At 41.5% G+C, this 72,089-nt stretch overlaps 1 long non-coding RNA gene across 1 annotated transcript; it reads right to left on the minus strand.

The window, feature by feature from the left end:
* Positions 1–6,246: 6,246 nt before the first annotated feature.
* On the minus strand, positions 6,247–33,108 carry LOC134343470 (uncharacterized). The gene is made up of 3 exons (XR_010017234.1): positions 32,994–33,108; positions 31,291–31,357; positions 6,247–6,312 (listed from the first exon to the last, which is right to left on the minus strand). It is a non-coding gene; the product is annotated as an uncharacterized LOC134343470 (long non-coding RNA).
* Positions 33,109–72,089: the final 38,981 nt, after the last annotated feature.

Genomic DNA, 72,089 nt, shown 5'->3' on the forward strand with positions numbered 1-72,089 from the left:
AGTTAAATAAAAACAACCAAACATTTATTAAACACGCATAATCAATAAAAAAACAAACGAAAACCTTAACTGGAAGATAACCGCTGTGCGGCCGTTCAACAAACCGTCACCCGCCATTGGTTCTTAAAGCATTAAATGCGAAAGCAGTTCTTAAAGCGGTAAAGTCAGATACAGTTCTTAGAATGGTAAATTCGAAAATCCAACAGAATTATACGTTCAATTGGGAGAGACTTCTCAGGAGAAGGATTTCTTCATAGACATGACTTTCCTGTTGGTTCTGTCCAAAGGATTCACAATGCAAGAAATAAACAGCTTAAAACAACTGACCTTAGTTTCTAGAGAGCAAATGCCACATGAACTTCCTTGCGCTTTTGGTAAGAGTTATCTCGATGCAGGTCGTTACTTCTTCAACGAAGACTCAATAAGGTTGATCCTTTGTTAAACTGCCGAACGATACCAACTTCTCTTACTCCTTCGGGTCCTGTACTTTGATAAAGTCTTCATTCTCCAGTACTGCTGGAAAAAAGTACATTAACACATCTAGCAAAAGTTGCCAGTCCAGCACTATTGTACCTTGCAACAGAACGTAACACTCCGTTTTAAAAATGAAACTGCGTCATAAAATAAATACGCAACAGAAACAGAGACAGACTAACCTTCTAGCTGGAAAACTAAAAACTAAAAACTAAAAACTAACTGCGTCACTTGAGGTCTTCCCTTTTATACTCGTGGTGAACATGTCCTCACGTGACCTCACACCGGCGGGAAAACTACATCAGGTGACCTCCAAAAGACCATTACATCATTCTCACACAAAAAAGGTCATGGATCTCCTTGAGGTATGTAACACAAGATATATCCACTAGTTGAGTGGTGTCACAGCAACAACCTTGCATTCAATGTCAGTAAGACCAAAGAATTGATTGTGAACTTTAGAAAGGGTAACACAAAGGAACACACAGCAGTCCTCATAGAGGGATCAGAAGTGGAAAGAGTGAGTAATTTCAAGTTCCTGGGTGTCAAGATCTTTGAGGATCTGTTTTGAGCCCAACATATCGATGCAGTTACAAAGAAGGCAAGGCAGTAGCTATATTTCATTTGGAACTTGGGGAGATTGGTATGTCACTGATAACACTCATGAATTGCTAGAGATGTGCCGGGACAGCATTCTAACTGGATTGATCACCATCTGGTATGGGGGGGTGGGGTGTTGGTGGGAGGATGCTACTGCACAGGATCAAAATAAGCGGCAGAATATGGTAAACTTAGTCAGCTCGGCATAAAATCTTCTCAGGCTTCCAACTGGGTACAAGTTTTGATTTTAACCGAGATTTTCATAACAGGCTCTGCCATCTTCATCAGGGATGATGCTTAGGCACGTCTAGTGATTGGTCTATCCCTCGTGATTGGTTAGTCCTCAACCAATCAGGTTTCTGTTGTCCCACCTTGTTTAAAATCGTAATACAGCTCTTACTTAGAGTGAGAGCTTTGTCTTTGTTAAAATTCTTATTCTCTAGTCTTATTTTAATGGCTTCCTTCACCAGGCAGTCCTGAAAGTCATTGGCACAGCACAGTAGTTTTGCATTGAAGTGTCAGTTAAAATTGACACCTGTATCCGGCTGGACACCTGAGCTGAGTTTATGCATCATATATGTCAGGAGAGCACTAGATCAGTTTTTGGTCATCTCCATAATGGGCACTAGCCTCTTGTAGTATCCAGAACATCTTCAAGGAACGATGTCTCAAAAAGGCAGCATCCATCATTAAGGACCCCCATCACCCAGGTTATGCCTTGATCTCATTTCTACCATCAGAAAGGAGGTACAGAAGCCTGAAGACACACTCAGTAACCCAGGAATTGTTTCTTCCCCTCTGCCATCAGATTTCTGAAAGGACATTGAACCCATGAACATTACTTCACGACTTTTTTATTTCTATTTTTGCACTGCTTATTTAATTGCACTTTTAAGTCTGGAAGTGGAATGCATGAATTTATCGGCACTCTAATAAGAGCTAAAATAAGTGGCTGTGAAACTACAAAAAACGTGTTTACCTTCAGAAAGTTAGTTATAAATGCTGTATATGATGGACAGGGCTTGCATGTTGTATGGGCATGTACGAAAGTACTGAAAATTGTTCCTTTCCTCAATCACAAAGACAATTAGGAAAGTCACTGCTAAAATGATCTGAAGCTTAAAAGATTCAGACCATAGCTATGCACATGAGGAGACGTGCAAAGGGAGCAATAGTGTTCAGATCATTATGCCACGTTAGTTATCGTGACTGATTGTATCCTAATTTTAATTATGATCCTTTCTGAAAATTCTCTTACAGTTCTTTGAACTTTAACTCATTTACGACAAGAAGTCATTACCCTTTCAAATTTATACACAAACAATTGCAAGCACTTAAAATATTTTTTAATATCAGCACGGAATAGTTTTTTTAAAACTCTGCAATGAATCCCTCTAAGATCTATTTTTAACTGAAAGGCTGCCTGATCTGCAATTGAGTGAATAAAGAGCTAAGCATGTCAATTCGCAGTTTTAAAAATGGATACATTGGTGAAGTGAAACTGCTACCACAGCTGGCAACCACACTGTTGCATGTGATGTGTAATGTGTCTCTTATGACTTTCTGCTTGGCAGGTTAATTAAAACCTGCATAAATGTCTTTGCAAAGCACTCATGTATTGAATCTCACTCAGTTATACTGTCATAATTCTCATAATATGGAACAAGGCTATTCAGCAAACTTGGTCTCATAGAGTCATCAAGTTACAGAACATGAAAACAGACTACTGGGCCTAACCGGTCTATGCCAATCAAGATGGCTCATCAAAGTTTGTCCCATTTGCCAGCATTTGACCCATAGGCTCTTTAGCCTTGCCAATCCATGAATCTGTCCAGCAGGTCTCTACTGACTCTCAGAATATTCATATCAAGCTCATTCCCCTGCTTATTTCCCTCCAGTTCTTCTGCCAGTCACCTATACTGGGCTAATTTATAGAAAACAATAAGCCAACCAGGACATCTCTCAAGGATGTGAGAGGGAACTGAAGCAACAAGAGGGCAATCCACCAGCTTAGAGGGCAGATGTGAAAACTTCACACAGTTAATACTGGAGGTCAGGATTGCGGAGGGTGGTACATATATGGATGAGCTGCCAAGGGAAGTAGTTGAGGCAGGTACAATAGCAACTTTCATAAGATAATTGGTCAGGTAATGAAGAGGAAAGGATTAGAAGAATCAACCTGGGCAAATGGGATTACCTTGGATGGGCATTTGATTAGCATAGAACAATTGGACAAAAGGGTCTTTTTCTGTGCTATATGACTCTATGACAAGGCAAGAGGCCACATGAGGCTTAATTCATGGTATGGGAAAGCAGCAGAGTTAAGTGTGCATGTTGACATGTTGTACTGACAAATCAACAATATGAAGTGATGAGTGAAAGAGTGAAATAAAAGCCAGATTCTGTTGCAAAAATATCTGAAAATTCATAAAGCCTTGAAGTTGGATTTCACCATTTTTTGGTGAACTGAACCTTCATTCTACTTGGCCTCCTGCAAAAGTGTATTTGAAACAGCATTAAGATATTTTCCTATTAAAACCATGCACAATGTCTTTTATTGTGTATGTATTTTGTTGGAAAACATACACAATTTACGTGTGGGTTCTGAATGGACTGAGTTCAGTTGAAGATACTACTGATACTTATTTGCAAAACTGTCAGGTAGGAGTATTGTGCCTTAACAATGCATTGTCCAGGTCGTCAAATACTATAGCTTTCAAGGAGGAAAGGGAGGCTTCAGAGGAAAGGGAAAGAGCTCCAAGATTTACTGAGAGGTGCTAATAGTTCCCAATTATTGAAAGGTATGCAGGCAGTATCAGAGACCCACTAGAGTCTGGCAAAAAGTGGCTCTGGTAATCTCATCCAGGAGTGATAATTCATGGTCAAAGGAACAAGAAATCTTGTGATCTCTCAACTTCATGGGTGACCTCAGCACCACTAAAAAGACTGGACTTTGTCGCAGAGAACTTAACGTAGCTGCACACTGGCACACACAAGAAGGAGACCACTAGTGCTGTGAGTAGCATCGTCATTTATCTTCAAAGTGCTGAGATAAAGGTGTTCGTGTAGCAACGACTGGCACTGCTGCAGGCTGACATGTTCACCTAAGTAGGTTGCTAAAGGCATACATATCTGTTTATGTATGGGAGAATAACTCTGATTGGCAATAGACATTGAATAAGTGACACGAGAGACCATAGGTAATGGAATCTGGAGCAAAACACCATTTGCTGGAAGAACTCGAAGTCTGAGCAGCATTGGTGGAAGGAAGGAAACTGCTGGGCTGAAACTCTGCATCAGGACAGAGAGTGGAGAGTTAGCTGCCCAGCATAGAGTGACAAGAAAGGACTCCACGGTGATTGGTGGGCAGAAGATGGGTGTAGAATGACAGACAGATAGAGTCATTGACATAGAGCACCACAGTACAGAAACAAGCTCTTCAACCCATCTAGTTCATGCTGAACTGCCTACAATATCATTATTCCAGGTGTTTGTCCATGCTGTAAGCTCATCTGCCTCACCTACAATGCAACAATTCATTGAAATAGCTGCACTCAGAACATTAGCCCCAACGCACTCAACTTTTCAGTTCCTGTCATTGTACGTAGGCATAACATCTGTTTTCCCCAGAACCTCTCCAGTAGATGCCATCACATTCTGGTTCCCATTCCCCACAACTGTTGGTGGAGCAAGTTAGGAGAGACAGGTGAGTGCAGATGGAGTTGGAAAACTGCGGCTGGTGTATGATATCTGGAGGGAGACAAAGAGAGAGGGGATATTCAACAGCAGATGGCATTTCAATGGCTCATCACTCAGCTCTAGAACCTATGGACAATGAAGAAGCATACCCTTCATTGACTGTAACTCAACATTCAACACTATCATCCCCTAAAATGTCATCTTTACGCCTCAAGACCTGTGGCTCGGTACCACCTTGTGTGACTGGATTCTTCATTTCCTCACTGACAGCCCTCTGTCAGTTCAGGCTGGTGGCAACATCTCCTCCACAATCTCCGTCAGCACAGTTGCACCACAGGACTGTTCACATAACACACCCCACCCACTCTACGCTTTAAATTTATGATGGTAAGTACAGATCTAATGCTGTCTTTTTTGCTTGTTGAAGACACCACTGCTGTTGGCCCAATCAAATGCGATGATGAATCAGCATGTAAGAGGGAGATTGAAAAGCTGGCTGAGTGGTGTCTCAACAATAACTTCTTTCAATGTCGGCAAAACCAGAGAGCTGATTAGCAACTGCAGGAGGAAGAAGCTAGATGTCTGTGAGCCAGTCCTCACTAGAGAAGCAGAGGTGTAGAGGATTAGAATCTTTCAATTCCTTGGCATTAACCTATCATAGGATCTGTCCTTGGACTACCACACAAGTGTCTTCACAAGGGCATGACAGCACCTTTACTTTCTGAGAAGTTTGCATTGATTTAGTATGTCACCAAAAACTTTGTCAAACTTCTGTAGATGCATAGTAGAGAGTATCCTAACTGGCTGTATCACAGACGAATACGGAAGCACCAATGTCCAAGAATTTAAAAAGCAGCAGAAGATGGTGGATACAGCCCATTCCATCACAGGCAAAGTCCTCCCCACCATTAAGTACTTTTACATGGAGCGCTACTGCAAGAAACCAGCAGTCATCCTCAAAGACCCCCACCATCTAGACCATGTCCTCTTCTCACTATTACAGTCGCACAGAAGGTACAGAAGCCTTAGGTCCCACACCACCAGGTTCAGAACAGTTATTATCTTACAACTATCAGCTTCACAAACTGGCCTGGATAACTTCATTCACCGTTAGTCTAAACTGATTCTATGACCCACAAAATCACTTTCAAGGACTCATTGCAAATCATGTTCACATGATTACTTATATTGACAGAGTTTGTTTTCTTTTGCACATTGGTTATTTGTCAGACTTTCATCACGGGCAGAGTTCTTCATAAAATTCTATTGCATTTCTTTTCTCCTGTAAATGCCTGCAAGAATATGAATCTCAAGTTAGCTTATGGTCACATATACGTACTTTGACAATAAATTTATTTTGAACTTTGAACTTTGCTACTCTCTTTCTCAGTGTTACAGCTGAATTGTGAATTAATTAGTCTCAATTATTGCAAATGATCTCCGATCTCAGGTTATTTATGATCCAATTGATCTTACTTCTTGATTGCTCCAGTAATCCACCATTGGAAATGTACACCTCTGTTGGCAGGGTTTCCTACACTGGGCAGAAAAATTTGAGAGATATTAAACATTTGCTCTACATTGCCCCTTCCCTCAAATCCCCCTCTTATTTCTGAGTGTTTGATGTTGGAATTAGATAAACAAACAAAAGCGAATTGTTATTTTGTTGTGCAGGTATGTGGGGACACAGTCTTTCTTGTGAGATGAGGGAAACATTGTGCTTCTTCTGTTAATAGATTATCACTTGTGTCCTACAGTGCATCTAGAAATGGTCAGTGATTTAAAAGGAACCTCAATTGGGCCATAATGAGTGCTATCTCACTGTTGAATGATTTGACACTCCATTGACCTGAAAATTCATCCTCCTCAATGCATCACCATACACCCATGGAATGGCAATCTGATCATACGTTGTTCTGTGAATTACTCAAAGCTGCCTCGGTTAATATGCAGACTAACCACCAATGATGCTGAGCTGCAGTCTAAAAGGGTCTGGGTTTTCAACAAGGTTTATATCTGCAGTGTGCAGTTGACCCAGAAAAAGTGTATTAAATGCTGAGCTATAGCTCTGTGAACTAGGTGCAAATTGCCAGGAACTCCAGAGATTTTGCTTTAGGAATTAAGTTATAGGATCAGGGAATTATTCATGGATGTGTTAAAATCACTGCAGATAGTTCTGCAAAGGAGGATTTGAGGGATTTTTGTGCATCATGTGAGCACTCCTATCTGTTTACTGGCGAACTTCAGTATGTAGGTGATAAAGATTGAAATGTGGGCCGGGCCTCCTAATCTGTACTTTAGAATTATACATTTGAAGGTTCTAAATGAAAAAAATCTCTGTATGAACAAATCTATTCCTAGCTGTGTAATCAATGCTTTACTGCTTCAAGAGTCAGAAAATTATCTAGCAAAGAAACTGGTCTTTCATCCCACTACATCTGTGCCACATGCCTATCAACACGATACTAATCCCACTTTTCTGTATTAATCTCATTTTCCTCTATGCCTTGATCATGCAAACACTTTTCCAGGCACCTCTTCTGCTGTCCTTGCTTCCATTACTTCCTCTGACAGCTCATTTCAAATACCAACTACTCTCTGTGTGAAAAGAAATTCCTCAAATCCTTCTCTACCTCCTTCCTCTCACTTTAAATCCATGCCATTAGGTTTGAGACATTCCTACCTTGGGAAACAAACACTATCATTATACATCAACCAATGCCTCCAATAATCTCATATTTCCCTCGAATACATCACCTCTTAATCTCCTTCACTCTAAGTAAATTAGATTCAACGTATCCAATTTCTCTTTTAGAACCATATAAAATTCTAAGGAATCCAACAGTGTTGATGTCAATCACAACAGTGTCAATGTTGAGATGGTTCAACTTGTGCAGAGTCATAATTAAAAGATAAGGAAGTGGCTATTTACAACTGAATTTTTTTCTCACAATCTCTGAAATTCTCTACCCTGGTGGGCTGTGGAGACTAGATTACTGAAAGAATTGAAAAATACTGTGGCTAAAGTTTTGAAAGATCAGGGGAATTTGGGCTATTGTGGAAATGGCACAGAAAAGGAGAGGAGACCTGTGACAGGGTACCCTCACTCAGACTGAACAGTCAGGCAGGTATGAGAGCGCAGGTGACCTACTCGTGTTGCAGTTTCATTCAGTCCTTATGGGAAAGTTTCAGTTTAAAACTGAACTTTGAATTGATGCACCTCCCTTTGCCACTTTTATTTTCTTCAACCTTGACTAGCTTCAAAAGGTGAATGAGATCTCTTAGCCCAACCTTTAGCTTCCATGGCAAATGTCCTGGGTGGTGCTTGCACACACTTTATATGCTGCAGGGAAAACATCAACTAGCCAGTCCAATATCTTTCAGTGATATCAGGATGTAAAGGAATAAAACTTGCAATGGAATTTTGATTTATGGGAAAAGAGTTAGGCCCCTGATATAACCAAATTGTGCTATTTATCCCTGAGCAGCAACTTCCCACACCATGTACTTCAGGGTTGAGGAATCTTTAATCATAACAACATATCAGTTGGAAGTATATAAGTGCAGGATCTGTTGTGCGATGCCAGACTGGTTAATAGTCTTGGAGTCTGAGATGTTAGTCAGAAACACCCACCTATCAATCTGTTCCAATTTATAGTTGCCAAGTGAGGCAGTCAATATTTCTGTTCTAAATGTAAGAACTTCTGAAGTCTGGGCATTAATCTGTGTCAGTATACAGTGTCTCTTGTTCCCAAAGCAAAAAGGAAATCAAAAACATAGGCAGCTGGTAGCTGCTGAGGGCTTTTAGAATGGAAAAAATTCTGAACAGACAAAATAAAAGTATTCACACGAAGCAGTGCAAAATACTTGGCTGCGAAACTGTTCTACATTTAGAAACAAATGGGACTCCTGAATGAAAATTGCAAATGCTGGAAATATACAGAAGGTCAGTCAGCATTGGTGCAAACAAATGGTGCAGTTTTCATCAGGATCAGTCCTAATGCAGAAAATGCACTTGTGCTACTGTATTTGAATATTATTGCTACTTCTTTAACTTAGCTGTACTTGATACAATCTGTATGGAGTGTCCACGATAACATTACCAGAGGACATCCATTTTAGGTGAGTGAAGGAAAGCTGAGGGGACATATCAGAAGGTGGGATTTTTCTTAAACATGGTGAATGGTGGGTACCTGGAACACATTGCTGGGGATGGTGGTAGATGCTGAGACAACAGGAACATGTAAAAGTTTCTTAGAGAGGCACTTGGATGTAAGGAAAATGGAGGGTTATGGGCCGTGTAGGAAGGTAGTGTTTGTTTGATCATGAATATGTTTATATAGGTCAGCACAACATTGTAGGCAGAGGGGCTCATACTCTGCTGTATTCCGATGTTCTAAGTTCTTAACAAGAATTTCTGCAGTTTGCTACAATTTTACATCCACATAAGGGTAATCATTGATACTTCTCAGCCAGGAAGAAGTATCACTTTGTTGTAAATACAAATATCAACACACTCTCTATGATGTAACATTAGGAGAGTTGGGGAAACGTTAAGAAATCCACTTGCTATTGAATTAAATTATATTAAATCCCCTCCTCTTTTCTTTCTCCCTGGGCCTCCCATCCCATGATCCTCTCCCTTCTCCAGCCTTGTATCCCTTTTGCCAATCAACTTTCCAGCTCTTAGCTCCATCCTCCCCCTCCTGTCTTCTCCTATCATTTTGGATCTCCCCCTCCCCCTCCCACTTTCAAATCTCTTACTATCTCTTCTTTCAGTTAGTCCTGACAAAGGAGTCTTTGCCTGAAACGTCGACTGTGCTTCTTCCTATGGATGCTGTCTGTCCTGCTGCGTTCCACCAGCATTTTGTGTGTGTTGCTTGAATTTCCAGCATCTGCAGATTTCCTCATGTTTGTGCTATTAAATTGGTTTATTCTAATACCATATTGCATTATCAATGTCTGAACTGAGTTGCAAAATCTCTATCTCCTCCATTTCTGTTACTATGGTAGAAGCAGCCTTCACCCTCCTCTCCTCTATTTTCTGCACTCCGCACTACAATCCTCAAAACAGAACTGTTAAAGAATTTCCTTGGTCATTACCTTTCTGCCCCTCAGCCTCCATATCCAGCACATCATACTTCAACACTTTCACTAGCTAAAACATCATCTCACCACTGCCCTCTCCACCCCTTCCCACTTTTCTCCGGGACCACTCTCTCAGGAACTCCCTGGTCCACTCATCCTTTCTCTGCCATCCCTCTCCCTTCCCAGGCATTTCGCCCTGCTGTCCGAGGAAGTGCAAAACCTGTCCCTACACCTCCTCCCTCATCACCATCCAAGGCCCTAAAGAGCCCTTCCAGAGAGGTGGGAGTTCACATGCATCTCATCTAAGCATGTTTGTTGCATTTGTTTCTTTCGATTTCTCCATGTTGGTGAAAGCAAACACTGAACATCATAGATTCTGGAACTCCCAGTTGCCTGCCATTTTAAATTCCCATCCCATTGACATATTTGTTCTTGATCTCCACTGTCAGAGGGAGGCCAGACATAAACTAGAGGAATAAAACCTTATATTCCTCCTGGGTAGTTTACATCCCTACAGCACTGAATTCTCAAATTTCAAAGAGCCTGCTCTCTCATGTCCCTTTTGACTCTACATTATTCCCCATTCTGCCATCACCCTGTTTCATTTTTGCTCCTTACCCCTCCTCCATGCATTCACCATTCCAATCACCCACACGCACTTTAACAGGGCACATTCCCCCTACTGTTGCCACCAACCTTCCTTATTGGTTCCATGCTCCATGTTCACCATCTGCAGCTCCTTGTTGCCTCCAACTGTCATACCCTAACTCCACTCTTCCATCTTCCATATACCTGTCACCTTCTCACCTGGATCCACTCCCTATCTCTGGCTCCATCCATCCTCCTCATCGCTTTATACTGGCTCTACCTCTCAGGGCACAAAGTATCATTTTTGCTCCAGATTTCAGCATCTGCAGACTCTTGTACCTGCAAAATGATGTGGGAATGGTTCAGATTAAGATGGATAATTATGGCTGTGATATTTCCGAATGTTTTTTTTTAATACTGCTCTTGACAAAAGTATTTCCAAGGAAGTGCTGAACCTCTTACTATCAGCAGGTTACTCCTTAAGACATAGAAGATTGAGAGGAGATATGATAGAGCTATCTATGAGAGTTATAGGTCATGGATTAAGGGTGAAAAGTGAAAAGTGTAAGGGGAACATGAGGGGAAAACTTCTTCACTCAGTGGGTTATGAGAATGTGGAATGAGTTGTGCATGAGAGCTCCCGTACAATGTTTAAGCGAAGTTTGGAAAGGTACGTGAATGGTAGGGGAATGGATTGCTATGGTCCCGGTGCGGGATGACGTGAGTAGGGAGCTTAAATGGTTTCAGCATGGACTAGATGGTCCAAAGGGCCTGGTTCTATACTGTACTTTTCTATGACTCTACGTGTCTAGGTACAGGAAAGATACTGTCCTGCATAAGGCAGTACAGTAGAACCTGGAGGACAATCATGGAAAGCCCCGTTTGTGCCATCATTTTGAAAAGCTCATAGGACAAAGCTTTTGTATCAATCCAATTCACACCATGTCCACTGCATAAATGAGGTGACTGTTGGTTAATAGACTTCCTTTGAGATATTTAAACTCATGTGCAAAACTAAATAACATAATCCCAAACTTCCCCATATCTGTCAGCCTATTATTTGCATAGTTAGTTATTGCCTGTTACACTGCTGGTATTAGTGAAGGTCCTCCATCTCTGTCTGTCCTGGGCCACCTTCTCTATTCTGCCCTGGTGTGGTTCAGGATTTGCACACAGTGTTTAGTATTTAGACTGAGTAAACAGGTTCATTAGACTTACACTAATAATCTAAGAGGAAGAAAGCAAGATGTACAGTCAAGAAGGATTAGATCAACTGCGCTAAAGTGCCTCTTAATCAAAAACCATCTTATGGTCTCCTGACTGCTGAATTTTGCATCGACTTATTTTTCAGATAACCTGACAAAATCACTGTCATTAGTTTAAGAGGTGACAAAGAGTGTAGTTGCCTTTTATTGCCTATTTTCAGCTTGAAATGAGAGAAGGTAACATTTTCTTGGTACTAACCACTAAAAATAGCCACATTTACATCAAACAATGAACCAGATAACATGAAAACTATGTCCTGGAATTTATTCCACATAATTTTTTTCCCTGACCTGGTGCATAATTCCTGTACTCTCTGATTTTCATACCTACAAAAATTTTCCAGCTAATCCTCTGTACTGAATTAATGTTAAAGTGATGATAGGGTGGTGAGTGCAGTATTTTATCCTCCAACACTTTTAGATAAGAATAGGGCACAAAGGGCATCTGAATCTTTTCATGTGGTCTAAGTGTAATACAACCAGCTACTCTATACCTGCACTGATAGCCAGGCATGAAATACACCCTGGAGAGGTAGGCTCTTTATACAATGTGGACCGTGGAGACACTAAGCCCTGCAAAGAGGAAGTTGCCAGGGAGTCTCTGTGGAAGTTTATTGTATGAGTTTAGTCTCTGAATACCTGAACAGAAAAGTTTGCAAAACAGGAAAATCCTTTTCAAGGTTCTTTTGAAGACCCTGACCTGGAGTTACACTCTGACTTCGGTTCTTTGTGGGAATGGGACCTGTTCTTAAGGTCTCACGACTGGCCGTGTTTTGATATCCCAAGGACACGGCCTGGAAGACAAGCGCGCCTTCAGGGTGCCGGATTTCCGTGGCTCTAGGGACATGCTGATTGTAGGCAGGTGCCCCTGACTGAAGCATTGTCGGAGAATACGGAACATTGGGAGCAGCAGGATAGCTGCTGGGGGTTGTGTGTCCTGACAGCTGCGACTTTTTGGTGCCAACTCTCTGGGCACAGAGCTCGGAAAAACCGACACAACAGACTTTTAACACCATAAATCAGCGAGTTGTTTGTTATGTCTCCCCTCTCACTGTGAAATGGGGATGCCTCTTTTCCCCTTATTCCCTTAAGGAAAGAGCCTGTGGATGTTGAATGACCGGGTAAACAAGTAGTTTTGGGGGTTCTGCAACTCTGTGTCTTTATTGATGCTTTTTGCATGCTTCAGTGCTCAGTGGAGGGTGCTGTCACTTTTTTGATGTTGGGGATGGGGGAGGGGCTCTGCCTTGCTGCTGCTTGTGCGTGGAGGGGGGCTTTGTAGTTCTAATGTTTTAACTGTCATTCATTCTTTGGGGCACTCCTCTGTTTTTGTAGATGTTTGTGAAGAAAAAGAATTTCAGGATGTATATTGAATACATTTCTCTGACGTTATCGGATGTCAGAGGGAGGAGAAGATGGCGGCGCAACGCAGCATGCACAGCGGTTCCGAATGAATATCGATATGTGTAACTAGGGGTGCCGTATACAATCCAGATTTGATGGGAACAGCCGTGAGAAGCGCAGAGGAACATCTGGAGAAACACCTGAAATGCCTGCTTCGTTGCTGCTGCTACTGTGCGATTGAGAATCTCCAGAGATGAAGGCCCCAAATCCTTGGCTTTGCATATCACCTATTGCTGGGGCTGGGGTCGAAATGCTCGGCAGAAATGGTGCTCGATGCTTGGTGTCGAATAGGTGGCCGAAGGCTCGGAGTATTTGGATGGACTCGGAATCGGACTGTGGTCAGATGCTTCTGGGATGCTGCATCGACAAGTTGGCGGCGCTGGAGGTTTACCGTCTGCGTGAGATGATGGGACTTTCAAGAGACTCTGAGACTTTTACTGTGCCATGGTCTGTTCTTATCAAATTACAGTATTGCTTTGCACTGTTATAACTATATGTTATAATTATGTGGTTTTTGTTAGTTTTTAAGTCAGTTTGTCAGGTGTTTTCGTGATATCATTCTAGAAAAACATTTTTATCATTTCTTAATGCATGCATTACTAAATAACAATAAAAGGGGACTGCATGTCCTCATATTCATGATCACAATCATTAATGCACCTATTGAAACCTATTGAAATCCTGTGTCTACTCGATCTGCTTCTGGCAGACAAATGAAAAATAGAAATGTCATCTTTCTTTTGAACAGAATATGATCAAATACAGCACTGATCGACAGCAGTGGCCTGGAACGATCCTGCATTTAGGATGCTGAAAGTGGCTGGATTAAGCAGTCAACACAGGATTAGGAAGCTGCATTTGAAGTTGAGGCTGGTGAGGATGAAGGATACAGTTCAAGTACTAGCTCTTTAAAATGACGTTTTCAGAGAGACGAGGTTATTCTCCGAATGAATGTTATTTTCCTGGCCAGGAAGGTTGAAAGTCACCCTACAGGTGAATTATGCAGGTTGTATTAATGTTGGCTCTACCTGGGGGATTTTTGCTAGAAGAGAAGTACAAGGTTCTATAAATATAGTTTTGAAAAACAAAGGAAACAAATTCCCTGAAGGACACCATGATATCCAGAAATGTCTACCAAATTGTTCTTTACTGGGTTCAGACAAGCTGCACTGCACCATTTTCTGAAGGTTATATGAGCACATTTCTAGCCTTTTGATGTACAAACCCCATTTCCAGAAAAGTTGGGATATTTTCCAAGATGCAATAAAAACAAAAATCTGTGACATGTTAATTCACGTGAACGTTTATTTAACTGACAAAAGTACAAAGAAAAGATTTTCAATAGTTTTACTGACCAACTTAATTGTATTTTGTAAACATACACAAATTTAGAATTTGATGGCTGCAACACACTCAACAAAAGTTGGGATAGAGGCATGTTTACCATTGCGTTATATCACCTTTCTTTTTAATAACACTTTGTAATCGTTTTGGAACTGAGGATACTAATTGTAGTAGATTTGCAATTGGAAATTTTGTCCATTCTTGCTTGATATAAGACTTCAGCTGCTCAACAGTCCGTGGTCTCCGTTGGCTGATTCTCCTCTTCATGATGCGCCATACATTTTCAATAGGAGATAGATCTGGACTGGCAGCAGGCCAGTCAAGCACACGCACTCTGTGTCTACAAAGCCACGTTGTTGTAGCCCATGCAGAATGTGGTCTGGCATTGTCCTGCTGAAATAAGCATGGACGTCCCGGGAAGAGACGTCGCCTTGATGGCAACATATGTCTCTCTAAAATCCTAATATACGCCTCAGAGTCAATGGTACCTTCACATACATGCAACTCACCCATGCCGTGGGCACTGATGCACCCCCATACCATCACAGATGCTGGCCCTTGCACCTCTCGCTGATAACAATCTGGATGGTCATTTTCATCTTTGGCACGGAGAGCTCAACGCCTGTTTTTTCTGAAAACTAGCTGAAATGTGGACTCATCTGACCACAGCACACAGTTCCACAGTCTTTCGGTCCATCTGAGATGAGCTCGGGCCCAGAGAACTCACCGGTGTTTCTGCATAGAGTTGATGTATGGCTTCCTCCTTGCGTAATACAGTTTTAAGTTGCATTTCTGGATGCAGCGACGGACTGTGTTGAGTGACAATGGTTTTCCAAAGTACTCCCAAGCCCAGGTGGCTATAATTGTCACAGTAGCATGACGGTTTCTTAGGCAGTGCCAACTGAGGGCTCGAAGATCACACGCATTCAACAGTGGTTTCCGACCTTGCCCTTTACGCACTGAGATGTCTCTGATTTCTCTGAATCTTTTCACAATATTATGTACTGTAGATGTTGAAAGACCTAAATTCTCTGCAATCTTGCATTGAGAAGTGTTCCTTTTGGACTGACTAATAATTCTCTCATGAACTTTGGCACAAAGGGGTGAGCCACGACCCATCCTTGTTTGCAAAGACTGAGCCTTTGATGGACGCTACTTTTATACCCAGTCATGATACCTCACCTGCTACCAATTAGCCTGCTTAATGTGGAGTCTTCCAAACCCGTGTTACTTGAATATTCTGTGCACTTTTCAATCTTATTTTAACTCTGTCCCAACTTCTGTTGAGTGTGTTGCAGCCATCAAATTCTAAATTTGTGTATATTTACAAAATACAATTAAGTTGGTCAGTAAAACTATTGAAAATCTTTTCTTTGTACTTTTGCCAGTTAAATAAAGGTTCACGTGAATTAACATATCACAGATTTTTGTTTTTATTACATCTTGGAAAATATCCCAACTTTTCTGGAAATTGGGTTTGTAAATAATTAACCATCGGCATAAATGACAGATCTAACTGAAGCTGTGGCAGAAAAATATCATTTGTGAGGCAGAAGGTTTTTGTAATCCATGTGATTGAAGGTTTTGGTAAAATGTGATAGTGAACGTTTTGAAATTAGACCATAGACCATAAGACCGTAAGACAAAGGAGTAGAAGTAGGCCATCCAGCCCATTGAGTCTGCTCTGCCATTTTATCATGAGCTGATCCATTCTCCAATTTAGTCCCACTCTCCCGCCTTCTCACCATAACCTTTGATGCCCTGGCTACTCAGATACCTATCAATCTCTGCCTTAAATACACCAAATGACTTGGTCTCCACTGCTGCCCGTGGCAACAAATTCCATAGATTCACCACCCTCTGACTGAAAAACTTTCTTCGCATTTCTGTTCTGAATGGGCGTCCTTCAATCCTTAAGTCATGCCCTCTCATACTAGACTCCCTCATCATGGGAAACAACTTTGCCACATCCAGTCTGTCCATGCCTTTTAACATTCGAAATGTTTCTATGAGGTCTCCCCTCATTCTTCTAAACTCCGAGGAATACAGTCCAAGAGCGGACAAACGTTCCTCATATGTTAACCCTCTCATTCCCGGAATCATTCTAGTGAATCTTCTCTGTACCCTCTCCAAAGTCAGCACATCCTTTCTTAAATAAGGAGACCAAAACTACCCACACAGTAGTCCAAGTGAGGTCTCACCAGCGCCTTATAAAGCCTCAATATTACATCCCTGCTCCTATACTCTATTCCTTTAGAAATGAATGCCAACATTGCATTCGCCTTCTTCACCACTGACTCAACCTGGAGGTTAACCTTAAGGGTATCCTATACGAGGACTCCCAAGTCCTGTTGCATCTCAGAACTTTGAATTCTTTCCCCATTTAAATAATAGTCTGCCCGTTTATTTCTTCTGCCAAAGTGTATAACCATACACTTTCCAACATTGTATTTCATTTGCCACTTCTTTGCCCATTCTTCCAATCTATCCAAGTCTCTCTGCAAACTCTCCATTTCCTCAGCACTACCGGCCCCTCCACCTATCTTCGTATCATCAGCAAACTTAGCCACAAAGCCTTCTATTCCATAATCCAAATCATTGATGTACAATGTAAAAAGAAGCAGCCCCAACACAGACCCCTGTGGAACACCACTGGTAACCAGCAGCCAACCAGAATAGGATCCCTTTATTCCCACTCTCTGTTTCCTGCCAATCAGCCAACGCTCTATGCACGTAGGTAACTTTCCCGTAATTCCATGGGCTCTTGTTAAGTAGCTCCATGATGTGTATTGCACATGACCTGTTATGTTTTTGGCCCGGAGGTCAGAAGCAGGTCTTAAGCATAATAATAAAGACCATATCATCATCAATTAATGGGTCTGATGTTCGAAACTTATTAATTGATAATAACATGACAAGACCCATTTTCTTACACATAAGTGCCATCCTTGTTTCCAGTTGCTGATCACTCCTAGAGCCTCCCTTCATGGTTGGTGTTTTCAAAAAGTTATCAAACAATTATCTCCACAATTCCATCCATTTCTCCATTCCATTTCCCCAGACCCATTTTGCTCCAAAAATGGATACCATATTCCCACCACTACTGCCAATCTCAATCATACCCAAAGAAGGAGAGCATGGTACGATTTCATGTACCGTTTCTTCCCTACAATTTTTTGCCAACCTATCACCTTCACTTCAGAATCACCTTGCTTCCCAATCTCAGACTTTTATATATGACTCCATTATTTGCAATGGTGTGGAACCTGCATATAAAACACTTGCCAGAAATTAAGCTGCATTTGTCAGTAGCAGTGAACTGAAAATTGGTATTTCCCATATTGTGACATTATAACAATTACTTCTGGATTTTTTGGCTTACTTTGGAAAATTCACATGGCCCTTCTTGCTGTGAGTTATCTTTGAGCAAGACCCCATCATAATATTCATATCAAAACATGGGATAATTTCATTCCCCAGGCTTCGCTCTTTTTGGAACATTGTGGGAGAACCCGCATCATGTTCACTTGGGTTAGCTCATTACTGGGGAAGACGAGATAGTTGTCTTGCTAACTTTTGCTAACCTATGGCACATGTCAAATCTTCTCTCTTCACCTTCACTCTCACCTCACTAGTCCCATGACCAGTCCTGTAATTCTCCTCACCATCCCCCTGACCCATGGATCACCCCACACACCATGCTCAGTCTGTTAAAAATACTTTTCTGCTGCCTCAGCATTCATCCACCTTACTCCCAATACTGAAGTGCGGTCATTTCCACAGCCAAACCCTTCCCTTCCCCACTGTGATTCTGCTCCCAATGTTGGCATTACCACAATTTCTCAATTCCTGTCTCCTGACCAAATCCCATCCTGACAACCGCACACTATGAAGTTCGGTTCTCCTGCGCCTGACCCCACTCAATTCTCTCCACTGAGCTACAGCAAAGGTCCCACAGGGCTTTTGCCCTATGACCACTTCTGAGGGCAGCCTCAGGGGGATTTAAAGAACAGCACCTGTTCCACTCTGAAAATGCATGGGGATAAAATTAAAGTTCTAAGTGGAGAGCTGATGACCAAAATTGTTATTGACTTCCAAACCCTGTGCTCTTACCAGGCACCAGGAGGCTCTACTACATTTAATTTGCAGCCAGCTCTCAAATCGACCCTTGGAGAAGTCTGCTTAAGCCATTTCCTGATCTTTTGGTTATGACTTAACCAGACGCTTCCAACTTCAGTGTCATCTGCAGGTTTCTATATCGTTCCTTCTCTGTCCTTCCTCAGTTATTTTATGTTTTTGATCAATGCTGCCAAAGCTGTGGGAGATTCCATTTATACATCCCCACAAGCTAAAATACTTCCATTAATACAGAATTGATTACTTGTCATCTCTCCTTAAAACAATTTCTTATCCATGTTGCCACATTGCCTTTGTAAGCAATTTACCTTAATACTTACAAACATGTACTTGAATATTTTCAACAAATATTTGTACAGATAGCTGTATTTGTTGGCAAGACTTTGGTCCTATTTGAGACACTGAAGAATGGGATTGATGGGTAGGTGTGGTCCAACCATAAACAATTAATGAGGAAATGAATGCAAATATGGAAGGAAGAATAAGCTCACTAATACTAATGTTTGCTTGAGTATAAATACAAATTGCCACAGGTGGCTGTAGAGGCCAAGTCCTTGGGTATATTTAAAGCAGAGGTTGAAAGTTTCTTGATTAGGCAGGGCATGAAGGGATTCGGGTAGAAGGCAGGAGACTGTGGCTGAGACAGAACTGAATCAGCCATGATGAAATGGCAGACCAGATTCTTTGGACCAAATGGCCTGTTTCTGCTCCTATATCTTATGGCTTTATTTGTCTAAGTACCTAGAAGTTCCAAAGCATTGACGTGATTTTGACCAGTTATTTGGTTTTACTAACTGAGGGATAGCTATTAGCCAGAGCATCATGGATAACTACCCTGCTGTTCTTAGAATGTTTTAAAGCCAGTTATGAAAAAAAAATTCCCTCAACTACATTGGACTTCTGTATTCGATTTACTACTGTGTGGCTTGAACCAATAATTTGCATGAGACCTGCAGCACAATGCACGTAACTCTGAAAATACTGTAAACTGATACTGTAAACAAGTTCAGCAGATAAATTGTAAAGGTGGCTGTACCCATTGAACTTAAAAATTGGCCAAGCTTCACATGTGAGCATGCTGTAATAAAGTAAAGGGCTTTAAAATTAACCTTTAAAGCAAACTGTGAGCTGAAGGAGCTTTTATATAAAGAGGCAAAGAGAAAGGAGACTAATCAGACAAATGATATGTGTTTGTTGGATTTAACTGCCTGCTTCCTTCTATTGTTTGGCTGTTACAATATTTCTGCATGAATTAACAACCATGTTTGGATTCATCTCTCAAAGCATTGTAAAGTGCTCAGCAAAATCTACCAACTATTAACACAGCTGATAAACAAAGAACAATTCTCATTCAAATACCTTCACATGATATAGGCTAAAAGATTAAACAGGATGGCATTCCCCTGAGAGGACTATAGACTAGTTCACTGACTAAATTGATCATTTCATTGGTTTACCAAACAGGCAGGATTCAGGATAAAGATTGTAGGATTGACAATTACAAACAACTTCAAGAGAAATTTCCCATCTTTTGAACAACAAAAAAAACGTGAGTCTTGGCAAACTTTAACAACTTGCAAGGATATCATGGATACTTGGAATTCCCTTTTTTATGTGGACAGAGACTTCAAGTGATCACCAGGGTGAGATGCTTGCTCTTAGTGTGGAGGTAAGTCCAAAGGATAGGTTTTATTTTACACAGACTGCAGTGGGTGCCTGGAATGTGTTGGCAGGGGTAACAATGGAGGCAAATATGATGGAGGCCTTTAACAAGCTCTCAGACACATGAATGTGCAGAGAGTGGAGGATAGGGACATTGTGTTGGCAGAAAGGATTGGTTCAGTCAGGTGTTCAATTATTTGATTAATTAGTTCAACTTAGCACTGTAGGCCAAAGGTTTTGTTCCTGTGCTTTAATGTTTCATATTTTTTTGTTTGCAAGATCATTTAAAGAGACTTGCACATGTCAGTCATTTTTAAATTCAAAGGGAACAATGTATAAAAGAGATTTGCCGCTTAATATTTGTATGTATCTGTAAGTATAATAATAAACAAATATTGAGTTATACTTCTTTGTGAATTGATAACTTTTACCCCATCCTGAAATGTTCAGATTGAACTCAGGAATTAAAGATCCAGAAGAAAGATGAGGATCATCAATCTGCACTATTTTCTAATTCAGTCATGAGAGTGCTGCTATCTGATCCTCTACCAGTCTCACTCTACATTAAGATTGATCCTGTCTCTTTTGTTACTGCAAGGGATTTACATTGTTTGTAGTTCCTAGGAAAGAAATGTGTATCTGCTCTAATCTTTTCGACTTATCTGCAGCGCACAGCATTGGCCAGGTATCAGCTAATATCCCGTTTCTCCATAAGATTATAAGACATAGGAGCAGAATGGAGTAACCCATTCTCCAACAGGTTTATAGCAGGATCAATCTGATCTTTTCCCTGCAGATACCCGGTCCTGTGTTTTCTTCCTTTGTATTAAAATCATCCTTTCCTGATCCTCATTTCAGACTAGACCTGACTCCGTCATGTGGTGCAAAGATATCCATTTTTACAATTATATTGGAGACTGTAGGATAATGGTATCAGCAAAGGACTCTCCCAGTGGGAATTGTGGAAGATGTGACTTAGAAACTTCCTGATAGCAGAAAATGACAATGATAGAATACAAACTGCCTTCCTCAACAAATGGCAAATGTTAAGTAAAAGCACAGCAGAAACAATGACATAGTATAAACAATATCAGTGCTAACGCTTCTATTTTCTCAGCAGCAAATGGTTAGCAGAAAACTTACAAACAGTCAGAACTTATTGATTATTACATTGAATAGACGCCATGCAAACTTTGTGGCCTGCAAATTTAAATGATCGCTGTGTGCAACTGCTGATGTGTTGTTGACATATCATAAAAGCAGCAGCAGCTAGGATCATATAAAACCAGGCAGCACTACCGAGAACTACTTAGCAGCTCTTAAATGGGAGATGTATTGTGGCCTCGGAGGGCAGTAGCAAGAGTTGGAAGCCCTTTCAGGCTGTGGGCTCTCAGGATCAACACAAATTTCCAGAGTAATCTAATGGATGAGATGGAGAGAAGTAAAATGATTCTCCAGACATAAGTTCTTAGAAATTATGGGAATAAGTAGACACAATAATCAGTGTCAGGATGCAGGTTCAGTAAACCAATGTAATAATGACCTCAAATTCATGTCCAATATTGTTGTCTCACCAATTGTGCTACTCTTAGGTTAACTCAAGTTATTGACACTAACACAGGATGGAATTGTGACTTTCGAGGTTGTGCTAAGGCTTGGTGTGCTGCTACTAAATAAATGCAACATGAGGGGGGTGTGGATTTGTTGAGTAAAGGCAAAGAAAAAGATACAGTTTTATACTTAGTAACACCACTACAAGATTAACAATAACAATCTGTAACCTAGAGCAAGAAACAAAATGCTGGAGGTACGCTCTGTCCGCCAGAAAAAGTAGGATCTCCCAGTGGCCACACATTTTAATTCCATGTCCCATTCCCATTCTGATATGTCTATCCATGGCCTCCTCTACTGTCAAGATGAAGCCACACTCAGGTTGGAGGAACAACACCTTATATTCCACCTGGGTAGCTTCTAACCTGATGGCGTGAGCATTGACTTCTCTAACTTCCGTTAATGCCCCTCCTCCCCCTCGTACCCCATCCGTTTTATATATATTCTTTTTCTCTCTCTCCTTTTTCTCCCTCTGTCCCTCTCACTATACTTCTTACCCATCCTCTGGGCTTCGTTCCTCCCCCTTTCTTTCTCCCTAGGCCTCTCATCCCATTATCCTCTCATATCCCCTTTGCCAATCACCTGTCCAGCTCTTGGCTCCATCCCTCCCCCTCCTGTCTTCTCCTATAATTTTGGATCTCCCCCTCTCCCTCCCACTTTCAAATCTCTTACTAGCTCTTCCTTCAGTTAGTCCTGACGAAGGGTCTCAGCCCGAAACGTCGACTGTACCTCTTCCTAGAGATGCTGCCTGGCCTGCTGTGTTCACCAGCAACTTTTATGTGTGTTGCTGGAGGAACTTTGTGGGTCAGGCAGCATCTGCACAGGCAAAGTGATAATTCATCGTTCAAGGGCCAGGAATGTCAAACACGCCTCTGTTTCTTGAATTAGAAATCTACTTCAAGATTTATTTGAGAAATAAAAAAACGTAGTGAAGTTGAAAATTGGCTGCAGCCTTGAAAGGTCTCTGAAGCCCCTGTACTGACAAGAGTTCAATGATGTTGCAAGTGTGAGGGAAAGGCACAGGCATAGACTGAACAGTTCACTAAGTTTTGATAAGAAGAGTACAGAACAAAGGAAAATAATAAGTGCTAGGCCAACCAGGCCACTAACTAAAAGTTCTTAAATTAACTTAAAGCTAACACTGCCGCAACAGCTCAAAAGCAATAACCTAGAACTAAATTAATGCTGTTTGCTTAACAGTGCCTATCTAAATCACTAATCTTTCCTGGAATGAGGACCAGGGTCAGCAGAGAGCATTGTCATCGCTGTGTTTTGATCAAGACTTGACAAGGCTGAAACAAAAAGAAGGGAGATAAATACAGTCACAAAGAAACCCTAATTGACTGCAAAGTGTGCATTCTGACATGTATTATTTCCAATTTTTTCAGCTGCTCTCCTGCGAGAGCACCCAGACTCAGCAATCTTGTCCGTATGACAAGGTCCCCACCCAGGTGTAGATCCAGAGGCACCAGAGGCCCGTGCCTGTTGGAAGTTCTGGATGAGAGAGAGATTTCTCTGCAATGTGTTAAGCCAGAACCCAACAGCATTCCTCTGGGCCATACCTCTTCCAGACAACAAGGTATCAGGCACTGTCCCACACCCAGTGATTTGCTAGGATGCATCATACAGAATAGATCAAGTACCCTTCAACCAAGTTGTGGGGAGTATGGGGCGGGTGATAGGAACAAGGGGGGGGGAAGTCACCAGCTTGAGCTGGGAAATATGGAACATCGAGTGAACCTTCATGGATAATGATAGGCGCAGCCAATAGGAGGTTCGGTTGGTGGCCTTCACCACCGTGAGTGGTCCCCCGTAGTGTAAGGCCAATTTGCAGCTCTCTGCTCTCAATGGAAGAGCTCCGGATGCCAGCCAAACTTTTTCCTTGAGAGGCCTCACATGTCAGTGGAGCCAATCAGCCCGACGGGTATGATGCCTCTGTGCAACAGAGATCACTGGCCCATCTCCGTGTGCGCATGTACAGTAACGTTGGACCAACTGTTTAGTAGCAGGGACTCCCACGTAAAACTCTTGGTCAGAGAAGAGTGGAGGCTGGAATCCCTTTCGTCATTCAAAGGGGACATGTCAGTGGCGGACAACTCGAAGTTATCATGGATTACCTCTGCTCAAACCAGTTAAGAGCTCCAGGTTGTGGGGATGGTAGAGACAAGGCAGTGCAGGATGTCTCCAGCTCCTGATTCACTCTCTCAGTCTGGCTGGTAGATTGGAGGGGGAAACCAGATGAGAGGTTGGCTGTGGCTCCCACAAGAAGACAGAAAGCATTCCAAAAATGGGACGTGAACTGTGGTCCTCAACTGGACACAATGTCCTGAGGGAAGCCTTGTAGCCTGAACACGTGCTGAACCATGGGGATGGCAGTATCAGGAGCGGATGGGAGAGTGGGGAGAGGAATGAGCATGCTGCTTTAGGAACCGGTCTATAACTATCATATTGGTGGTGTTCCCATCTGATGGAAGGAGACCAGTGATGAAATCTGCTGAGAGATGGGACCAGGGGCAGTGAGTAACAGGTAGGAAGTTGAGCAGACCAGGCAGATACAGATGTGATGTCTTGTTCTTGGCACAAGTGGGACAAACAAGACAAAGTCGTGGACATATTGAGGCAGAAACGGCCACCAAAATTATCACTTTATAAATTCCAGGGTCCCTTGAATCCCCGAGTGGCCAACCAGAAGGGAAGAGTGACAACACTCCAACTCTCTGCTACGTACAGCGGCAGGGACAAACAGCCCGTTTGGAGATTCACCCACCTGGTCCTGGATCTGCCTATTTGGCAGCCGTCACCTCTGTTTCCATTCCCCAGATTACTAGAGTAGCTCTGCATGAGCGAGAAAGGATGGGCTCTGCATTGGTGTTGTCCTCAGAGATGTCAAACTGGCGGGAGAGAACATCAGCCTTGGTATCCTTGCTGCTAGGATAGTAGATGAAGGTGAAATTAAACCAGGTGATGAAGAGAGCCCAATGGGATTGATGGAGTTGATTTTCTGGGCGTCAGAAATGTAGGAGAGGTTTCAGGGATCATTCCATGCCAGAAAGGAGTGCTCGGCCCCTTCCAGTCAGTGCTGCCATGCCTCCAGGGCCTCTTTGACAGCCAGAAGTTCTCAGTTCCTGGCATCATAGTTAAACACTGCTGGAGGCCAACAACTAGAACAAAAAGCACAGGGACACAGCTGATTTTCTACTGAAGAGCTCTGGGAGATTGCAGCTCCAGTGCCAAACTCAGATACATCAGCCTCGACAATGAATGGACAAGACAGGTCTGAAAGTTGCAGCACAGTTCTGAGAATGCCTGGTCTGCTTCACTTGTGCATTAGAATCCTGCAGAGGTCTCCTTGATGAGTGTATTTATGGGTGCTATGATCGAATTGAATTTTCCGATGAAGAAGCAATAAAAGTTTGCAAAGCACGTGAAGCACCGCACCTGTTCGACCATAGATGACATGGGCTGCTCTGTGACTGCCTAAACTTTACATGCAGCCATTTGAAAACTACAAGGGGTGAGAAAGTAGCCCAGGAAGAACCCGTGCTTTTTGTGGAACTCACACTTCTCTGGCTTGGCATAAAGGTTCATCTGAGAACCTTTCGGACATGCTGGACGTGTTCCTGGTGTACAGGTAAGAAAGTCACCCAAATACAAAACAAAACTGATTCAATATATCCTGGAGCACATTGTTGATCAAGGTCTGAGAAACAGCAGCGGTGTTGGCCAAATCAAATGGCTTCATGAGGTACTCTTAGTGGCCTGTGCAGGTGTTGAATGTTGTTTCCTTTCTTTGATGAAAGCCAGCTTGTAAACGTTGTGCAGATCTACCTTAAAGAGTATGGGTGCCCCTAATGATGTTCAAATGCAGAGGCCAGCAGGGTTGAGAGTAGCAGTTCTTTGCCGTGACGTTGCTGAGGGGCCAATAATCAATGCAAAGATGGAACTTGCAATCCTTCTTGCTCACAAAAAAGAAGCCCACCTCTGCCGCTGCAGTAGAAGAACAGACAAATTCTAAGGCCAATGCCTTCATGATATTCCATGGCCAACCTCTTCAGGATGAGGGAGGGAAAAGTGCCAGCCCTGAGGAGCATTGTCGTCACTGTGCTTCAAACAAGACTGAAACAAAAGGAGGGGAGCTTTATCCAATCACTGAGAGACCCTAAGTGTCAGGAATGTATGCATTCTCACGTGCTTAATTGCTGTATTCTTTCAACTGCCCACCTGCAAGTGTGCCCAGACTCCATGACGGAATTTGCCGTTATGACACGTACACACAATAAATAAAGGAATAAAGAAATAAAGGAGCAGAACACTTGGTCCAGCCTCATCATTCAGTGAGATTATAACTGATTTGACCTGAGTTTCCATCCATTTTCCTGATTGTTCAACACAGTCGTGATCCTCCTGGAGAACAAAGACATGTCTGTCTCAACCTTGATTATATTCTGCCCATTTCCTTTTGATTCACTAAGAACACTTTTTCACTGGCTCCACCTCTTCTCCCCGCCCCCCCCCGACAACCTGTAGTGCAACATTTGTGCATTAATTATCAGCAGTAATCAGCTAGTGCAATGCTAACAGAACTCGGGGCTCGGTAAAGGAGTCTCTACGTCCTTGCCCTGGTATGCATGGGTTTGTCCCAGGTTCTGTGATTTCCTCCCTCAGTTGAAAGACACACCAGGAAGGTTAATTGATCATTATAAGTTGTCTCATGATTAGGTTATGGTTAGTTGGGGTTCTGGGGTTGCCGAGGCAACGTGGCTCGAATGCCGGCAGTGCCTACTCCATGCTGTAACCTAAATAAATTATTTATTTTTCCAGTGTTGTCATATGTAACATTGCTAACTTTAGATATTGCATCTGCTGGGCTAAATACTTACAATTGCATGAACATGTAACTGAATATGCCTCATTAAAAATGACACTTTGCTTGTAACTTATTGTAAAACAGCAGGAGGCTATTCAGGCCATTGGATCCGTGGCAGCTCCCAGCACAGCAATCCCTCCAGGCCCATTCCCCTTCCTACTTCCCCCTAATTTATTCTCTCTCACATGCCACTTACCTACATGAGAGGTCATTTACAGTACAGTCAACAATTAATTTACAAGAAAAGTGAGAGGAAACAGCAAATTGGAGCGAAACCTGTGCCAACATAAAGCCAAGGTGCAAACACCACACAGACATTACCAGAGGTCACGTCGAGCCTAAGTCCCCAGTGCTGTGAGCTACAGAGGGAAATCTAATGATGTCATTCTCTGAGCCTGCCAGCTGAAGATTCTAATTGTCATGTGATTTTCACTGAGCTTTGGGGTGATAGACAACACTATTTTAATGCAGTAAGGTAATTTCTCAGCCCTTATATTGATAACAAAACAGTTGCTGTCAACCCCACTGCTGGACTGGAAGGCTGTGAGTTCAACTCATAATCCAGCTCACATGAATGGAGGGAAGGTTCTTGAAATTTTCTGACAACACAACTATTGTTGACAGAATTTCAGATGGTGACGAGTGGGTGTACTGAAGCGAGATATATCAGCTAGTTGAGTGATGTCGCAGCCACAACCCTGCACTCAATGTTAGTTGAGCATGACAGTGCCTCTACTTCCTCAGGAGTCTGCTGAGATTCAGCATGTCACCAAAACCCCTGGCAGACTTTTATAGATGTGCGATGGAAGGTGTATTGACTGGCTGCACTACAGCCTGGTAACACCAATGCCCTTGAGTGGAAAATCCTACAAAGTGTAGTGGATTTGGCCTAATACATCACAGGTTAAAAACTTCCCAACCATTAAGCACATCTGCATGAAACGTTTCCATAAAAAAGTTGCATCCAGCATCACAGATCCTCACCACCCAGGCCATGTCCTTATCTCACTGCTGCCATCAGGTAGAAGGAACAACAGCCTCAGGACTCACAACACCAGTTTCAGGAATAGTCAATACCCCTTAACCTCAAGCTAGTGAACAAAAGGGGATAACTATACTCATTTAAGGGCTCTTTTATCTTGTTATTTATTTATACCTACATTTGGAAAGTTTGTTGTTCATTGATGCTGTTTACAGTTACTGTTCCATAGATTTGCCAAGTAAGCCTGCAGTTAAAAGAATCTTGGGGTTGTATGTGATGACATGTACGTACTCTGGTAATAAATATTACTTTGAACTTTGTACTTCGTAAGACCAGAGAACTTATTGTGGACTTCGGAAAGTGTAAGAGGAGGGAACACATACCAGTACTCCTAGAGGGATCAGAAGTGGAGAGAGTGAGCAGTTTCAAGTTGCTGGTTGTCAATGTCTCTGAGGATCTAACCTGGTCCCAACATACCGATGCAGCTACGAAGAAGGCACGGCAGTGGCGATATTTTACTAGGAGTTTGAGGAGATTTGGTTTGTCACCAAAGACACTTGCAAGTTTCTACAGATATGCCATGGAGAGCATTCTGAATGGCTGCATCACCGTTTGGTTTGGGGGTGGTGGGGCTACTGCACAGGAAGTTAACTGTAGAGAGTTGTAAACTTAGTCAGCTCCATCATGGGTACTAGTCTCCATCATATCCAGGACATCTTCAAGGAGCGATGCCTCAAAAAATGTGTGTCCATAATTAAGGAGCTCCATCACCCAAGGTGTGCCCTGTTCTCATTGCTACCATGAGGAAGGAGGTGCAGGAGCCTGAAGACCAAACCCAGTAACTCAGGTGCAGCTTCTTCCCCTTTGCTATCTGATTTCTGAATGGACATAGAACCCATGAGCACTACCGCACTACTTTTTAATTTTTTTATTTTTGCACTACTGACTTAATTTAATTATTTAATATATGTATACTTACTGTAAATCACATTATTTTTATTATTATGTATTGCATTGTAGTGCTGCCGCAAAGACAAATTTCACGACGCGATGTTAAACCTGATTCTGATTCTAAATATGCCGTCCATTGAACTTATAAAGCAAGAACCTGGACTTCTACTTTTATCCGATTCAATAGAGATTTCAGAACACATGACAGCTTCACTGGCAAAATTTCTGTCCTAAATAAACATTCACAAAGGAGTACAGTTGGCATTCAGTTCAATAGCCCTGTTAGTGTGCACAAGAGAAAGGTGGATCTGTCATTACAGGAAAGATACTGGCATGGATAGAGGAATTGCTGACAGGCAGGAGGCAGCATGTGGGAATAAAAGAGGTTTTTTATGGTTGGGTGCCAATGACTAGTGGTGTTCCTCAGAGGTCGGTATTGGGAACACTACTTTTCATATTGTTTGTCAATGATTTGGATAATGGAATTGATGGCTTTGTGGCAAAGTTTGTGGATAAAACGAAGATAAGTTGAGGGGTAGGTAGTGCTGAGGAAGCAATGTGATTGCAGCGGGACTTAGATAAATTGGAAGAACAGGCAAAAATGTGGCAGATTGAGTACAGTGTTAGGAAATCTATGGTAATGCATTTGGTAAAAGGCACAATAGTGTGGATTATTACCTAAATGGGCAGAAGGTTCAAACATCAGAGATGAAAAAGGACTTAGGAGTCCTCATGCAAGACTCCCAGAAGGTTAATTTACAGGTTGAATCTGTGGTAAAGAAAGAAAACACAATGTTGGCACTTATTTCAAGGGGAATAGAATATAAAAGCAAGGAGATAATGCTGAGGCTTTATAAGATTAGCCAGGCTGCACTTGGAGTATTGACAACAATTTTGTGCCCAGATCTCAAAAAGGATGTGTTGTCATTGGAGAGAGTCCAGAGACGGTTCACAAGGATGATTCCAGGAATGAAAGAGTTAACATATGAAGAGCATTTGGCAGCTTTGGGCCTGCACTCATTGGAATTTAGAAGAATGGGAAGAGATCTCATTGAAACCTACCGAATTTTGAAAGGACTAGATAGGGTGGATGCGGAGAGGATATTTCCTCTGTTGGGTGTATCCAGAGCTAGAGCAAACAGCCTCAAAACTGAAAGGCAACCCTTTTAGAACAGAGGTAAAGAGGAATTTATTTTAGCCAGAGAGTGGTGCATCTGTGGAATGCTGTGCCGTAGACTGTGGTAGAAACCTAGTACGTGGGTATGTTTAAGGCAGAAGTTGATAGTTTCCTTATCGGTCAGGGCATCAAAGGATATGGTGACCATTGTTGGTAGAATCTCAGATGGTGACAAGAGGGCATACAGGAGTGAGTATGCCAACTAGTGGAGTGGTGTCGGAGCAACAACCTGGCACTCAATGTCAGTAAGACGAAAGAGCTGATTGTGGACTTCAGGAAGGGTAAGATGAAGGAGCACATACCAATCCTCATAGAGTGATCAGAAGTGGAGAGAGTGAGCAGCTTCAAGTTCCTGGGTGTCAAGATCTCTGAGGACTTAACCTGGTCCCAACATATCGATGCAGTCATAAAGAAGGCAAGACAGTGACTATACTTCATTAGGAGTTTGAAGAGATTTGGTATGTCAACAAATGCACTCAAAAACTTCTATAGATGTACCATGGAGAGCATTCTGACAGGCTGCATCACTCTCTGGTATGGGCAGGGGGTCTACTGCATGGGACTGAAAGATGCTGCAGAGGGTTGTAAATTTAGTTGGCTCCATCTTGCGTTCTAGCTTGCAAAGTACCCAGGGCATCTTCAAGGAGCGGTGTCCCAGAAAGGCAGCGTCCATTATTAAGGACCTCCAGCACACAGGGCATGTCCTTTTCTCACTGTTACCATCAGGTAGGAGATACAGAAGCCTGAAGACACACACTCAGTGATTCAGGAACAGCTTCTTCTCCTCTGCCATCGATTCCTAATGGACATTGAACCCTTGAACACCACTTCACGTTTTAATTTATATCATTTCTGATTTTTGAACAATTTTTAATCTATTCAGTATTCGTACACTGTAATTGATTATTTATTTGTTGTTACTATTATTTCATTTTTTTCTTCTTCAACTATATTATGTATTGCATTGAACTGCTGCTGCTAATTTAACAAATTTCACAACAGATGCCGGTGATAATAATCCTGATTCTGATTCTGATTTTGAGAAGGCAGGTGTATGGAATTGAGCGGGATCTGGGATCAGCCATGATGGAATGGCAAAGCAGACTCGATGGGCTGAATGGCCTAACTCTGCTCCTATGTCTTATGGTCTTATGGTCTTAAAACCAACATTACAGTAAGTACTGTAGAGGAAACCCCTGCACAAGTCCACCAGTAGATGCAACCAGCTTTCTGCTTTCTCTGCTGTTGGAATGTATGACTGGAGACTGAACAATGAACCAGGATAGACTGTACAGGAGTCAGTAAGGTCATCAGAGTTCATAGCATATTAGAGACAAATATGCCAGTAAACAAATATCTTTGGAAATCTCATTGCGATTCCCAGGTGATTTCAGTAACTTGATTGTACTGCTAATGTTATGTTAAAAATCACAGGGAAATTCACCTCTATGTGTTGCTGTTAGCTCCAAATGCTGTGAACACATCTGCTTTATGCTTGTGCCTGACAATTCCTGCAAGTGGGAGAAAGGTGTGATTAGAAACAACATTTCCCACTTCAAGTGACATCTCATTCTGCAAATGGCCTCACAAATTATCATTTTCTGTTTCTTTTGTCACTGATGGAATACCACTCAAAAGTAAAAAGTTAGGGTGACACATCAGTTAGAAATTAGTCACTGTAGTAAGATTTTTTTGAGATTTATAATAACTTACAACTTTTGTATAAAAGTGTTCTGTAACATTGTGCTACTGTATGTGTGATGCTCTGTCCTATATGGTAATAGAGTGAGGCATTGGCTTATCCCTCATAAGAGCCAAACAGTGTTGAACACAGCTTATAATAATCCAAACTTCCGCAAAGCAGCTTTTTCCTCTGATTTGGTGCAATGATGTACGTGAGTAGAGAGTCACCTTCTGTATCACTTTCCATTTTCAGCAGCAGCCATGCTGTGACTTCTGTGCTTATGAGGGTTTTGTTCCAGTTGTTAACTCATTAGGAGACAGATTGGGACCAGACAACGTAATTTCACCAAAGATCCCTAAATCCAAAGAAGACTAGCATTTCATCAGTGCACTGCCTTCTTTATGATTGCATTCAGAGAATGAAATATCATGGCCTTACCCTAAAAATTGTAAAGCACAATATGAGTTTGACATAGGTTTTTCTCATCACCTCTCTACATCAGGTATTTTGCTCTATCCTGAGTTGGCCGCAAAGCACAATGCAAGTGTTGCCTAATCCCTTCCAGGATATGGATGGTAAGAAGCTGTGCTATTCATCGTTTGTTTTGGATTTACCCAACCAGAGTGTTTATTTTAAGCTAAAGCAAAATGAATCCAGACACAATACAACTGTAGAAACTAAAAACTGTCATCTCTGAACCAGGGATAAAATCCCACAGAAATAAAAGATGTTGGCTTGGTGGTCTGGATTTCATTAAGAGAGCTTTATTTTAATGAAAATGTGATTTAAATCTTTGTTTTCTGTTTGTGGGGACAAGCCTGATACTTCTTTTATCATTCTTTGCAGAGGGATCAAATGGATAAATAAGGCTTATGTCATGCACACCATATGCTAACACCTCGACATCCTTCGGAGATTAAAGAAATCTTGCATGCCCCAATCGGCCCTTGCCAATTTTTATTGGTGCACTATAGAAATATCCTAAGTCGACGCATCGTGGCACCACATACTCTGCAGGTAACTGCAAGAAAATGGGGGAGTTGTAGACACTGCTCAACATATCATGGAAACCATTCTCCCCTCTATGGACTCTGTCTATTATCGCTGCCTCAGTAAAGTAGTCAACATGATCAAAGACCCCACCCACCCCAACCATTCTCTCTTCTCCCCTCCTCCATTGGGCAGGAGATGCAAAAGTAGAAAGCACATACCATCAAGGGCAGCTTCTATCCCACTGTTGTCAGACCATTAAAAAGTTTCCTAGTACGATAAGGTGGAGTCCTAAGCTCACAATCTACCTTGTAGTTTGGTACATGCAATAATAACAAAGAAATTTACCAATTCTAATTATTTGTATGCAGATAAAAGCCCAGCAGATTTGCACTTACTTGTGAAGAGGGTACCTTTAAAATGAACATCACTGAACAGAACATGCCAAGCAATTTGGAATAAATGTGACGTACCTTGTGACGAAGTCTGATCGAAGATTTATTTTTGGAGAGACGTTGGTGAGCAACAAAGCACTAACAGGATGCAGGTAAATTTATCTTGGACATGATGTCCATCGTCAAGTGTTTTGTTTTCTTCTTTTCCCTGCAGTGTCAAAATAAAGAGCTTAGCAGTGAAGCACCATTTCCAATAGAAGCAGTTGCTGTAATCTTAAGGAGCTATACTGTTGAAAGGGTACATTTGTTTCAATGAGCAACAAACTCAGAATGTTGCATCAGCAGCAATTATTTTATTTTTAGAAATATTCCTTTGCTTCAGTAATGGAAAGCCAAAAGGTATTCACTGTAGCTTTATTATTTTACCTGTTTAGCTTAATCCTTAATGTATATCAGAGAGGGGTATTAATAAAAATTTAGACTGACATTCTCAAGGACACATGAGTGTATTAAGTAACACCCTTCATTACCATGATTGCAGGAGGTTCATGTGCATTGCAGGATCTTTGAACCAAAGTGTCTTGCACACTATATTCAAAACGGAAGTTTGAAAATAACGATAGAAACATTATTTTTTTGTCTCATTAATTTTGAAAGTATTTCTGAAGAACCAAAATTCAAGCACCCAATCAAGAAAAAAGATCTGTTGCCACAGTGCATTAATTACATTAATTAATTCAGTGCCAAAACTCTATATACTCATATTTATTTGCCAAGTTTTGACAGCCAAAACAGAACTTCAGTTGTTACATTCTTAGAATTTTGAAATTACATAAACTAAGCAGACGTTTATTAAGTCAGAAATATTACTACACTGCATTTCTCATCCATTCAATCTCAATGGGTAGGATAGGGGACACATATGATTCAAATGCAGCCCCAATAATCAAAGGGACACTCCAAGCATTGACTTTGCAAGATTTTGAAATTGAACAGTAAGTGGAAAAGATTTCCAGAAAGCAGTCCAGACAGGCATGGGTTGTCCCAGGCATGATTCTAGTGCTGTGCAAATGAAAAGAGAGAAGCCGGTTCTTGTGAATTAAAGGAAAGAAGTCAAGAGCAGAGATCAGATGCTTGGAAGTCGTGACAAATCTTAAGAGCAGGTTTGTGGCATTTTTTTTTCTAGTTTCAAGTCATAACATGTTTTGCTATCCCAAATAGGTCTAGGAATGAGCATATTCCAAAGTGAAAAAAATCATACACCTGATTTCCTGTTTCCAGGGCTATGCTAGAGCATCATTCCTCACATTTACAACCCTGGGAATGTGAAAAACACTGGAGTTTCTGGATTTTCATGGCAGAAGCAATGCCGGAGATTTGTGAAGACTTGAGGGGAGGTGGGTGGTTCCCAGAAACTCTGTCCTTATTTCAGTTATTGAAAATGAGAAAATTAACTTTGGACCCAAGTTTCTCATCCTCAGTCTTAATTTCAAGTTTGGTAAAGCTAAAATTACTTTTTTTTTCCTTGGAGATCTTTTACAATAAGATCATTTATCCTGTTTAATTGCACAACACCAGACCTGTTCCCTGTTTGGTACCATAATAACTTTTTAAAGAATCCATTCTAAATGCACTTTGAAAATACATCCTCAAAGCTACCATTACAATTTGATTTGTCCAATCTATATGTTAATTGAAATCACCCATGAATATTACAATATCTTTCTTACAAGTCCCCAGTTTTCTTGATGTATGTACTGTCTTACAGTTTGGAATCTTTAGAGCCTCTCAGACCAATGACTTCTTCCTTTTACTATTTTTAATCTCCACATGAACTTATTTTGCATCTTGAGCTTCTGAATTGGTATCATTCATCACCACTACAGTGATCATATACTTCATTAATAGAGCTCACCTGTCTCCCTTTCCTTTCCTCTTAACCTTCCAATATATCACATGCTCTTGAATACTCATTCCTCACCCAGCAACCACATGCCTATAATGATTGTCAGATCATATACAATTATTTCTATTTGTGCCATCAACGTACAGATCTCATTATCAGTGCGTTGTCATTCTGAGAAAGAGACATGAATCTTATCCTACCAATTTTTTTCTTAGTCTGACTCCATTGCTAGTGCATGCTTATGCATATTTCCTTTTCCTTCTTCTCTGTCTAACTGACTGCATCACTGTCTGGTATGGTAGGGGAGGGGCCACTGCACAGGATCAAAATAACCTGCAGAACGTTGCAAACTCAGTCAGCTCGATCATGGGCAATAGCCTCCCCAGCATCCAGGATATCTTCAAGGAGTAATGCCTCAAAAAAAGCATTCATCATTAAAGACCCCCATGTCCCAGGACATGCCCTCTTCTCATTGCTACCAGGAGCCTGAAGGCACACACTCAACGATTCAGGAACAGCTTCTTTCCCTCTGGCTCAAGTTCAGTCGAGGTTTAACACATTCACAAAGACCTTCTACCTCTCTCACTCCAAATTCTTCAGGAATCTGAAGTTCCTTTGTCTTATTCCAATCTCCAGCCAAGCATTCATCTTCTCTTTCTTCCTATTGCAGTCATGAAGATTATCGCTGCTAATCAAGCTACTGTCAACCTCATTTTAGGCTGCCTCCAAGACCACATTCTATATTGAAAATGAAATGGACAACAACGTTGGTTGTATTCAGATATTCATATTTCATTTGGTCTAGCAAGGAGGATTCATCTGCTAACTTAGGCTCACAAATCAGCAAAACAATTGGTGGGTGACAGCAGCAGAATTCTGGCTGGACACAAATGGGAATATCAGGAGCCTTCGGTAGAGATCTGAATCATTTGACTGTTACAGGCAATAGAGGTTTAACAACTGGCCTTTAAGGTACAATTAGACCATAAACATAGGAGCAGAATTAGGCCATTCTGCCTATCTAGTCTGCTCCACCATTCCATTATGTCTGATTTATTATTCTTCTCAACCCTATTCTTCATAACCTTTGATGCTCTTGCTAATCCAACATCACTTTAAATATACCTTATACAGTTGAAGTCAGAAGTTTACATACACCTTAGCCAAATACATTTAAACTCAGTTTTTCACAATTCTTGACATTTAATCCTAGAAAACATTCCCTGTCTTAGGTCAGTTAGGATCACTACTGCATTTTAAGAATGTGAAATATCAACAATAATAGTAGAGAGAATGATTTATTTCACCTTATATTTCTTTCATCATTTTCCCAGTGGGTCAGAAGTTTACATACACCTTGTTAGTATTTGGTAGCATTGCCTCTAAATTGTTTAACTTGGGTCAAACATTTTGGGTAGCTTTCCACAAGTAAGTTGCTGGAATTTTGTTCCATTCCTCCAGACAGAACTAGTGTAACTGAGTCAGGTTTGTAGGCCTCCTTGCCCGCACACACTTTTTCAGTCCTGCCCACAAATTTTCTATTGGATTGAGGTCAGAAAATGATATCAAGTCTGGTTCATCCTCGGGAGCAATTTCCAAATGCCTGAAGGTACCACGTTCATCTGTACAAACAATAGTACACAAGTATAAACACCATGGGACCACACAGCTGTCATACCGCTCAGGAAGGAGACATATTCTGTCTCCTAGAGATTAACGTACTGCGGTGCAAAAAGTGCAAATCAATCCCAGAACAACAGCAAAGGACCTTGTGAAGATGCTAGAGGAAACAGGCAGGCCAGTATCTATATCCACAGTAAAACGAGTCCTATATCAACATAACCTGAAAGGCTGCTCAACAAGGAAGAAGCCACTGTTCCAAAACCGCCATAAAAAGGCCAGATTACAGTTTGCAAGTGCACATGGGGACAAAAGATCTTAATTTTTGGGGAAATATCCTCTGGTCTGATAAAACAAAAATGGAACTGTCTGGCCACAATGACCATTATTATGTTTGGAGGAAAAAGGGTGAGGCTTGCAAGCCGAAGAACACCATCCCAACCGTGAAGCATGGGGGTGGCAGCATCATGTTGTGGGGGTGCTTTGCTGCTGGAGGGACTGGTGCACTTCACAAAATAGATGGCATCATGAGCAAGGAAAATTATGTGGATATATTGAAGCAACATCTCAAGACATCAGCCAGGAAGTTAAAGCTCGGTCGCAAATGGATCTTCCAAATGGACAATGACCCCAAGCATACTTCCAAGGTTATGGAAAAATTGCTTAAGGACAACAAAGTCCAGGTATTGAAGTGGCCATCACAAAGCCCTGACCTCAATCCGATAGAAAATTTGTGGGCAGAACTGAAAAAGTGTGTGTGAGCAAGGAGGCCTACAAACCTGACTCAGTTACACCAGTTCTGTCAGGAAGAATGGAACAAAATTCCAGTAACTTACTCTGAGAAGCTTGTGGAAGGCTATCCAAAACATTTGACCCAAGTTAAACAATTTAGAGGCAATGCTACCAAATACTAACAAAGTGTATGTAAATTCCTGACCCACTGGGAAAGTGATGAAAGAAACAAAAGCTGAAATAAATCATTCTCTCTACTATTATTCTGACACTTCACATTCTTAAAATAAAGTAGTGATCCTAACTGACCTAAGACAGGGAATGTTTTCTAGGATTAAATGTCAGGACTTGTGAAAAACTGAGTTTAGATGTATTTGGCTAAGGTGTATGTAAACTTCTCACTTCAACTGTAACTTGGCCTCTCCAGCTATCAATGGCAATGATTTCCATAGACGCACCAGCCTCTGGCTAAAGAAATTCCGCCTTACCTTTGCACTAAAGGAACCTCCCTCTATTCTGAGGTTATTCCTTCTGATACTAAACTCCCCACTATCAGAAACATCCTCACCACACCCACTCTATTGAGGCCTTTCAAAAGTCAATAGGTTTCAATGAGATCCTTTATCATTCATCTAAACTCTAGTGAGTACAGGCCCAGATCCAACAAATGATCCTCCTATCTTAACCCTTTCATTTGCAGAATCATTTTTGTGTATTTCCTTTGGTCCCTCTCCTATGACTGCACATATTTTCTTAGATAAGGGGCCAAAATAGTTCACAATAATCCAAATGTGATCTTACCAATATCTTATAAAGCCTCAGTATTACATCCTTACCTTCATATTCTAGTTCTCTTGAAATGAATACTTTGTCTTTCTTACACTGACTCAACTTGCAAGTGAAACCTTTGGATGTCTGAATTTTCTCACCATTTAGAAAATAGCCTTTGCCTTTATTCTTTGTAGCAAAGTGCATGACTATACCCTTCCTTACATTATATTCCATCTGCCACTTCTGTGCCCAGTCTCCTAATCTGTCTAAGTAATTTTGCAGACTAGTGCTACTTCAATACCAGCTGCGCCTCCACCTATCTTCATATCATCCGTAAACATGGCCACAAAGCTGTTGTGTATTTAATATTTCAGTCATATTTGAGTAAGATAGTAAATATATTGTTTGATAAAACATTCTTCTCTGTTTATATATTTCATTATATGTAAAAATAGGTGAATTGCATATTCATGCTGCTACCATGTGACAAGTATGTGCCTCTCTTAAAGTAAAGAATAAAATTAAGACTTGCATATCTGGACTCCTGTCTTTTTTTTTAAATTATTTTTTTCCTGGAGTTATAGACATAACAGTGGTGACAAGGTATTTTTAAAATGAATCCGAGATGGCTAATGAACTTATTTTTTTATTTTATTTTATTGAGATACAGCGCAGAATTAAGCTATTTGAAATATTACAGGAAACTCCAGATCTAGATTCGAAAGTTCTCCGCCTAATCAGAAATCTGTACTGGGAACAAACTGCCACTGTAAGAATAGATGGAGAAGTGTGTCAGTTTACAAAAATCAAGAGAGGTGTTAGACAAGGGTGTGTTTTTTTCCCCTGATTTGTTTAATGTGTAGAGTGAAACAATATTACAAAAAATAAGAGACATCTTGGGAATCAAAGTTGGCAGTGAAAACATCAATAATTTCAGATATGCGGATGACACTGTGTTAATTGCAAGTACAGAGGAAGAACTACAAAATTTAATTGACATAGAAGAAAGTGCAAAAATGGGTCTATCTATCAATTGCAAAAAGATGGAATATATGGTGATATCCAAAAAGAAGGAGAATCCTATCTGCAGGCTGAGAATAAATGGGGAAGACATAAAACAAGTACAGAACTTTTGCTACTTAGGAAGCTGGGTGACATCAGATGGCAGGTGCGACTTGGACATCAAAAGAAGAATAGGGATGACATAAGACACCTTTTCAAGAATGAAGGGTATACTGACCAACACTAAACTAGGCATGACAACCCGTCTCAGAGTACTGAAATGTTATGTTTATCCAGTTATGTTATTTGGCTCAGAATGTTGGACAATATCTAGTAACATGAGGAAATGAATTGAAGGAGCAGAGATGTGGTTTTTGAGGAGGATGCAAAGAATATCATGGACGAAACGAATATCTAACGAGGATGTCATGAACAGAGCAAGCTCAAAAAGAGAAATAATATATGAGATCATGAAAATGCAACATAACTTCATTGGACATGTCATTAGGAAAGATTAGTTGGAATGCACAGTAAGTATGGGAAAGATTGAAGGGAAGAAAGCAAAAGGAAGACAAAGACAAATGATGATAGAGACAGCAGCCAGAGAACTGGAAATGAATACCAATGAATTGATCCACTTGAACCGAAACAGGAGTGTGTGGGCCATGGCACTCAAAGCTCAAACTGGGCATGGCACCTGATGATGATGACAGCGCAGAAGAGGACATCCCAGCCCCTCAAGCTGCACTGCCTAGCAATCCTCCAGTTTAATCCGAGCTTAATCGCAGGACAATTTGCGATGACCATCTTACCTACCAAACGGTACTTCTTTGGACTGTGGGAGTAAACCGGAGCTCCCGGAGGAAACCCACACGGAGGACGTACAAACTCCTTATACAGAGTGGCAGGAACTGAACACAGGTCACTGGTACTCTAAATTTGCTAGCTGCTACGCTACCATGCCACCTGTTGGAGCACAGCAAGACATTTGAGTTTTTAAAAAGCCCAGCGAGAAATAGTCAAGTTAACAAAACAGCACAGTCGGGTTTAAAAAAGGGGCAAAAGACAGAAGAATTCATTGGTTCACAACCAGTGAGTACTGGGTGATAATAAGCATAAAAAAAGCAGAAATAGCTACCTATGCCAGAAAGATTGACACTTTCGATTACAGAACAGTTAACTATATTTTATATACTGAACAGATTGAGCAGTATGTGGCTGAATTGAAAAGACTGTCTGTGCATTGTTAATTCAGTAATGGGCTTAATGATGCACTCAGAGATCATTTACTTTGTGGAATCTTAAAGGAAAGCTTTCAAAAATGGATCCTGACTGAAGCACAGCTTACATTTTAAAGAGCAGTTGAAATCATTGTTTCATTCAACACCGCAGACCGAGAGTCAATTGAGTTGCAGTCAAGAATGAAAGTGACAGTGAACAAAATTGCAAAGTCTAAGCAGAAACCTGCTTCTGTAAATGTCTGAACAAACTGTGTTACTGTTGTGGCAGGGACAGCTATCAACATAGGTTTAAAGGTGAAACTTGCAGAGAATGCGTAAGAAGAGCATGTTAGACATACAAAAATAAATGGACTGCACGGGGAAGAGAAAAAGATTTTTAAAAAGTCAAGTTGCAGTTTCAAAAAGAGCACTCATCTGTATGTTGTTGATGAAAAATCTGATGATGAGTGTGACACAGGACTGGCTAGCCTTGAGCTTTTCAATGGAATTGAACACTGGCTTGGCTGTTCTACAAAATGAGTTTGAACATCATTTCACAGATACTAAACTGAAGCCTCCAGGTATCCAGCTAAGAACTTACAGTATACTGGAGAAAAGATAACTCTTGTGGGAATGACATTCATATCAGTGAAATACAACTAGAAAGCCATATTAGGTTTCATGTGGTAAAAACAGGAGGGCCAGCATTATGGGGACATGTGTGACTGAGACAACTACAACCTGGTAGAAGATCTATCCACCACATGCATGGCACATCTCCTGTGGTACAGTCAACTGAAAGTAAATTAAGGAAGGTACCCGATGATGCCACAACTGTCTCCATGCTGTGCACCATGAACCATTCCACAATAGGTGGCAAACGGGTGTTAGTGCAACCTTGGTGCCTCCGCTTGGAAAGCATATTGGACCAAGGAAAGACCATGCTGCTCGAAGGAATCATGGAAGTGACGAAACCAGTGGTCCGACTACAGCACAATTTGCAGAAAGCTTCTGATATGTTAGTCAGGCAATTACTTGCAAAATGTGGCTTGATTTTAAGCTGGAAGGGACTTCCAGGAGCTTCAGGGAAGTTGCAAGCATTTGACTTCCATGAGTATAAAGAAACAGAATTTACTCTGCATGCATTAAGATTATTGCATGAACTTCAAGTGGGGGTCAAAAAGCTGCTTGTAAAAGTAGATGCAAAGACCAAAGCTCAGCTGGATGAACGGAAGATCAAAAAGAAAGGAGTCAATGGAGATACAAAAATAGAGGATTCATCAGATGATATTGTGGATGAGGAAACCAAGAGGAGAGATCAGATTGTAAGGGAGCAAAAGAAGGATTAATAAGAGAATACTCCAGTGAATTAAGTGCACCTTCCGAAGATCAAGAAAAAGAAAAAGAAAGAGGAGATGACGTAAGTGCTTTGGAAACTGAAGAGTATAAATCAGATCTAATTTCTCGAGAAATTAGCAAATGCAGAAGTATTCGCAAGAAACTATAGGAAAAAATGGTGAGAAAAAGAAAGACAGGAAGTTGAAAAAGATCAAAGTAGATCCAGAGTGAAAAGCCAAGAAAAGTATCCAGAGTGGTCAGGACCACTTCCCACGACCTTAGAGTCAACGGCTACAACCACCACAGAGGAGGGCCCAGAACCTAAGACTGTTTCACAACCACAAGTCTACCTGGCAAGTAGAGTGATCCCCTTGTCAGGAAAGACATTATCCCACAAGAGTAAGAAAACCTCCACAATGATTAAATCTTTAGGTCTGAATGGGACAATTTAAATTTTCTGTGCTGTGGTTGCTTGCATAGTAGTTGTATTATGCAGTATACTATGTATATAGTTGATTTGTATTCTCTATAGAGTTGGAGTTTATAGCTAAGCAAGGAGGAATGTTGTATATTTAATATTACAGTAGTGTTTGAGTAATGCTGTAAATATATCATTTGATTAAGCATTCTTGTTTGTTTATGTAATGCATTACAGGTCATATATAAGAATAAGTAAATTGCATACGTCGTGACACTATCACGTGATACGTGTGTGCCTTACTTAAAGTGAAGACCACACTGAAGACTCACATCTCTTGGGCTCTTGCCTTTTTCTTCAAATAATTTTTATGCTTTGGAGTTACAAAACATAACATAGCCATCAATTCTGAGGGATCTGAGGGACTGAGGGAACTGTACTTCCCTCAATCGCAGGACTCTGCACAGAGTGCTGTGGACAGCTCAGTGCATCTGTAGATGTGAACTTCTTACTATTCTGAACATTTACAAAGACAGGTATGTAAAAAGGGACAGAAGAATCACTGGGGACCCGAGTCACCCTAACTACAAACTGTTCCACCTGCTACCATCTGGGAAACGGTACCACAGCATAAAAACCAGGACCAACAGGCTCTGGGACACCTTCTTCCATCAGGCCATCAGACTGTAACTCATGCTGACTCAATTGTATTTTTATGTTATACTGACTATCCTGTTGTGCACACTATTTATTATAAATTACTATAAATTGCACATTGCACATTTAGATGGAGATGTAACATAAAGATTTTTACTCCTTATGTATATGAAGGATGTAAGTAATAAAGTCAATTCAATTCAATTCTGATACTGAAGTCATTAACCTATAACGCGAAAAGAATCGGTCTCAATACCAACCCCTGCCAAACATCACTAATCATCGGCAGCCAGCCAGAAAAATCCCTCTGCATTCCCACTCTTTGCCTGCTGCCAGTAAGCCAATCTTCTATCCATGGTAGTAGCTTCCTGCTCAACCATGGATTCTTATCTTGTTTACCATCCTCATGTGCAGCAACTTGTCAAAGGCCCTCTGAAAATCCAGGTAAACAAGACTCTCCTTTGTCTAACCTGCCTGTTATTTCCTCAAAGAATTCCATAAGATTTATCAATCAAGATTTCCCCTTAAGAAAACCATGCTGATGTTGACCTATTTTATCATATACCTCCAAGTATCCCGAAACCTCATCCTTAATAATGGACTCTAACATCTTTCATTAGTCAGGCTAACTGGCCTATAATTTCCTTTCTTTTGTCTCCATCCTTCTTAAAGAGTTGAGTGACGTTCCGAGTCCTCCAAAACCATTCCCAAATCTAGTAATTTTTGAAGGATCACGATGAATGCCTCCACAATCTCTCCAGCTACTTCTTTCAGAATACTGGAGTGCAGTCCATGTGGTCCACGTGACATTTACCTTCTGACCTTTCAGCTTCCCAAGCACCTTCTCCTTAGTAACAGTAACTGCATTCCCTTCTGCCCCTGACACTTTTGAATTTCTGGCATACTGCTGGTGTCTTCCACAATGAAGACTGACACAAAGTGCTTATTAACCTTGTCCATCATTTCTTGGTCCCCCATTATTACCTCTAGAGTGGAATCTTCCAGCAGTGCCATATCTACTTTCATCTCTCTTTTTATATATCTGAAAAACATTTGGTATTTTGTTTATGTTATTGGCTAGCTTAACTTCATATTTAATCTTTTTCTCTCCCTGTTGCTTTTTTAGCTGCCTTCTGTTGCTTTTTTAAAAGCTTCCCAATCTCTAACTTCCTTCAAATTTTTGCCATAATAAAGGCCCTCTCTTCTACTTTTATGCCGTCTTTGACTTCCCTTGTCAGCCATGATCGCCTCATCCTCCTTTTAGAGTACTTCTTTTTTGGAATTTATCTATCCAGTGCCTTCCAAATTACTTCCATGAACTCCAGCCATTGCTGTTCTGATATCATCCCTGCTAATGTTCCTTTTCAATCAATTTGGCCAGCTTCTCTCTCATGCCTCAGGAATTCCTTTTACTCCACTGTAATATTTATACACGTGATTTTCAGAATCAGAATCAGGTTTATTATCATTGGCATGTGTTGTGAAATTTGTTAACTTAGCAACAGCAGTTCAATGCAATACATAATATAGAAGAAGAAGAAAAATAAATAAATCAATTTCAGTAAACATATATTGAACAGACTAAAAATCATGCAAAAAGCAGAAATAATATATATTTAAAAAGTGAGGTAGTGTTCACAGGTTCAATGTCCACTTAGGGATTGGGTAGCAGAGGTTCCTGAATGAATCGCTGAGTGTGTGCCTTCAGACTTTTGTACCTCCTACCTGATGGTAACAGTGAGAAAAGGGCATGCCCTGGGTGCAGGGGGTCCTTAGTCATGACGCTGCCTGTCTGAGACACTGCTCCTTGAAGATCTCCTGGGTACTTTGTAGGCTAGTGCCTAAGATGGAGCAAACTAAATTTACAACCTTCTGCAGCTTCTTTCAGTTCTGTGCAGTAGTCCCCCATACCAGACAGTAACACAGCCTGTCAGAATGCTCTCTACGGTACATCTATAGAAGATTTTGAGTGTATTTGTTGTCATACCAAATCCTTTCAAACTCCTAATGAAATATAGATGCTGTCTTGCCTTCTTTATAACTGCATCAATATGTTGCGACCAGGTTAGGTCCTCAGAGAACTTGACACCCAGGAACTTGAAGCTGCTCACTCTCTCCACTTCTGATCCCTCTATGAGGATTGGTATGTGTTCCTTTGTCTTACCCTTCCTGAAGTCCACAATCAGCCCTTTCATTTGACTGATGTTGAGTGCATGTTTGTTGCTGCGACATCACTCCACTAGTTGATATATCTCACTCCTGTACATCCGCTCATCTCCATCTGAGAATCTATCAACAATGGTTGTATCGTCAGCAAATTTATAGATGGTGTTTGAGCTGTGCCTAACCACACGATCATGAGTATAGAGAGAGTAGAGCAGTGGGCTAAGCACACACCCGTGAGGTGCACCGGTGTTGATCGTCAGCGAGGAGGAGATATTATTACCAATCCGCACAGATTGTGGTCTTCCAGTTAGGAAGTCAATGATCTGGTTGCAGAGGGAGGTACCGAGGCCCAAGTGCAGTAACTTCTCAATCAGGATTGTGGGAGTGATGGAGTTAAATGCTGAGTGATAGTCGATGAACAGCATTCTGACATAGTTGTTTGCATCGTCCAGGTGGTCTAAGGCCGTGTGTGAAGAGCCAGTGAGATTGCATTTGACCTATTGTGGGGATAGGCAAATTGTAGTGCATCCAGGTACTTGCTGAGGCAGGAGTTCAGTCCAGTCATGACCAGACTCTCAAAGCTTTTCCCTCTCAAACTGCAGAATAAATTCTATCATATTATGATCACTGCCTGCTAAGGGTTCCTTTACTTTAAGCTCCCTATTCAAATCTGTCTCATTACACAACACCCAGTCCAGAATTGCCTTTGCCCTAGTGGGTTCTATCACAAGCTACTCTAAAAAGTCATCTTGTAGGCTTTACAAAAATTCCCTCTCTCGGGATCCAGATTTTCCCAATCGACCTGCATATTGAAATCCCCCATAACTGTCATAACATTGATATTATTTTGCCACAGTTGTAGACAATATGTAGGAGATCTTCTGGGTGTTGAAATATCACCTGTCACCAAGAGTATCTTGTTTTTTCTGAGTAGTTTGGCAGCATCATGGACAAAAAAAGTCCCAAGAAGGGCATGCTTTGCAATGTGATCAGTCATTTTCTTCATAAATACTTTTCCTTCTAACTTTCCTCAAGCAGTGGTGCGCAATGATAAATATACCATGTCAAATTCTATTTACAATTCTTCAGCAAATGGCATCATGCAGCACAATCTATTTGCATAATTATAAGAAACAAGCAAGTTATCATCACTAAACAACTGCCAATCAAAGTCCATCTCCGGGAAGGCAGTATCTAATCATCACTTGGTGTCTAAGAACATTGACGTTACTGAATCCCCCATTGTAAGTTGTTGATGTTCGTCCTTCGTAGTCGAAGATGACCATGGCTTCAAAGTCAAATGGGAGATTGGTGGCTGTGGGTTCGGAAGTGACTGATGAGGCCAATCCGGGCCCTGAAGGCTCACCCACATGTGGGACACAAGTGGGTGGGTGCTGTCGTGGCAGTGGTTGCTGCTCAGGCCTTGCGCACAGCACGCTTTCGTTGCGCCTCGATGATGCGCCTGACTTCAGCTACACGGGCTCCTGTGGTGATCTTGCTGCACCAAGCTGGATGGTCGAGGGCAATCGTCTCCCATGTGTTGATGTCGACACCCAGGCCTTTGAGGGACGCTTTGATGCAGTCTTTGTAACGTTTCTTCTGTCCCCCGACTGAGCGCTTGCCCTGACACAGTTCTCCGTATAGCAGCTGCTTAGGCAATCGGCTGTCTGGCATTCTGACCACATGTCCAGCCCACCTGGCTTGGGCTTTCAGCAGGAGGGTGTAGATGCTGCAGAGCCCAGCTCGTTCCAGGATTTCCGTGTCAGGGACTTTGTCCTGCCACCTGATGTGGAGGAGTCTACGGAGACAGCTCAGGTGAAAGTGGTTGAGCTGTTTGGCGTGTCTGCTGTAGACAGTCCAGGTCTCGCTGGCGTAAAGGAGGGTGGTAAGGACCACTGCACAGTAGACCTTCAGCTTGGTGGTAAGGCTGAGTCCTCTCCGCTCCCAGACGTTCTCACGGAGTCTCCCAAAGGCGGTGCTGGCTTTGGCAATCCTGTTGTTGACCTCAGCGTCTATGTTCACTGCGCGAGAGAGTATGCTGCCCAGGTAGGTGAAGTTGTCGACTGCCTGGAGGTTCTGGTCCTTCACCGTGATGCGCGGCTCCTGGTTTGCTCCTAGCAAACAAGAAGTCTCTGATGACAGTCTCTCGCACCTTTGTAACTGCCTGCAGGCGCCTAAGGTTGAACAACCTGCCGTCAGTCCTGTACCTGACGTGGATTCCTTCTTCGTAGTTACGGAAGGCATCTGTCAACATGGCACAGAATACCATACTGAACAGAGTCGGGGCAAGAACGCAGCCTTGTTTGACGCCATTTGTCACTGGGAAGGCCTCCGACTCGTCGCTGTCATCCAGAACATTCACCATTATACCGTCGTGGAACTGCCAGACGATTGTGATGAACTTTCTGCGGCAGCCAAACTTCTCCATGATCTTCCACAAGCCCTCTCTGCTGACCGTATCAAAAGCCTTGGTTAGATCGACAAAGGTCACGAAGAGGTCGCCGTGTTGCTCCTGGCATTTTTCCTGGACTTGGCGCGTAGCAAAAATCATGTCCGCGGTCCCACGTTCAGCACGGAAGCCGCACTGGCTTTCTGGGAGCAGACCTTGCTCAAGATGTTGGAGAAGGCGGTTGAGCAGGATGCAGGCCAGAATCTTCCCCGCAATGGACAAGAGGGAGATGCCTCGGTCGTTGTCGCAAGACTAGCGGTTGCCTTTCCTCTTGTAGATGTGGACTATGCTGGCATCTTTCAGCTGTTGCAGGACCTGTCCCTTTTTCCACATGGACTGGAAGAGTACAGTCAGCTTTTGCATCATGACAGGGCCTCCTGCTTTGTATACCTCAGCAGGGATTGCATCGGGTCCTGGCACTTTGCCACAGGAGAGTTGCTTCACTACCTTCCTGACTTCATCTACTGTGGGGAGGGTGTCGAGGTTCTTATTGATCTCTACCTGGGGCAGGCGGGCAATGGCCTCGTCGTTGATGTCGGCAGGGCGGTTAAGGATGTTGTTAAAGTGCTCAGCCCACCGATCTAGAATCTGCTTCTTCTCTGTCAGCAGCTGCGTCTCATCTGCGTTGAGGAGAGGTGAGGAGCCGGAGGACTGGGGTCCATATACAGCCTTAAGCGCATCGTAGAAGCGCTTTATGTCGTGGCTGTCTGCATAGCCCTGGATTTCATCGGCCTTCTTGCTGAACCAGCTGTCCTGCATCTCGCAAAGTTTTTTCTGCACCTTTCTTCTTGCGTTGGTAAAGGCATCTTTCTTGGCTAGCGACATGGGGTCATTCTGATGCGCTCTGTAATGTTGATGTTTCTCCGTTAGTAGTGCCTGTATTTCTTCATCATTCTCATCGAACCAGTCTTGATTTCTTCGAGTTGCTGGTCCGAGATGTTCAAGGGCGGTAGTGTAGACAGCGTCTCTGAAGGCCGTCCACTGTTCCTCAACGCTGGTCCCGTCATCCTGTGGTGTGTCTGGCAGTCTGCCATGGAGGTCATCGACGAATTCTTCTGCAACCCTGCTGCTTTTCAGCTTGGAGACATTCAGCTTTTTTGCAGTCTTCTGCCCTTGGGGTCTTCTCATGGGCAGAATGCGAAGCCTGAACTTGGACACAATGAGGCGGTGGTCGGTCCAGCAGTCGGCACTACTCATGGCTCTCGTCACTCTGACATCCATCCTGTCCCTCTTCCTGGTGATGATGTAGTCAATCAGACGCCAGTGCTTCGAGCGCGGGTGCATCCATGACGTCTTCTTACGGGTGGGTAAGAGGAACAGGGTGTTGGTGATGACAAGGTCGTGTGTGGCACATGTCTTGAGGAGCAGAAGGCCGTTGCTGTTACACTTGCCAGTGCCGTGTCTACCAATGATCCCTTCCCAGGTTTGGTAGTCTGTCCCTACTCTGGCATTGAAGTCTCCGAGAACGGTGAGCTTCTCTGACTGTGGGATTGCTGAGATGAGGGCGTCGAGTTCTTCATAGAACTTGTCTTTAATGTCATCTGGGTTGGTCATGGTGGGAGCGTAGGCACTAATCAGCGTAGCACTCTTCTTGTTTGCAAGTAGGAGCTGAAGTGTCATCAGGTGGTCGTTGATGCTCTCTGGGTGCTTGGTGAGTTTACGGGCGAGGTTAGAATTGATGGCAAATCCCACACCTACTTCTCGTCGTTCAGCGCTGCTGCAACCGCTCCAGAAGAACGTGTATCCACCACTACGTTCTGTCAGCTGGCCCTTGTCTGCTAGGCGTGTTCCGCTGAGAGCTGCTATGTCCATGTTGTAGGGAGCTAGCTCTTTTGCAACCAGTGCAGTTCTTCTCTCTGGTCTGTCTGCCTTGACGTTATCTCGCAGAGTTCTCACGTTCCATGTGCCAAGGTTGAGCACCATCACTTTCTTCTTCACTGTTGTAGGTCGACCGCTATGAGGGATCCCCACCAGCCGCAGTAAGCTGGCCAGGGTGAGGTGAAGCAGACTATGTTTGAGGCACCTTTTCCAGCCCCTTCCACCATGGAGGTGAGCAGAGCGATCCTAAAGAGGGCTGCTCAGACACCCAGGGGGCTGCTGAACTCAACTGCTGCTTCAGTCCAGTAGAGAGCGACCCTACGCCCTGGGCCGCCTGTGTGCAGGTTTGTGACTACAGCTTCCAGTGTCTCTGCACCGGCTGCTTCGCCACTCCCCCATCGCCACAGGACTTTAGGTTGCATGTTGGGTTTGAAGTCATGACTTGCGCTTGACTTGGATTAAAGTGAGGGAGAGTTGCGCAGGTCGTCAGCCTCACTCTCTCATCCCGGCCTATCTGGACCCAGTGGCAAGACATAGTCGAGACGGCTGGAGATAGGTCAGGATGCAGTGGATGGCCAGCAGTGTTCTGTGTGTCTCACTGTGCCCTCTTAGCGCTCCACGACGCATTGCTGAGAATGGTCTTTCTGCCCGTTGAACCAGTGATGGTTTCTTCCGCGCAGTCCGCCGAATCCAGGCTTCACACGTTAGGTAGACAAGCCCTGAGTGTTGTGGGTCTACGGCAGTTCTTGCGGCGTGCTCGCAAGCCTCCCTACCCATTGTTGGGCATCCTCATCCGTCTTTGCAGCCGTTGGGAGATGTCTCCTCTTCCGCCTGCTCCGCCGTTGGGATGATCACCTTGGTTACTGGTCTATGGAAGTGGGCTCGCAGCTCGCCGCCGCGCTGGCCATACCAGGCGGCGGGGGCGGGCGGCTGCAGTCACGACAAGCGGCAGGCCAGCTCCAGGCCTCGGGCCTTGCCCCCTCCGCCCGCCATCGCCTCGCACTGGCTGCAGGCCGCTGACGGTGCGGTGGCGGCGGGCGGCCCAGGGCCGGGCCCCGGCCTCGGCCTCACCAAGAGGCGGCATCAGGAACAAGTAATCATAACTTGTTAGTCTTGAAGTTTTTTGGGAGAGCATATCAGTAAAAAACAAAGCCAGTAAATTGAATTCCAGAAAGGCAAAGGTATACTGGGGGGAGTTATCACTGGCTAGAAATTCATCTATAATGACAAAATGAATACAATAGCTACTAAAGCAGGCCAGAGACTGGGTATCCGACACAGACTAATTCACCTTGTGACACTCCAGAGCCTATCTAACATCTACAAGCCACAAATCAGGGCCATGATGGAACATTCCTCATTTGGAAGTGTGCAACACTGACAAAACTCATGGAATTTTAGAATTTCCATGTCAAAATAGTCATACGCCTCATCACCCTAAGTATTAATTCCCTTTTTCATTATCTGTAAAAGCAATTCACATGCTCTGACTTCTATCATGAAGAAGAATCAGAATCGGAAGCAGAATCAGGTCTATTATCACTTGCGTGTGACGTGAAATTTGTTAGCTTAGCAGCAGCTGTTCAATGCAATACATAATCTAGCAGAGAGAGAAAATAATAATGATAATAATAAATAAAATAAAACATAAAAATAAACAAGTAAATCAATTACATATATTGAATAGATTTTTTATAATGTGCCAAAACAGAAATACTGTATATTAAAAAAGTGAGGCAGTGTCCAAAGGTTCAATGTCCATTTAGGAATCGGATGGCAGAGGGGAAGAAGCTGTTCCTGAATCACGGAGTGTGTGTCTTCAGGCTTCTGTATCTCCTACCAGATGGTAACAGTGAGAAAAGGGCATGCCCTGGGTGCCGGAGGTCTTTAATAATGGACATTGCCTTTCTGAGACACCGCTCTCTAAAGATGTCTTGGGTACTTAGTAGGCTAGTGCCCAAGATGGAGCTGACTAGATTTTCAACCTTCTGCAGCTTCTTTCGGTCCTGTGCAGTAGTCCCTCCATACCAGACAGTGATGCAGTCTGTCAAGAATGCTCTCTACAGTATAACTATAGAAGTTTTTGAGTGTATTTGTTGACATGCCAAATCTCTTCAAACTCCTAATAAAGTACAGCCACTGTCTTGCCTTCTTTATGATTACATCAATATGTTGGGACCAAGTTAGATCCTCAGAGATCTTGACACTCAGGAACTTGAAGCTGCTCACTCTCTCTGCTTCTGATCTCTCTATGAGGATTGGTATGTGCTCCTTTGTCTTACCCTTCCTGAAAGTACATTGAAAGACCATCTCCTACATGTTCTCCTTCAAATCATACACAAATCTGACCAACAAATATGTTATTGTGTATTAATCCTAAATAACACTACCTAATTATAATATAGAAATATCAACTCATGATGGACCAAAACCGTTCAGATTCGTGTTTTACGACTATTTATTTTCTCAGGGCCAAATGGAGTTGGCCAAAATGCCCCAATCATATTAATGAATTTATAAGAGAGTCAGTGCATACTTTCAATATCATCATGCATGGTAACATATCTGTCACCTTAAATAGGTTAACAGCTGCTTTAAACTTGTTTAAACTTGCACATAATGATCAGATATATGTGAGGAGAATTTGTAAGATTGCAGGGTTGGAGAAAAGATTAAAGTACAAGTAAACGATGTTTAAAGCTTATTGGGAGCATTTTGTAAATATTGCATTGATGTGACTTGCAACAAAATATTTTATCAAAATCAAGAAGTATTTCGCAAAAATGCTCACATCCAGATACACTACTGTTGCCACATATTGCTTTACAAACTCCACTAACTAGTCCTTGCCAATTCAACACTAAGATTGTCATCTTTACCACCACTCTGAAGAAATTGACTTCGTCAGTAAATATTTGACGAGTTGGAGGGGATTTCAACAAATGGAGCACTGAGCAATTATACATATGAGGTTCTGAGAATGGAGAAGAGGGAATGTCATGTTCCCTGGGTGATGGAGGAATTCATGTCTCAGGAATCTAAAGTTCAAAGATCACACTGTTTGTGGATGAGAGAGTTCATAAGTTTGCAGATAACACAAGATCGGTAGCAACGTGAAAAATTTAGAAGATTGCCAAAGGACACAGAGGATATAGATCAGTTGCAGACATGGATGGAGACAAGGCAGATGGAGCTTAAACCAGCCAACTATGAAGTGCTACATTTTGGAAGATCAAATATAAGGAGATTGTATACTGTTAATGGCAAGCCCCTTAACAGCATTGATGTACAGAGGAATTTTGGGAGCCAAGTCAATAGCTCCTAAAAAAGAGGCAACACAGATTGATTTGGTGCTAGAGGAGGCATATGGCATGCTGCTTTCATTGATCGAAAAAATGAGTTCAAGAGTCAGGAAGCTGTGTTGCAGCTGGTTAGACCACATCTAGAGTGTTGCATTCAGTTCTGATCGCCTCATTATAGGAAGAATGTGGAATCTTTGGAGAAGGTGCAGAAGAGGTTTATCAAGATGCTTTCTACATTAGAGGGCATGTGCTGTAAGGAGAGATTGGACAAACTAGAGTTGTATTCTCCGGGGCAGTGATAAGTGCCTGGAATACACTGTCTGGGTGGTGCTGGTTGCAGAAATAATAGAAGCATTTAAGTGGCTCTTAGATAGGTACATGAATGTGCAAAGAATGGAAAGATACAAACCATCTGTGGGCAGAGAGAATTAGTTAAAATGGCATCATTAGCCTAATTAGTTCAGTGCATCCTTTTGAGCTGTAGGGTCTATTCCAGTGCTATTCAAAATACTTGTCTGAGGGCAATAGTTCAGTTAAGATGAGGGAACAACATATTACAGGCAATTTCTCATTTGCAAACTCTGTAGACCATAGGGATTTTACAGTAGATGGATATCAGGAGAAGATAACTGAATGGAAGCTCTGTTGTTTTATTTGATGCATGGAGACTCAACTTGAGCCAAACCATTTAACAGGTCTTTCAAGACTTGATTAGATTTGTTTGGAACCAGACAACACGGTGAAAAATGACATTTCAGAATTCCAAGCCCTTCTCCTCCAACCCCAACCCCACCAAAGTAATGAACTGCAAGGTGGAGTCACAAGTTTACTGGCCCACCCCACCTGTCCAACAACCAACACCATTTGAAGTAATTTCAAGTAAAGACACTTGATTCTCCAGAGGTGAAAAATGCTCATATCGATTCTTTCTAAGAAAGAGTCTTTGTTGAGACAAGAATCATTTCAGCTTCTTAGAACTCCAGAGGAAACAACAGGTCCACCACTGCCTATCTTGTGTAACAGCTCAAAAACTTCATAGACTGGCAGCAGAAGAGTTAAGTAAACTGATACAAAGAGCAGGAGTTGTCATAAGAAGCAGACACATTGGGGTTTTAAGTTATGTTGTGTGAATGTCAAATGTGTATACCAACATGTACTTCAAAGTTAATTTCTCTCTAAGCTCATGACATTGAATTTAGAATTGACAGGGTACTTATATAAGACATTGGAGCAGAATTAGACTATTCAGCCCATCAAGTCTGCTCCACCATTCCATCATGGCTGATTTATGGAGACATGGAGATTTGAAAGTCATATTCTATTTCCTTCAATTTCTTCTCACCTCTGTAGAATTCTATCAGTCAGCTGAATTAGAATACTTCCTGTCTTTATACGGCCAACTTAATTGAAAGGCTTGAATTAAGGACAGTTTTTATCATATGAACTGCTTACAAATCCACAAATAAGGTAATATTCTATACTATACGATAGTTATTGTTTGGGAGAAATGCATTATTGACCTTCAACATGAAGTTGATATATCTTACTAAAGCATCCATGGTAAACATAGCTTTCTATGGCAGTGATATATAAAGAAATAAAAGACCATTAATATATGTAAACCCTACGGAGTCTAAGGATCAGTGTCTATAGGGAAAACAAGCAAATTCTGTTGCAAAATTTTCTATTTGCCTCCAATCCCGCTTCTTCTCTACTGACTCTTAAATATAGAAAGAAAGTACTTCCATACTTAATCCATTTATGTACTTTCTATAGACCTGGATAGTATCAAGCAGAACGAGTTAAAACTGAAATGCTGAGAAAGTGTCTCCAGCCTGCAGTTCGTTCAACACATGATCTCCTCATTATGTTTCAGGTAATAATTGCTATTCAAATAATTGGACGTTCTTGGCGGTTTCAATTCAGAGTTGAATTAAATAGGAACACTTGCCAGGTACACCCTGTACATTAAATACAATAGGTAAGATCTGGGTAAGAGCATAATGGAAATGATAGTTCTTATTCATACAATTATGACATTTACAATTATAACATAGAGTGCATATCTTGTTGAAAGCAGCATCACAGGGTGGTGAAGAAGGCCTTTGGCATGCTGGTCTTCATCAGTCAGGGCACTGAGTATAGGTGTTGCAGCACTGATGAGACCACACTTGGAATGTTTTGTAGTTTTGGTCACCTCATTATATGAATAACACCATTAAACTTGAAAGAGTGTAAAGATTTACAGTATGAGGATGTTGCTATGACTTGAAGGCTGGATTATAAGGAGAGACTGGGCAGGCTAGGACTTGGTCCTTGGAACATAGGTGATTGAGGGCTGCACTTATAGATGTGTATAAATATCATTGGGGGATTGATAAGTTTAACACATGGTCTTTTTCCCAGCAAAGGGGGACTAAAAGCTAGAAGGCACAGGTTTAAAGTGAGGGATGTAAGTTTTAAAGGGGACTGGAAGAACAACGTCTTCACAAACAGGGCTGTGCATACATGGAATGAATTGCTAGAGATAAAGGTTGAGGCCAGTACAATAATAACATTCCAATGAATACATGCATAAGAGGGGTTTAGAGGAATATGGGTCAAAATGGGTAAATGGGACGAGCTTGGTGGGCACCATGGTTGGCGTGGATGAGTTGAACTAAAGAGCCTATTTCCATGCCATAATTCTTTTATGACTCCACCAATGTATATCACTATACTTACGAAGCAGGGAATTCATTTTCCAGTTTCCTCTTTGTTTTCCCCTAAAGCTTCAGAAAATACTGAAGTGGAAAGATCTAACCTTGAATTTATTGCACACATGAGGATAATTTTGACTTTGGATGGTGGTGTAAGACAGATCAAATCAACTCTTGTACTCGCTGTACATCCCTCCTGAGCTTCATTTGCACAAATCAGGGGAGACTTAAAAAAGGACAGGTTAATCAATAACAGCTACTGTGTACTATCACCCATTGTCAAAATTCTTTACAGTAAACAAACAAACAATGCTCACAGAAATTGCTGGTGTTCCATCATGATGAATTATAATACATTTGTGAATTTTAAACACGTTACATTGTATGTTCTGTCATTTATAATAATTATTTTGAGTGAATTGTATCAATGGCATGTAATAAATTAAACATTAGGAAGTGGAAGAAAAATCATTTCTCCCCACCCCCTTCACAGATACTAACTACCTATTTGTGTATTTCTAACATTTCTTTTGATTTATGTACTATTTCCAGCATCTGTGGCATTTGTTACTTGGTCTTTCTTTATGTGTGAGCATTTCCCCATGGGTAAACTCGACAAGTTCCTTCATGGTAATGAATAAACAAAGACAATCATTCTTTTTGGGTGTAACTATGAATTTTGTTTAGTCTCTCTGTCCCTTTCTTCTCCAAGAATAATAATGGCATGAGGAAATGTAAACCTGCAGTATTGATTCAAACCTTATACATCATACTATTATTTCCATGACTATTATTTACCTGACTCTCTGAACTCTGAGCTTTGTTTTTGGGGCTGAGAAAAGCAGCAGCAAAGAATGTTTCAAATGAGAAAGAGAGAGAAAACAGGAACCCCATTCTAAAAAAACTCTAAGGAAGAGGATGGGTGGCCCTGCTGTGGCTGCTCGGTTCACTATTACCTCTTCCATTGAAAGCCAGTCTTTTCTCCAGCTGCAGTGTCTACCAGTTCACTTTCCAGTACAGCTGACAAAAAATAGTAGACTCTGTTCATTCCAGGAAAGAAAATATACACCTGCTGGATGAAATAGTTTGTCTGCAGATGCATTGCAAATTCCCAAGAGGGAGACAGATTGGAGCTAGACTTTTCCATACTGCCTGGCATTGTGTGCAGGCTGCCTGTGGGGTTGTTAATGACCATTTCTGGGGTATAGCTTTCTTCTGTACATGTGCCCTTAGTGTAAATCTGGGACGTTTGATCATCCTCCCTAAATCTATCACATTTGCTATTAGTTTGTTGTGCCTTCAATCGCATCTATATAACCTCAGTGAAGATCCTTCTAGTGTATTTGGAAAGTATAAATGGGCCCAAATTCTGAGCTCATAAACATAAACTAAAGTTATTTTTATTATGAAGGTCAAAGAAAGAAAGATCACTGTCCAAAGGAAATGGCCACATTTAGGCATACTTAGCTCACACAGTGAGACAGAAGTGAGAGGTGAAAAGGCAAAGGATATGAAGAAAATGCCAAGAAATTTCCAGCAAAACTCATTGGCTACAACTTGCAGCTGCTGTACTTCTTTCTTTATTAATCTTTTTATTGATTTAAAAGGAACATAAATACAAACAAGAGGAGAACTATCTCAAATATATATGCCAATAACAATACAAACAGGTTGAAATAGACATTATCAAAATGATACATAGTGTTAAGCTAGTATGTAATATATAATAAAACAGCTAATTCTCCTCTTATCAGTTCATGAAGAGGAAAGAAAAAACTTTGAATTTTAAATGAAGAAAAAAAACCCACTACACGATACAAAAAAAAAGGGACTGGACAGTCCAAGCAGCTGCTGTACTTATTGTGGAGCCAAGATACGCATGTGGCCTTTGTAGTTTCTGGTAGTTTTTGTCCACATATTTCTGATACCTTTGTTCTGAGTTGTATTTTGCACTTTGTAAATTTCCACACAACATTAAAATACGTATCTAAAATTATATGCAGGCTTCAATGTATGGCGTGACCAAAGTTTGATAAAGGTTTTCAAACTTTTCTGCATTTCAGTTCTTTTCTCGGAAAAACCTTATTAGTTGGTTTGCTTTCTCCTTGGGTTTATTGAGTTGTTCTTAGTAATTTATGAATTCTTAATCTGAGATTCCTGTTTCCATATCCTAGTTAGATCCAAATAAATAGTTTTTAAATTTTTAGCAAAAATCCAAAACTGATCTAATATAGAAACATAAAATTCATTATTTCATTGAACATTATTGTATTGAGCACTATTCATTCCACTGTCATGGTCTGGTCCGTGAAATCTGCATTCTGGTTCACGGTCCGGTTCATCGATCCTTACTCCGGGTTTTCCTTACTCCGGGTTTTCCTGTCTTCCCTTGTTCTGTTGGGTCCCTTAATTGAGGCACCTGATTCTTGTTTTGGGCTGGCACATAAATACCTCTCAAACCAAGGATTTTCTGCTGGACTGCTCCCTTCTCCTTCCTTCTGAAGCCTCGCCTTCATCCCTGTCAAGTTCAACCGCCGGAGTGAGACCAGAGCCTTGCCACGCCAAGATAAGGAACTATCTATCATTGAGTTTGGAACTATCTCTTTGCGTCCCCATGTTTAGTGTCTGTGTCAAAGAAGAGTTCCAGTCCTAGGTCCTGTTCCCAAGGAGGGGTCCTGACTCTGTGTAAAGCCCCAGCCCTGAGTCCTGTTCCCAAGGAGGGGTCCAGCTCTGTGTTCTGTATTCCTGCATTCCAAGTTCCAGGTGCCGTGTTCCAGTCCTGGCCAAGTCAAGGCTTTGTGTTCTCATCCGGTCCAGGAGTCCCTCGCCCAATCCAGGAGTCCCTCGGAAGTTTACCTTGGCAGTTTCCCTTGGCAAGTGTCCTCGGCAGTCATCCTGCCCCTGCAACCTGGGAAGGGTCCCGGCCCTGTACCCAAGAGCCTAATCAAACCGTGTCCCAGAACCGAGCCAAACCTAGTCGAAGAGTCACATCCTGTGCTGGAGATTCCTTGTCCAGTCCAGGAGTCTCTTATCCAATCCAAGCCACGTCCAGGAACCCCGTACAGTCCAGGCCACAGCTTTGTGTTCTTGTCCTGTCCATGTTCCTCGTCCTGTGCTGGATTTCCTCATCCATTCCAAGCCACATCCAGGAACCCCGTCCAGTCCAAGCCACATCCAGGAGCCTCGTCCAGTCCAAGTCAAGGCTTTGTGTTCTCATCCTGTCCATGTGCCTTGTCCTGTGCAGAAATATCATGTCCAGTCCTGTAGCCACATCTTGTCCTCGCTTAGATCCGGGGTCCAAGCCTGAGTCAAGACCCAGGTTCCGGGTTCCTGTCCAGTCTCTGGCTCGGTGTCCTAGCCCAGGCTCCTCGTTCCAAGTTCCTTGTCCTGGTCCCGCTTTCCTAGTCTTAGTCCTAGCCCGGGCCAGGTGTCCTTGTCTCGTCCAGGGCCTGTTTCTATGTCCAGCATCGTTTCTTCCTGACTCCCCATGCTTTCTTGATAAACCTTGTCCTGTTCCTAGTACTTTGTACTTCAGTGTCTGTGTCTGGTATTTGGGTCCGCTCCCAATGCCCCCTTGTGACATCTACTTTGAATAACAATGGTCCTAGTACCAATCCTTCCCTGTACCACTTCTGCAACTTCAATCATCACCATTTTTCCACACACTATCCATCTGGAAGACAACCAACTTTCTATTCTGTTATTTATTACATTACTTCACTCAACAGTCTCTGATCGTAACCCTGAATCTATATATCACTTAAAAATCTCAGGCTATCATCTCCACCACCTCCATGGTAAATGCAAAAATAAATCAAGTTGTCTGATAATTTTGCTATTTCGCAATCATTGCCGGTGATGTTGTCCTGCTTTTCCCAGAGGTCTCATTCCCATCATTATTTTCAGTTTTATATGTGTCTGCGGAACATTTTACTATTTTGCTTTATGTTCCTCAAAAAATTAATTTCATGGTGCTACTTTGCCGTTCTAAATATGATTTGACTTTAGTGTTTTCCTTGTTCCATCTCTTTGGCCTCATACTGGGTTTTTTCTGTCTCCTTCTTTAATTTCATCTCTGGTATTTTATCTATAGCATCAGAAATGTTGGACAAAGAGTGTGCATATTGTTCATTCACTCAAACCTTTTTTTCGATTCTGTTAAAGTGCTATAATATTCATTCTGTAGATGTTTTCCATTATTATTGTCTATATTCTTGTCCAGTATTTCTCTATATTCTTTTCTCCTCATTTTTACTCTAGCTTCCCACAAATTCCTTGGATGCACTTGGTCAGGTGCTGGGAATTTATCCAGCTTATTGTGCTGTAAGGTTGTAAATGCTGGTAATACTAACTTCCTTCAAAACATCTCCACTTGTTTCCCTTATCTCTTGAGCAACCATGATTTTCTCCACAGTAAACACCAAACTAAAATATTTATAAAAATTCCCTCTTGACTCCTGTAGCTTGAGACTTAGCTGGCTCTGCTGATCTCTAAGGGGACATACTCTTGCTCTTGCCACCATTTTACTCTTAATATAGGTAAACAACTTACTGATTTTTCTCCTCAATCCGACCTACCAGATCCATTTCTTACACTCTATTTGCCCTCTTGATATCTTTCTTAAGAGTATTCTTAGTTTTATAAGACCGTAAGATTTAAGAGCAGAATTAGGACATTCGGTCCATCGAATCTGCTCCGCCATTCAATCATGACTCGTTTACTATTCCTCTCAACTTCATTCTCCTCCCTTCTCCCCATACCTTTTGATATCCTTCCTAACCTCCTCAATCCAATGTTATGATCTCTTCTTTTCCTTCACCAAAACCTCAATATCTTCATCAGCCAAGTTTCCCTAAACTTGCCAGGTTTACGCTTCACCTTAACAGGAACATGGTACATCTGGCCTCTTGATATCACATTCTTAAAAGTCATCCCTTGCCAGTTTTTTCCTTTCCCTTCAAACAGAATCAGCCAATCGACATCTGCTAGATCCAGCCTAATTCCCCCAAAACTAACCCTACTCTGGTTTAGGACCCTAACCTGGGGTCCTGTTCTATCTGTTTCTTTAACTGTCTTAAAACCAATAGAATTGTGGTCACTAGAGCCAAAGTGTCCCTTGAATACCACTCCATTTACTTGCTCTGTCTCATTCCCTAAAAGGAGGTCTAGTATTACACCCTCCAAAGCAAGGACCTCTATATACTGACTTAGAAATACTTCACAAATTCTGCCCTGTCTCTATTCACTGCATATTACTCATATGTAATTTTCTTACTTTAGTGTTTTTCCTGATTACTGTGAAAAAAATGCAAGTATCAACCAGATGGAATTGAGCAGTCAAGAGAAGCATTTTTTTCTATCAAATACAAAAAAAAGTTTAATTTTTGCACCATCCAAGTAAATTATCCTCCTTCAATCTGTGGTGTTCCTAGAAAATGTTATTACATAGAAAAATTAAGCATTAGCTCCAGAACAATCAGTAGTGTTTGTGCTGAAGCCCTTTATTCAACTTGAAATTATGAAAAGTTAAAGTGTTTTGTAATTAAATGGACAGTGATGTAGAGGCAGTAACATTACTATTTATACCTGATGCTGATAATTTAAGAGCATTTGTTTTTCCTACTTATCAATTATAGAATGACAAGAACAACTTAAGCACATTTCTGTGGATGGATATGTTGGCATCTGGGTAAGAATGGATGCTATAGGATGTGACTACTCATAGTGAGATAGAAACATAGAAACATAGAAAATAGGTGCAGGAGTAGGCCATTCGGCCCTTCGAGCCTGCACCGCCATTCAGTATGATCATGGCTGATCATCCAACTCAGAACCCTGGACCTGCCTTCTCTCCATACCCCCTGATCCCTTTAGCCACAACTTGGAGATGCTGCATTCAATTCCCTCATCTAAATCATTAACATATATTGTAAACAACTGGGGTCCCAGCACTAAGCCTTGCGGTACCCCACTAGTCACTGCCTGCCATTCTGAAAAGGTCCCGTTTATTCCCACTCTTTGCTTCCTGTCTGCCAACCAATTCTCTATCCACATCCATAACATACCCCCAATACCATGTGCTTTAAGTTTGCACACTAATCTCCTGTCAGCTGGCTATCTGCATATGGAATATATCTCCCTACATTGTTATACCAGCAGCAAACCATTTATGGAATCATAACGTTGTTACAAAGGGCAGTGTGCAACCCCCAATTCCTGTCGTTAGCAATTTGTTTGCAACATTGTTGTAAAATATTCTTTAAATTCATTATTATATAAATCTGCAAATAAGAGTCTGGAATCAGTAAAGGTAATCATTAACCAAGCAAGTTATTGTAAATACACATTGTGTTCAATTAATTCTATTGTGGAATTAAGGAAAGGAAATCAACTTCTTTTACCTGGCCTGGCCTGTATGTAACTCTAGGTCTAGAATAGTGAACAGTGAATTCCTACCTGAAATTGTAGAGAAAGCCATTTAGCTCAAGTAGCATTTAGTCTGGACAAGGAATGACACCAACAACTAATAAAAAATGGTTAATACCCGTGCTAAGCAATTTTGTATATGCTTTCCATGTTGGTATTTGAAATTAGTGCCAAACCTGAAGAAAAATTTGGAAAATAGTAACTATAGATTCAGCTTTAACATTTTTTATTGAGAAATATAAGGGATTATTCCTGAGTTTAAACTACTTTCTTGAAAATTTCCTTTTTATGGGCAAGAGAATCTATCCAGTTGCTGATAAGTATGTTACTTGCAATTTTTTATTTCCCATGAGTTTGTAATATGAAGATGGAGCTTTCTTTGAATGTTTACTGAGTGCAGCTACATGTTTCGCACAGGCTAAATTATTGCTGCCACATACGCCATTAAATGGATGGTGAAATTATTTCATTTCTGATCAATAGTAGCTGAAGTTATGATTCAGTTTTATGCCTGAACTATAATGGTTAGCAGAGAACTTCTACTGATGTTAACAGACTTGGAGAAGACAATCCTAATAGCATAGGGACTGAAGTGTGTCAGACATAATCCTGACAGGAGACCACCAGAACATATGGATTTTTCTGGACTCTGCTGTTACATGAGTTTCTGATTAACCAAAGAGCAGAATTTCCATGACAATTAGTGGCAAGGTGTTTCACCAACTACAAAGAGACTTATTAGGGTTGGTTAAAACCTAATAACACATTTTCCCCACAGGGAACAGCCTCAGAATAGAAGGTTGACACTTTAGTACAGAGATGGGGAGGAAGCTCTTTCATCAGACAGTGGTGAATCGGTGGAATTCACTGCAGCGGGGGCCAAGTCATTGCAGACATCCGACCTCTCCCGGAAGTTCCGGGGATCTCCCGCAAATTGATGGTGCTACCTCCCTGAAATGAGTTTTTGCAGGGTGGGATGTCGATCATTGTCATACTTAAAGTGGAGGTTGATAGGTTCTTGATTAGTAATGGTGTCAAAGGTTATGTGGAGAAGCAGGAGAATGATGTTGAGAGGGATAATAAATCAGCCATGATGGAATGGTGGAACAGACTCGATAGGCTCGACGGCCTAATTCTGCTCCTCTCCTACTGTAGGTCTTACCATTTTATGGTCTTGTGGTCTTAATCTGAAACCACTAGCAACATGAACTTCCATTAGACAGCAGTTTCAGGCCTCTCAGCTCACATTACCACATCTAAATGAGAACAGATTCTTGAAGTAAGGAAAATATTGGGCAGCATCTGTTTAACTACCAGGCGGTTAAAACGTACCCTATCTATGATCTGGAAAAATGTATTAATGTGTAAAAAGAATGCTCTTTTTCCCAATTAAGGCACACAATGATCATCTTGAAAATCATGCTTTTCTTTAAGTTCTTAAACTAATTTTTGCTTCTATGACTATCAGAGTGTTATTCCATAAAATTATGCTGCAGTGAAAAATGAAAATTACTTAGCTAACTTTTCCATGTATATATTTCAACCTATTACTTCTTCAGTTGGAGGATATTTTTCATTCTTTAAAGTGTTGCAAAAAAGTCTTTGAGATAAAACTATTTTTTATGGGTAACAAAAGCAATGCACCTGTTGATTAGATTATCCAGCCTTATCCACCGGCCAAGCCTTTAAGGTGTATAGATGATATGATAATGAAATGAAACACTGCACATTAGCCTCCCAAAGGGAAATTCAACCCTAAAGTTTCAGTTCTGTAACAAGCACTGTAAAATAATTCATGTAACACTAGAAGGAGGGTGTGCGATAGTGAAAGGGTGTGCCAATGACTTGCAAGTTTTACTTTTGCCGTTTGAACAGTTGTCTCTGTCTTTAGGTGTTTCCTAATCTCTATTTTGTACCACTGCCAAGGTGAGCCATGTGTAAATATTCCAGAAAGGTATAACCATTACTGTTAAATGATATTACATGTTCTGCCAAAGCCACCATTGGAAAATTCCGATTGACCTGAATTACCACGTTCATGGAGAAAATGAATTTGGAAAGGTATCTGCCAACTGAACTCTTGCTGCAAAGCCAACAAAGATTATTTAAAGATGATTTACAGTTACCTTGATAATATCATTACTCCCCTTTTAATATTTATAGTTCTACCAGATTACAATCCTTTGGAAATATAGAGACTGCAAAAGTAGGTACCTAGATAGGAAAAATAAACATAGAAGCTGTATTCAATAATATATCATATTTGATTGATGACATTAAAAACTCTTACGACTAAAACCTCATTAAGGAACACATTAACAAATCTATTTGTACACCAGTTGCCCAAAAATTGCTTTGATTTCAGTTAGTCCTTTGCAAGTTTCTTTAAAGTGCATTTGTAAATTGTTGGTTTTTATGACCTTTAGCTCTCAGTAATCCATCTCATTACTTGAAACAAAGCTAGTCGATTGAATTTTAAGTGTCTATTGAATTTTAGCTTCAGGAAATGGAATTAGATTATCTGAACAGTCACCACTTGTGTGAATTACAATTCTAATGGACTGTAACTTTCTCAATGATGCTGTCTTATTATCTTAACTTAGTGGGAGTATTGCACTGTAACACAGATATTTCTGACTTCTCGCCTCTTCCAGATTTCAAGCAAATATATTGAGTTTCAAACTTTACTACATTCCTGCTTTCAGAAGGTGACCTCATTTGGATATGATGCTCTGTTCTTGCTCAGATGGATAATGATCTACAATGGCCTAGAGCAATAGGGTTCTTCCTATACGCTGCTTAACGTTCATTTCTCAACACAAACTATGCAGTGAATTAATTGTAAACACAGTATTGTGTTACCATGTTCACTTGTGGTTTCTTGCTTTAAGGTGATTGCCTTTCCATTTATGCAAAATTATTGACAGTAATGGACTCTGCGATATCCTAGGGACAAGAGATTTAAGTTCCATTTAAAGATTTTTTTTAGTTTAGAGATACAGCATGAAAGAGACTCTTTTGGCCCTTCTAGCTCTACGAGTCATACTGACCAGCAACCCTGATGCGCGAAATTTATTCAAAATGATTAAACCATTGTTCATTTGCATTGAGATGACTAGGATTCCTGCTTTGCCTTCATAGACCATCATTATTGTTGAATTTAGAACTATTCTTGCTGATTTTTTTCCCATTTCACATCTAACAGAATGTGCATTTGAACTTGTGAATAATTATGTAAATAATCTTAAATTGGAAAAGCAATTACAATTTAAACCAAGTTCAAGTGGGCTTAGTTGCATTGGAGAAAAAAATGTGACCATTAAAATTCCAACTCAAGTCAAGTCCAATAGTTGCAATTAGAAAAAAATACAATAACTTATAATCTTATTTTGCAACCTCAGGGACTGGCATAATTAGACCAGAATACTGGTGCTAACCAATTCTTCAAAGAATGAAAGATTGATGAAACATTATTCAAACTGAATCTGATTTCCAATATTCGTCTCCAGTTTTTCATTCTTTTTATCAGTCTTGGCAGCCGACAGCAAAACTTTCAGGATATATGGATGATTTCCATGCATCAATCCAATAATAACTTTTGCGCCACTCACAGACAAGCTAAAGGTACAGATAAATTGAAAGAAATGAAGACTTTGAATATGCATATAATTGGAGTTTTATAATAAAATAAAACTACACAAACAAACATTATGTATGCAACACACACACAAAATGCTGGTGAACGCAGCAGACCAGGCAGCATCTATTGGAAGAGGTACAGCCGACGTTTTGGGCTGAGACCCTTCATCAGGACTAACTGAAAGAAGAGATAGTTAGAGCTTTGAAAGTGGAAGGGGGAGGGGGAGATCCAAAATGACAGGAGAAGACAGGAAGGGGAGCGATGGAGCTAAGAGCTGGAAAGTTGATTGGCAAAAGGGATACAAGGCTGGAGAAGGGAAAGGATCATGGGACAGGAGGCCTAGGGAGAAAGAAGGGGGGGAGGAAGCCCAGGGGATGAGCAAGGAGTATAGTGAGAGGGACAGGGGGAGAAAAAAGAGAGAGGAAAAAAGGGGGAGGGGAAGGGGGGGAGAGAGGGGATAATAAATAAATAAATAAATAGATACGGTGATAATAAACCTGATTTGAGGCCACACGGAGAGCACCGAACACAGTATATGACCCTATCTGCTATGATTTGATGATGTTATTGCTCTTATGTTTGAAAAAGACACAGGCAGACTTATCACTCTACAATTTGCCTTTTGAGCAGAAATAGAAATAGCCTGCTTGGGTGTTATTTGTAATAATTGAAGATACTCTACATTTAATTTTATTAGCCAATAAAGTGACTGTACTACTTCAGATGCCAATTATATAAACATGGATGTGCAGTGTTACGTTGTAAACATTTAACACATTCATGTGCATTAGCTTCATCACAACTTTAATGCAATCAATTATGCTTCATCAAATAAATGAGCTAGAATTTCAATCAAATATAGCAATATAAGAACAGGAGTAAGTCATTAAGCCTTGTTCTGCCATTCAGCAAGATCACGAACAAATAATCCTCAACTCCCCAAAAAGAATTTATTACTTCTGAGTTCCTACAACATATTTTTGTGTGTGTGTGTGTGTGTGTGTGTGTGTGTGTGCGCGCGCTGTTATTTCTTTATACCCCTGTCTAAAATATACCTTTGATCTCAGTCACAAATGTTCCAGTTGTCCCGGTATTCAAAGACTTTGGGAAGAGAAACTTTGAGATTTTTATACAAAAAAATGCTGTCTGATTTTCTTCCAGAGAAACTTGCTATTTTGTCATAAGAACTTGGCACAGCTCCAATGCCATATTCAAATTTGCTGACAATAACACTGTCGTAGGCCAAATTGAAGTCGGTGATGAATCAGCATATAGGAGGACAATTGAAAATCTGGCTGAGTGGTGCCGTACGGTAGCATAGTGGTAAGCACAGCGCTTTGTAGTACAGGTTCAATTCCTGCTGCTGTCTGTAAGGAGTTTGTACATTCTCCCTGTGACTCTATGGGTTTCCTCCAGGTGCTCCGGTTTCCTCCCACATTCCAACAATGTACCATTTGTTAAGTTAATCAGTCATTGCAATTTGTCCCGTGATTAGGCCAGGATTAAATCTTGGGATTGCAGAGCAGAGCTGCAAGGGCCTCTCTGCACTGTATCTCAATAAATAAATAAATAAATAACAACTTCTCATTCAATGTCAGCAAAACCATGGAACTGATCGCAGACTTCAGGAGAGGGAAACCATGGGACAGCCCTCATCAGAGGATCAGAGTGAAGAGTGTTAACAATTTTAAATTCCTCAGCGTTATCATTTCAGAAGACTTGTCCTGGGCCCAGCGTGTAATTGCAATTACCAAAAAAGCACGGTAGTGCTCCTGCTTCCTTAGGACTTTGCAGAGTTTTGGCATAACATCTAAACCTTTGACAAACTTCTATTCGTCTGTAGTGGAAAGAGTATTGACTGGCTGCATCAATCACAGCCTGATATGGAAACACAAATGCCTTTGAATGAAAAATTCTACAAAAAGTAATGGATATGACCCCTTCCAACCATTAAGCACATCTACATAAAATGCTGTTGCAGGAAAGCAGTATCCATCATCAGGGAGCCCCACCACCCAGGACATGCTCTCTTCTCACCGCTGTTAGCAGGAAGAAGGTATAAGAGTCTCAGGACTAGCACCACCAGGTTTAGGAACAGTTACTACGCCTCAACCATCAGACTCTTGAACAAATGGGCTAACTCCACTTGCCCACCATTGAAATTTTCCTGCAACCAATAGACTCATTTTCAAGGACTCTTCATCTCACGTTCTCGATACTTATTGCTTGTATATTTATATTATTGTTTCTTCTCTTATCATTTGGACAGTTTGTTGTCTTCTGCACTTTGGTAGAAAGCCCTAGTTTGGTTGTCTTTCATCAATTCTGTTATCGTTATTATTCTACAGATTTATTGAGTATGCCCTCAAGAAAATGAATCTCAGGGTTGTATATGGTGACATATATGTAAACCATAGAAACCATAGAAACTACAGCACAGAAACAGGCCTTTTGGCCCTTCTTGGCTGTGCTGAACCATTTTCTGCCTAGTCCCACTGACCTGCACACGGACCATATCCCTCCATACGGCTCCCATCCATGTATCTGTCTAATTTATTCTTAAATGTTAAAAAAGAACCTACATTTACCACCTCGTCTGGCAGCTCATTCCATACTCCCACCACTCTCTGTGTGAAGAAGCCCCCACCAAGTTTCCCTTTAAACTTTTCCCCCCTCACCCTTAACCCATGTCCTCTGGTTTTTTTCTCCCCGTGCCTCAGTGGAAAAAGCCTGCTTGCATTCACTCTATCTATACCCATCATAATTTTATATACCTCTATCAAATCTCCCCTCATTCTTCTACGCTCCAGGGAATAAAGTCTTACCTATTCAACCTTTCTCTGTAACTGAGTTTCTCAAGCCCTGGCAACATCCTTGTAAACCTTCTCTGCACTCTTTCAACCTTATTTATATCCTTCCTGTAATTTGGTGACCAAAACTGAACACAATACTCCAGATTTGGCCTCACCAATGCCTTATACAACCTCATCATAACATTCCAGCTCTTATACTCAATACTTTGATTAATAAAGGCCAATGTACCAAAAGCTCTCTTTACGACCCTATCTACCTGTGACGACACTTTTAGGGAATTTTGTATCTGTATTCCCAGATCCCTCTGTTCTACTGCACTCCTCAGTGCCTTACCATTAACCCTGTATGTTCGACCTTGGTTTGTCCTTCCAACGTACAATACCCCACACTTGTCTGTATTAAACTCCATCTGCCATTTTTCAGCCCATTTTTCCAGCTGGTCCAAGTCCCTCTGCAGGCTCTGAAAATCTTCCTCACTGTCTACTACACCTCCAATCTTTGTATCATCAGCAAATTTGCTGATCCAAATTTACCACATTATCATCCAGATCATTGATATAGATGACAAATAACAATGGACCCAGCACTGATCCCTGTGGCACACCACTTGTCACAGGCCTCCACTCAGAGAAGCAATTCTCTACCACCACTCTTGGCTTCTACCATTGAGCCAATGTCTAATTCCATTTACCACCTCTCCATGTATACCTAGCGACTGAATTTTCCTAACTAACCTCCCATGCGGGACCTTGTCAAAGGCCTTACTGAAGTCCATGTAGACAATATCCACTGCCTTCCCTTCATCCACTTTCCTGGTAACCTCCTCGAAAAACTCCAACAGATTGGTCAAACATGACCTACCACGCACAAAGCCATGTTGACTCTCCCTAATAAGCCCCTGTCTATCCAAATGCTTGTAGATTCTGTCTCTTAGTACTCCCTCCAATAACTTACCTACTACTGACGATAAACTCACCGGCCTATAATTTCCCGGATTACTTTTCGATCCTTTTTTAAATAACGGAACAACATGAGCCACACTCCAATCCTCCGGCACTTCACCCGTAGACAGCGACATTTTAAATATTTCTGCCAGGGCCCCCGCAATTTCAACACTAGTCTCCTTCAAGGTCCGAGGGAACACCCTGTCAGGTCCTGGGGATTTATCCACTTTAATTTTCCTCAAGACAGCAAACACCTCCTCCTTTTCAATCTGTACAGTTTCCATGGTCTCACTACTTGATTCCCTCAATTCCATAGATTTCATGCCAGCTTCCTTAGTAAATACAGACGCAAAAATCCTATTTAAGATCTCCCCCATTTCCTTTGGTTCCGTACAAAGCCGACCACTCTGATCTTCAAGAGGACCAATTTTATCCCTTACAATCCTTTTGCTCTTAATATACTTGTAAAAGCTCTTTGGATTATCCTTCACTTTGACTGCCAAGGAAACCTCATGTCTTCTTTTAGCCCTCCTGATTTCTTTCTTAAGTATTTTCTTGCACTTCCTATACTCCTCAAGCATCTGATTTACCCCCTGTTTCCTATACATTTCATACAACTCCCTCTTCTTCTTTATCAGAGTTGCAATATCCCTTGAGAACCAAGGTTCCTTATTCCTATTCAATTTGCCTTTAATCCTGATAGGAACATACAAACTCTGCACTCTCAAAATTTCCCCTTTGAAGGCTTCCCACCTACCAATCACATCTTTGCCAGAGAACAACCTGTCCCAATCCACGCTTTTTAGATCCTTTCTCATTTCTTCAAATTTGGGCTTCTTCCAGTTCAGAATCTCAACCTTAGGACCAGATCTATCCTTGTCCATAATTAAATTGAAACTAATGGTGTTATGATCACTGGAACCAAAGTGCTCCCCTACACAGACTTCCGTCACTTGTCCTAACTCGTTTCCTAACAGGAAATCCAATACTGTATCCCCTCTAGTTGGTCCCTCTATATATTGATTTAGAAAACTTTCCTGAACACATTTTACAAACTCTAAACCATCTAGACCCCTAACAGTATGGGAGTCCCAATCAATATATGGAAAATTAAAATTCCCTACCACCACAACTTTATGTTTCCTGCAGTTGCCTGTTATCTCTCTGCAGATTTGCTCTTCCAAGTCTCGTTGACTATTGGGTGGTCTGTAATACAATCCCACTAATGTGGCCATACCTTTCCTGTTTCTCAGCTCCACCCATAAGGACTCAGTAGACAAGCCCTCTAATCTGTCCTGCCTGAGCACTGCTGTAATATTTTCCCTAACAAGCAATGCTACTCCCCCACCTTTCATTCCTCTGCCTCGATCACATCTGAAACATCGGAACCCTGGAATATTAAGCTGCCAGTCCTGCCGCTCCTGTAGCCAAGTTTCACTAATTGCTATAACGTCATAATTCCACGTGTTAATCCACACCCTCAACTCATCCACCTTCCCCGCAATACTCCTAGCATTGAAATATATACACCTCAGAAGATTTTTACCACCACTCACAACCTTTCTATCAGCGGATTTGTTTGAACTTTCAACATCATTTATTTTCACCCCAGCCACACTGTCAGCTCTGGCACTCTGGTTCCCATCCCCCTGCAAATCTAGTTTAAAGCCTCCCCAATAGCATTAACAAACCTCTCTGAAAGGATATTGGTCCCCCTGTGGTTCAAGTGTAACCCGTCTCTCTTGTACAGGTCCCACCTGCCCCAGAAGAGGTCCCAATGATCCTGATATCTGAAACCCTGCGCCCTACACCAGTTCCTCAGCCATTTGTTCATCCACCAGAGCATCCTATTCCTACCCTCACTGGCACGTAGCACAGGTAGCAATCCTGAGATTACCACCCTTGAGGTCCTGCTTTTCAACTTCCTACCAAGCTCTCTGTACTCACTCTGCAGGACCTCCTCACTCTTCCTTGCTATGTCATTGATACCGATGTGCACCACGGCATCTTTGATAATTTGTACTTTGATAATAAAATTTACTTTGAATGTTATGCTTTGCTCTCCTTTTAATATTGAGATTTTGTACTGTCCTTCAGCCAAGTAGTTTCTCTGAAAGAATCTTACAAAATTCTTTGAACATTTGTAGCAATGTTTCATACAATTGTACAAGCCAGGTTCTTGTAATTTATCTATCTTAACTAAGGCATCATTTTGGTGAATTGCCCCCTTTAAAAGGAAAGTACCCCTTCCACAAATGGAATTCAGTGCTCCAGATAAGGTCTACACAATCACTTTCTGAAACAAAGCTAAAGGTTTACTCAATTTTTTATCAACCTGTTTATTTACTTTAAATGTTTCATACATGTGAGAGCTTGCAAATCTCTTCTCCATTACTGATCACTGCAAACTATTATTTTGATTTATATCTAAAATAAGTGATCTAATAATTATCCAACATAAAGTCTTGGTGTATTGCCCACTTGTTAGTTGTTTTAATGAAATTCTCCATCTCTCCATCTAAATCATTTCTCCAGGATAGATCCCTAGGGCCACCACTTTATCACTCCCAAACGAACAGAAAAACATATATTTAGTTTTGGTAATTTATGTTCAATCTCCTAACCAATGGGGTGAGTGTGTATGGACAACCAGGTTGGTGTGTGGATATTGAACCTGGCTGGTGTGGATGGACATCCTGGTTGCTGTGGGTGGACAACCTGGCTGGTGTGGATACGATGATCTGATGGGCTTTTTGTGTGCTGTACAACTCCATTGTTCTATAACAACAGCTACAACGCTGCAGTGCAATGACAAATTCCATATGCAATGCTGACATGAAGTGGGTTGGCAGTATTGAATCGTGTCTTGATCCAGAAGAATCTGTATTGAATGAAGGACTCTGAGATATCAGACCTTTGAGGTAAATATTACTGTGAAATATACAATTATGAAATGAACAAAGATGGCATACGATGTTATCCTGGCAAAAATAAGTGTTTCCGAGACACCACAGGAAGAAACAACACAACTGTGATTTGAGTTAGACTGATGACAACAGGTGACAACTTGGGTTTATGACCTTCTATCTAATCTTTAGTGTCTCATTTTGAAAGCACAGCCTGCTTGATTCCAAAGAGAGAAAGAGAAGTCCAAAATCATAAATCAGTGGTAACTCTGTCTTAGTACACTAATTTAAAACAGAATTATCAATTTTGCACCTCTCTTATGTTTCTATTAGGTGGAAGTGAAG

This window comes from Mobula hypostoma, chromosome 3 (genome assembly GCF_963921235.1).
Source record: "Mobula hypostoma chromosome 3, sMobHyp1.1, whole genome shotgun sequence".
Lineage (NCBI taxonomy): Eukaryota > Metazoa > Chordata > Chondrichthyes > Myliobatiformes > Myliobatidae > Mobula > Mobula hypostoma.